Source organism: Aplysia californica, unplaced genomic scaffold (assembly GCF_000002075.1).
Source record: "Aplysia californica isolate F4 #8 unplaced genomic scaffold, AplCal3.0 scaffold00130, whole genome shotgun sequence".
Taxonomy (NCBI): Eukaryota; Metazoa; Mollusca; class Gastropoda; order Aplysiida; family Aplysiidae; genus Aplysia; species Aplysia californica.
In genome coordinates this window covers 6349-78016 of record NW_004797400.1, presented here as the reverse complement: position 1 = coordinate 78016, position 71668 = coordinate 6349, and the positions used below count along the sequence as shown (strand labels likewise).

The window sequence follows — 71668 nt, the reverse complement described above, 5'->3', positions numbered from 1 at the left end:
GTCCACTTTGGTCTGGTGACGCATCCACTTTGCTGGTGAATGCGTCCACTAGGTCTGGTCCAGGGGTGGCTCGTGGGGCTAAAAAGTGGGCGTGCACAATTAAGCAACAGCAGGTTGAAGATAGTCAAGGGCATAGTAAATCGGATGGTAGGATCTCTAGGTTGGTGAAGGAGGACCTTATGGTTTTATTTTCATTTTTTTTACTTGTAGCTTTGATTTCTAAAACTAAATCTGTTTGTTAGCGTAACATCAATTTCTATATCCTGCATTGGATCTGAACACTTGAGTAATAACTTTCACCACTCCACTACAAAACCATTCAAAGGCACAACTCATAGGGCGGTGACTTAAGTATGTCACGTTCACCTCCCTCAGGTCCACGGTCACAGAGTCGCTTAAAATAGTGACAAGACAATGAACCAATCACAATTCACTTGAGCACTCCGCTGGATTGCTCCGGGGATCACATAATTTTGGCATTGTATAGTGTACAGGCTATCGCGTTTATTTTTAGACTGCCTACTGTGGGCTTTTTCGTGGGTGCACATTTGAGATGTGCCGTCTTGCTAATATTAATGTACCGCCAAACTCGCTACGAGTGTCGTCATCACTTGGGTTATCCAAAGAGCGATTTATAGGTCAGATAGCCACAGTTGAATATTCTATTACGTTTAGTTAAAGCGCGTGGATTTTGGCTTGGCATAGTAGACGTTTTACAGCGCTATAGACACAGAAATAACAGCTACAGCGCCAGCGAGGACCTTGTTTTGATATAATATTTGGCTAGTGTTTGTTTCTGACTTCTTTTATTTCATGTTTGTGGGTGCTTTTCGTAATAGAACATTTAAAAAATGTGGGCGTCACTGCACGACCGTGCTCTATGGACGAACCGCGCCTGGTCTGGTCAGTACCACCACCCCATAATTCCTTATAATATAAGAAATAAATGTTGTTTAAACATAGAATCTAGATCTATGTTCACCCAGTCTGTCATTCTTCATCTTAAATATTATTATCCACTCACTCATTCTTCATTATGTAAAAAATAAAAATGAATAAAACCTTTAGACCTATGTTAAGATGTTTCATTCATTAACACTGACATTAGATAAAGTGACAAAATCATTTACATGTAGACTCTATTTATTAATTTACAACCAAATATCTTTATACTTATGTAGATTTATTAAAAATTTTAGTTTGTAATGTTCAGTAATTTAAATGCAAGTAAATTTATGCATTCAAAATACGTGGATGGATGGTACGTACAAGGGGGTTATGAAATAGTGGGCATGCACTTCTCGGGTTTAAGCCAGTAAGATCTTTTGTCAGCACATTTCACATATTCAGAGCCACTATAAAGGGCCATCTAGACTTGAAAGACTTTTGTTTGGGTTTTTTTTAATGTTACAAAAACAAAAGAAAATAATGTAGACGATCTAAATCTAGATCTCTACATCTAATGGGATTTAAGAAACACAAAATTTTCACAAAAATAAACCTTTGATTGGTAATAGATGTCTACAAGTGGCTGAGTGAATGACATATTATGCATTTGTACAGGATGTGAACTCATTCACCATACTGAATCTACTCAGTCGGTGAGTGCTACCAAAGATAGTGAATAACAAGATGGGCCACTCAGCCAAAAAAGTGTCCGCAGGAAGTATGCTCTTTGCTTCAGATGGCGCTGCAGTCTGTTTTGAAGCTCTCTTTCGTTTTTCCAGAAGAAGAATAGGAATAGCACCTCCTTGCGTGCGCAGATCGACTGCTGTTCATCAGCAGTTCGGGTACGTTCAGTGCGAAGTTTTAGTTGTTTTTTAATTTTAATGACCTCTCGCCTTTCATTCTAAAGTCAAATTAAACGAAGAAAACCATCACCCTTTCCTCCGGAAGAGTTTTTTTGTCAGCGTAACCATTTTAAAAAAACGTTCTTCCGAAATTTATCCCAAAACTTACTAGTTTCACTTTGATTTTTAAAAACTCAAGTAGGGTAACTCTGTTCGCAAAGAGTGCGCTTTTGTGAAGAGGGCGCCACCAAATTTTGAGGACACTTTTTTAATTGGCTCAAAGAGAGAAGTGGCCCATCTTGTTATGTACTATCATTGGTGTAACCAAAGATAATACATAACAATGTAACTCGCTAATGAAGAAGACAAATTTTTAATTACCAGAAAATAATGACTTACAGCGTGTAAAAAACGAAAGTCAAATGCGAAATGAAACGGAAACTGCTTATACTTTTTAATTACACGACCGGAATCGAATCGATCCAACACCGATGAATAACGAAACAGCGAGCGGACGCGGACGCCACAGAATAGACCAGGTGGACGCGACACCCTACTTTACTCTAGATAATATCTACAGCAAAACGCTGATAGAGGCAACTTAACCTAAAGCACCAGAATTTCTTGTGGTCTGTTTTAAGCATCCAGAATATCATTTGTAGCTACACAGTGTAAAATTGTGAAAAATAAACGTTTCACAACTAAATTAAATCAAAATTAGAACTGCACATAAACAACCACAACAATTATCAAGTACATGTTAAGGGCGTGCGTCCATCTATCCGAAGATTGGCTATTTTAACCGTTAACGTGCGTAATTCAAGAATAATTTTTGCCTACAGAATGTTACGTGTAAATTATGGAATTACACATTAAGGGGCCTGTGTCAGTACAAGTGTTCGGTTTTGGTGGAGACACGTTCTAACAACACATTTATATATGTATATATATTATATTTATAATATATATATAAAAAAGTAGGAACAAAATCAAATTAAATGACATTTACGCTATACATATAAACACAAAAAAATAATGGAAAAACAACACATCGGAACAATAACAAGAAAAAAGATTAACACACCAACCAAGTAAAACTCAACAAAGAGGGAAACAGAAAATAGAAAAAGCCATATATTTTTATTTCACATGAAAATAAAAAAATTAACGTGATATGAACAATTAGCGAGAAAGCGACGAAGTGAAGTGGAAGTGAAAATAAACTTTCTTTCTAAAAGTAAAGAAGTTCGATTTTTTTTATTTTTAATTGTCGATATTTATTCCCCTTTTATTCGATTTTTTCCCCCTGACCCGGCGGTGTTATTTTATTGCATTGTTCTTGTTGTTTTGATTTGTTTGTTTTTTTGCTCTGTTTTTTTTTTTTTTGGTTTGTTGTTGTTTTTTATGGTTTGGGGGGGGGGGGGGGGGGTGGAAAAAAAGCAAAAATAGCGGCCGCGGTGCGCGGACTAAAAAATGCCCAAAATCGCGGCCGCGACAAACGCAGATGCTAGAATTTGCACACCCTCGGCGGCTCCAGGCGCCTATACTGAGCACGCCCCAACAACACAGACAAACAAGCTTCTTTCTATTGTAGACCTAGCCCAGATCTAGATCTATCAGTGAGTCGAGATTCATCATGTAGTAAACTGGAATCTACAGTTTGTTCTTCAATGCAGCAACGTATCGTATAGGATACTTATTGGACATTCGCTTTATATAGTGCCGTCAAAAATCCGTGGCGCAACTTATCCTCAAATATCTCTTTAACAGATGAATCGATCTCACCCAAACTTTGCCCAGCAGTTTATGTCAATTTGTCTAAACTTAATCATATCTTTCCACAAAGATTGAAACTAGATCTAGATTAAAAAACGTTTCTTCACAAATTATATAACTACAAGAAATCTCCGCCACGCGTAAAATGGGATTGTTCACTGCACTTCCATCTTCTCACACAGATTTTGCATACGCGATGGCCTACGTCACGACTCACAAGTGACACTTTTTAGTGGCAAAATTTGTTAGCCTACCAGAAATTAATTTTTTAACATAGGCTATACATTTTTGCACTAAAGATTCTCGAAACATGCATAAAGTTACGATTAGAAAATAAATATGACAGACTTGCTTTTTATTTCCCCAGCTGTAAACCTTTTTAAATCTGTAGAAACCACCCACTTGGAAATTTTATTAGTTTTTATTGAGGGGTGTGGTTCTAGAATATAGCATGTGTTTACAAAAATGTTGACCTGTTATAAGGCAAAGTGATACATTTTTGTACAATAGTCATTGTGCAAAAGTTGGAGCACCTATGTTCGATAGATCTAGTTTGAGAAAACAATGGACAATAAGTTGAGGGGGCTCTCGTAGCCTGGAGGTTTAATGTGTTCGCCTGTCATTCAAATGTCCCGGGTTCGAATCCGGGAAGTGACGGAAAATTTGTCTTCTCTAAAATTGTCTCCTTTCATCTCCTTTCCTATTTCCTGCTCTCAGGCAATGTTCTGTCTGCTTCGTCTCCACTCTTCCCCGCCCCTCCACATTCTTTGCCCCCTCATCTGGGCTTCTGACTCTTTCTGCAGCCTTTCTTGTACTGCTTGGCTCTTACAGTAAGTTACAGCTGTCTTTCAGCAAAACCCCTGATCTTCTAGGAAAGATCACATCTTGCCTTCTCAGACAAGGACGAAAAATCACGGAGGGCCAGTGTGCAAGTTGTGCACGTTAAAGATCCCTTGGTGGTTTAAAATCGATTAGAGTTAGGTTTCGGCCGCCACCCGGGCAAAATTCAAAATTTCCTACTAACTGAAAAATGTTTGTTAGGGTGTCCCGGGAGCTCATATGACCTTAGGCTATATATTTTGCGGCGAGGGCTGTAAAACACTTAATTAAGGCCTACCAAAGAAGAAGAAAAAGAAACAAACAAAAAAGAAAAGACCGTAAGTTGCGCTACGAATGATGATGATGACGATGGTGATACATCATATTAGAAGAAGAAGAAGAAGAAGAAGAAGAAGAAGAAGAAGAAGAAGAAGAAGGAGAAGGAGAAGGAGAAGGAGAAGGAGAAGAAGAAGAAGAAGAAGAGAACGATAATAATGAGGATAATATATATATAATAGCTGGGCCTAATTATATTTATAGGCCTAAAGAGGGAGATTAGAGAATAACAATTTTCTGATTTGACAAGATTATCTGGTATTTCAATTCTAAACCATTATAACAGATGAAGTTATTCAAATTGCTTTGAGACGTTGAAATTGGCTCAGCAACGGAGTGGAGCCAACACACTTAACAAATGACAGCCCTCCGAGCGTGCGGAACACGGAAAGCACAATAAAATACAATAGGCTACAATACAAAGCCAAAGCAGAGATTCGGTGGGACGGGGACAGAGCCAAGCCAACCAAAGCCTATCTCGATCGATCTTGCCACGCGTCGTTCTTGTGTCGCAAAAGGTATGAACGGTTCGAAGTGGAGTGTGGCTCTTTCTGTGTTGAGTTGGCCTATCGTTCTCCTCCTTTCCGTGAAATAGTTTGTCTTGTGTGCTGAGAACGTTTTCATAATAGTTCATTTGGTGCCCGTATTCTCCGTTCCGTTTGGAGATAACGCACCGTTCTTTACACAGGTATCTTATAACTTGATTTATTGACCGGTAAGATTGAAGAATACCGAACCAGCGGACTGACTTTGCTTGTGTAGTGTGTCTCAATCTCAACCTTGCCTTAGGCCTTAGGTAGGAATTCAATTATTCATAATTTTCCCGTTTTTAATATCTCTCAATGGAGAATCTCGGACCGGTAGATCTATTCATCAAAATTTTGTCAGGGGGGAGACCCCCCTGAACCCCTCCTCCACCCCAACCACTCGCCCCACCTACCCCACTTTCTCGCGCAATAATGTACGACTAGTACGAGTGGTCCGGTATTCTTCAATCTTCCTATTGACCTACCAGATCTAAATCTAGATTTCTAGATCTAGAAATCTAGATCTATATAGATCTATATAGAATCTAGATCTAGATCTAGAGATTCTATATCTATCTTGCTAGTGATCTCGACCTTTTGATAGATCTAATCTAGATTCTAGAGATAGATCTAGAATCTATATCTAATCTAGATGTAGATCTAGATCTAGATTAGATCTATATATAAATATAAGTCTAGACTCTAGAATATAGATCTAGATATAGATCTAGATTAGATTAAATATATCTAGATCTAGATATCTAGATTCTAGACGGTTTAGATTTACAGCAACGGTTTTGATTTACAGCAACGCCACAGCTTTGATTCAGTTTTTGTTTTACTCTTTCTCCACCTGTAGAATCTAGATTAGTAATTCCTGTTCCAGAGACAAAACAAGGTGCCATTCGTCTCCATTCACCAGGTGAGTCTTTTTTGTTGATTAATTTTCTGTAGTCTGTACTGTAGTAATTATTGCTCTGTCTGAGCCTCAACTCCCAGCAAGCTGTAGACCTAGCCTAGATCTAGATTCTAGATTTAGATCTAGAATACAGATCTAGATCTAGATATCTAGATCTAGATCTAGTTTTTTTTGTTTTTTGGTAGAGGTAGTGTTTTTCGGCGCTTGCAACTGCATAAGTATAGGAAGTGGCTAGCCGTACTTAAAAGTACGGCTAGACTGCCAGTCTAGCCGGAGCCGTACTTAGATCTAGGTTTGGCCCTATCGACTCAAACCTGTTAAATACACAGGTCTCATAACTCATTAGATCTAGATTAGATCTAGATCTAGATGTAGAATCTAGTAATTATTCAGGTTTAAATACATGATGCAAGTCAACTTAAGGCACGTTTTGGTTTTGTCTGAAATACAAATAGATCTAAATCTAGATCTAGATCTAGATCTAGATCTACTTTTAGGCATTGCAAACTAAAAATTTCATTTACAATTCAGCCATCGATATTAAGTACGGCTAGCCAAGAAGTCTAGCCGTACTTAAGTACGGCTAGACTGGCCCTATTAACATTAGAAAACAGGAGGTTTACATGCACTGTCATTAAGGCACGTAGTTTCGTCTCAAATACAAATACTTTAGGTACCGCAAACTAAAAATTTATATTTTTACAATTCAGTAGGCCTATTTTTTTTAATGGTCAGTCTAGCCATCATATTAAAAGAATAAGTACGGCTAGCCCAGCTGTGGGGGGCTCTCGTCGCCTAGAGGTTAAGGTGTTGGCCTCTCATGCAAAGGTCCCGGGTTGGAATCCGGGTAGTGACCGAAAAAATGTTTTGACCTTTTTTGCAACATCTCAATTGTAAGTGTCATAAAATAAAAACTAAAGCATAATAAAAAAATTCAACACAAGCCAAATTTAAGAGCTATATATATATATGTACTGTCATGTTGGCATGCCAAATTAGAAATGAATCGGTTGATGAATAAGGAAATAAAATGGGATTTAAAAAAGTACACACAATCCAATATGGCCGTCGTTTCCATAGCAACCGATTCACAATATACTTTTTGAACAATATCCCACAGCAAATATGGGCACTCTAGGCCTTGTAATAGCCAAAATAAACCTCAGGTGCCCCACCAGCCCTTAAGGTGTTGGCCTCTCATTCAAAGGTCCCGGGTTCGAATCCGGGTAGTGACCGAAAAATTTTCTTCTCTAAATTTGTCTCCTTTCACCTCCTTTCCTGCTCTCTAGTAATGTTCTGTCGTCTGCTTTCATCTCCTCTTTCTGCCCCCACTCCCTCATCTCCTTTGCCCTCTCCTCTGGGCTCCTGATTCTTTCTATATGCACAGCCTTTGTACTGCTACTCCTTGGCTTCTTCTTACTGCTATCTTTCTGCCACACCCCTGATCTTCTGGTAGGAAAGATCTACACCCAGTCTTCTCGGACAAGGGTGAACAATCTCGGAGGACCCGTGTGCAAGTTGCGCACGTTAAAGATCCCTTTGTGGTCTAAAATCAATAAAAGAATAGGCTTCGTTCACACCTTACACACACACGCGCGCACACACACTCACACACACACACACACACACACACAAATGCACACACACACACCCGACACAGGCCACTCCTTTCGCTTATTATCAACAAATCTCGAGAACGGAAACCGTTCGCAGAAATAGAGTTCAAGTTTATTTTCCCAAACGTTTGGAGAAATAGAGCTGGCCTTTTAAAATTTTGCCCAGGTGATGGCTGAAGCCTACTCTTATCGATTTTGGACCACCAAGGGATCTTTAAGGTGCGCAACTTGCACACTGGCCCTTCTAGATTTTTCGCCCTTGTCCGAGAAGGGTACGGCCTATAGGTGTAGATCTTTTCTACCACAGGATCAGGGGTGTGGCTGAAAGACAGCCCATTGTTTTCAGCCCAGACTCTGACAGCGGAGAGCCTATCGCTCCTCGTTATAATTCTCCTTATATACATCTTCACTAGACGATTCCTCTTTTCGCCGGCTAGACTCATATGGGCCAGGTACGTTATTAGTGGGGAGAAAGCGATGAATAATCACCAAACAGGAACTATAGGTGGCTAAAAATTCAATAAACAAAAAAGATTAGTGCCATGTTGAGAATAAATGTTCTGATGATAGGTAGAGAAAGGCTGAATGATAAGTACATGTATTGGTGATGAAACATTTCACGTGTCTGTGCTGCTCAAGACTCAAGACAGTCTCATTACTGATTTTGTAGCAACACGGAGGCCAATTTGGCAATCAAGGGATGCTATAATTCGCTCTTAGGGCAGTCGATGGATTTGTCCAGCGGACTGACGTCATCGCCTTAGCCGCCGTGTTCGTTTGTCCTCGTACGAAGTTCCGCGACGTGACAGCTTGACGGGAGACGATTTGAAGTTACGAGCTGGTGCGATAAACAAAGGTGAAGGAATGAGGCTCTGTCGTGACAAAACAGCAGTGAATCCCACTTGTCTATTTGAACGCCTTCAAATCGGCAAGGTGCTTTTTGAATATTGATACATGTTTATTCGGATTTACTTTAAACTGAATGAAAATCAGCAGCAGCAATAAGTCTCTTGTCAACAGTTCAGCTGACAAAAATTTGACCGGCTACGCCGGTCTTACCCAGTTAACAAACCGCCCCTGCGACAGAACATTGCTAGAGAGCAGGAAAGGAAGTGAGGGTAATTTTAGAGAAGACTATTTTTCAGTCATTACCCGAATTCGAACCCGGGACTATCAACACCTCAGGTGAAGGCCTTATTATGGCACAGCAATCTTTGATGGAGAATTAAAGTAACACCTGAAATGACAAGTTCAAAACGCATGAAGCTACAGCGAGCACCTAGCTCATCTCTGTGTATTTGCCCAAATATAGATAGATGACATATTTTCGCCATCTATTTTTGTCGTCTTACGGGGCTTCCATCGCCTGTTGAATAGATCTCATCGTGGCGGGCCCGCTTTGCTGCTTAGCACGCGATGGGCTACGCCACTAGGTTTCATGGCCGACTGCTTGAGCTGTGTGTGTGTGTGCTCGTGCGCGCATGTGTTTGTGTGTGTGTGTATGTTTGCGCACGCGCTTTGTGTGTGTGTGTGTGTATATACAACTTTGAGGAGAAGGTAAATTTATGGAACGAGAATTGCTGAGATTGTTTATAAAAGATAACACAAATTAATATTTTTTAAAAACCCAAACCCGTCGAGATCTAGTCAACAGTTCCTGGCGAAGGAAATCCAGGAGTCTTGGGGGAACCCCGGCAGAAGACAAAAGTAGATGGTGGAAATAAGTCATCTATATTTGGGCCAATCGCAGGTGCTGAGTGCTCTCTGTAGCCTCATGGGATGGTGATTTTGTTTTTACAGTAAGTTTCTGCCTAAGATCCGGCCACCTATGATCTCAGTTCGTTCAAGATCCCGCTTTTAATAAGACAACAACATTTTTGCAACATAGAAGTCACTCCTAAGATCCTGCTCCGAAGGCCGATATTTGGCTAAGATTTCACTTTATCACAGTTTACCAAACAAAAACCTGGACAGCGTAGCTCATCAACCAAGCATTAAAAATTCATGATCATTGACTGCCCTTTCCATCACAGATCATCCACTTTTGTGAGTACAATCACATCTTCATTGTAAATCTCGATGAGATGCAGGTTACTATGTTTGCCTCAGAAAGAATCACACAGAGGTGTTGACTCATGAACGTGCTTACTTTCCCCCTACATCGCACTCACACCTGAGCTCTTCTCCTGAGCTCTCCACCTGAACGTACATCGACAAGCTGGATAGGTAGGGCATATACAAGTCCGCATCAGAAGGGATCACATCGAACTGTGAATTCTTCAGAATGGTTCTTTTGTTTCCTGACTATTGCAGCAGTTGTCTGTAGCGACAAGGGCAGGGGAAATCAGTCAAAGACAGGAAGCTATAAATTTTGGACAGGTAAAGAGGAGGGGAAATAGGATTGGTGGAGATCTTGAGACTCATGATTAGATTTATTATATAAAAACAATTGCTTGCCCCTTGCCACTGTGATTGGTCATCAAGATCAACCAGTGTTTGCTGAGGTACTATGTGGGCAACACCTCAATGAGTACTTTTCCATCCGCAACTCATGATAGGCCTAGACACAAATATCGATACAGTATGCAATAAAGTTACCGTAAATTGTCACTGCGCTGCATTACAGCGCTGTTTTATTTGTATAGCCAAGGTTCACCTGCATTGCTCATACAGTATCACAGTGACCCCACCGTAAATACTATATTTCAACATTGTTTGACATTTGGGGGCTGAAATTCTTAAACGACTCAGTACACGAGCTGAGGATTAAAAGAAGTAAAAATAGTATTATGATCATATTTTAATACATTTTTTCCCCTTTCTTTATTGTAATTATTTGAATTAAACTCGCTTGTTTTTTAATAATAGTTCATCAAATGAGCTCAAATTTTCAGCAGAATCTGTGAGTCTTTGGTATTGGAAAGGGTTTTACTTTGAGAGCTGCATTCGCAAAAGAATTTAATATTTTTGTTGTTATTGTGAAGTACCGAGTACTTAAAGTGGATAGACGTGGAGGCTCACTCTGTGGTCAGCAAAGCTCTACATCCCCTCTCTTGATTAAAAATACTGACAATAGAACATAATATATCGTTGGCCTTGTGATAAAACCGACTAACGTACAAAATATCAAAAAACTTTTTATTGGCCCTATAGATAGTAAATCGTCCATTTCATATGCTCACTCAAATAGACAGATCTGAATTTTGTCCAGAAATGTCTTTAAAATATTAGAAATAAAACCGTATAACCCGGCACCCATCAGATTTTAGCCCAATAATTCTGACTATCCCACCTGTGAGGGAGGGAATGAGGGTTGGCTGTTTTTGTCGCGCTAACGAGGGGCCACGTGCTACGTTACCGACTAACCCCGGCTTCAACTCGTCTCCGGACTTCGTTCGACATCAAATTCAGACCGTTGATAGTCCAGAATTCACTCACGTAACCATGGGAGCTCTCCAAAAAGAAATATTTGTATAATATCTCTTGATAGTTTCATTGAGGAGTTATATAGATCTAGTTGTTTCCTCTTTTTTCTTCGTTTTTAATGCTGCTGATAATGTTATTAATGACTAAAACTCCCCACTGTTCCCATAGAACTGTTTATCTCTTGACAATGCAGGTATTTCAAATACATCTTTTTGGATTTAGTTTTTTTTTACACTATTTTTTCGGTCCACGTGTTCTTCCTTGTCTTTGTCCTGGAAAGTCACCAAATTGTGAAGACATTTTCCTCTATTCGAGCTACTGTCTCTTCTCCTAATCATTTGTTTTTCTTTGCAATTGAATTGACGAAGTCGAAAGCATTTAATTATTTACTAACTCACTATGAAAAAAAATGTGGGACCTGTCCAGCACACCGCCTGCCCCCAACAATCATTGTTGTTTTAAGTGCTTCTTCTTTTTTTCATTTGCAGTGTTTATTGCAGTCATTACCCTAAAAAAAGTCCCCCAAGAACTCATCATGCCCCCCACGAGATAGCCAAGGATGACAAGTTGCTCCATAAAGAGGAGTTTTTGGACAAACTTTTGTATACCATCCTGTCTGCAGATGACAATCCAGAACACGTCAGATGTGCATGGAGTATACATGGAGAAATGTGCAGAGAGGCAGAAATTTTTTTAAAAAACTATCAAGTGTTCTGCCAAAAGCTCAAGAAAAACAACTGGGGTTTACTTTCAACCAAGAAAGACCTGTGCGACATTTGCACCAGCTTCGAATCTGGAAACCTCACAGAAACAAAATACACTGCTCATCAAATATGAATATGATTAAAGCTGCATCTCGAGCAGAGAAGGAGAAGGACAGGGAGGCTGCACTGAACCCAGAGAACAAAGTGAGTGTCCTTTGTGGGGAGATCCAGTGCGTCCTCCTGGTACCATCACTAAAGACACCCGCCCCATGTTATAAAACAAAACTTGCTGTACACAATTTTACGATTTAGGATCTTGCCACCAGAGATGCCAGATGATATGTCTGGGATGAAAGTGAAGGTGGTTTGAGCTCCAACTACCTGAGATCACAAGTGACTGACTTCAACCACTTCATCATCTACAGTGATGGGTGCAACTACCAAGACAGAAATGCCACCCTGGTGAGTGCTATGGTCTCGCTGGCCAAAGAGCTTGACATCGCAGTTGAGCAGATCACGAAGGGCCATACTGAAATGGAGGTGGATTCAGTCCATGGCACTATTGAGCGATCGCTCTAAAAACGCACTGATTTACATCCCAGGGGACTACGTAAACATCATGCTCCAAGCCAGACGCATCCCCAGGCCCAATGAAGTTATGTACCTGGACCACAGCTTTCTCAAAGATTTCCCAAAGGTCGGAGAGTACTAACCAATCCTTCCAGGGAGAAAAGCAGGCGATCCTACTGTTACTGACTTGCAGGCATCAAAGTACACTCCAGTCTTTAAAATTCAGTTCAAGCTGAACTTTGATGATGAATGGCAGGCGCTGCAAGGAAAGTTGAACATCCTGTTTACGAAAGTTACTGCTGGACAACTCTGCAAAGACAGAGTGAAGATAACTGCCTGACAGTATAAACATCTACAGGAGTTGAAGGCTGTCGTACCACATTGCTACCACAATTACTATGACACTTTGCCTCAGTAAGAAGCTTTGAAATCGATCAAGTCAAATTCGTTTATTTTAGAGTCTTTCAAAACAATGGTAACTTTTTGTCGTATTGCTTTGTTATAGCCATTGGACACAGAGTGAGACAGACTGCTCTTCTATTGTTGAGAAAACTCAATAAAGTAGTTGTTGTCAAGTCACGCACCTTGAAGAATGTTGGGGTATTCTTTGATACTTACGAAGTCTTTTTGCATATAATAATAATATACTATGATGTAACCAACTTCACCCAAACCATTGCTGAGGTAGAGGAGATTTTGTGTGGCTTTCTGCTTTCATTTCTTTTTTAGTATTACTTTTTTTCAGGCATTTGAATGACCACACAGTGTCAGTAGTACCGTGTCAGACACTGTCATAAATTCTAAAGACCTGCTGCTGCTGCTGCTACTACTGTTGTTGTTTTTTGTTGTTGTTTTTGTTTTGTTGTTGTTGTAGCTGCTCGCCCTTACTCTTCGAACCTCCTGTTCTTCTACTTCAAATGTAGTTAAAAGATCCATTGCTGTGTTATGTTTTTTCTACTTCTAGTAAATTTTCAACTTTGTGGCTGCTGTTTTTGCCCGAATAGACTCCATAGCACTAAAATGACAGCAGCTGATAGTATGGTGGTAGCGATAAAATGGTCCTCCTCCTCTTCCTTCTTTTTCTATTTCTCACTCCTCCTCCTCCTCCTCGTTTTCCTCTTTCTCCTTATCCTCCTCCACTTTTATCCGCTTACACATGAAATCAAGAATTTCCCTTTTTTAAAAAAAAAATTAATGGGCAGTGCATGCATGTAAATATGGTTAACCGGCATCTGTAGTGTAGTGGGTAGGCACTTTACTGTTGTACGCAGTAGACGCGAGTTTGATTCCCGATTGGGGAGAAATTTTTATTCATATATCTCTGTCATTCTTCAGGGATCTTGTATCCCTCTCAGCCAGGGTTTGCTTGGTTGTATCAAAGACTGATGTAAAATTTGAAGGTCCTGTTACTTAGTTCACTTATCATGGTTGAAAGGGGTATTAAACCTAAACAATTAGTTGCTTTTTTGGTTAGATTTAATTCGGGGGAGGGGGGGGGGGGGCAGGAGAGGGAGCAGGTGTTTTCAGAGCGGCTAGGGTTAGGTGGGACGTTTATGAAGGGTTTTGTAAGGAAAACTTTGTCGTTCAATGAAGGTCTATAATCTTTTCATTGTCTTCCCCAGGTAAAGCAAAATGGTCTCCTCAAACAGATCACAGTCCCCCGGAAGGACCCCTCCTTTTATACTAGTGGGACTCTTGGTTCTTGTTTGCTTCCTGGCCTATAACTACTGGAGCCTTTCAAGTCAAAACTCTGATCTGGTAGTTGAATTAACCTCAATGCAAAATCGGGCAAGAGACGTTTCGGATGAAAATACACAGGTGAAAAGCAGCCTTGATGCAATCCGTCAAGAGCTAAGTATTGCCAAGAAAAATCTTGAGTCTGTGAAAGCTGAAGTAACGGAGAAGACAATACAACTTGATAATGAAAAGCAGGAGTGTGCCAATAAGCAATCTGAACTTGTAAACTGCCAGGAATCATTGGTAAGAATTGTTAAGAATATCAGTTGTAAGAATGAAAATTTTGTATGATGCGTAAAAGAGATCATATTCAGGGAATCTGACACGAGTTTTAAATGAATCAGAGGGCCATGCCTCAAATTGTGTAGGAAAATATGCCAGACAATGAATGAAATCAATAATTTGGACCATGTTTTCTCATACTGTAGATGTTTAATGTTTAAGAAATTAAATGTTTGAAAAAGGTTAAGCAGTAAGCCCACAATTTCCTTTTATCTGTTCCTTTTGGTGCGTTTGAAAAGAAGTGGGTTTAATAATTTGTGTACTTTGGATCCTATCAAAGTTCTGATTAATTTAAAGCTTTGACATGGTTAAAATTGCAGTGTCTGTTTTGTTTTTAATATCACCCATACATTTCACGGAAAGCATTTCCATTCAGTCCCTTCTTCCTATTTTTTTGCAGCTTTGTCTATTTCATCTTGTCCTGATTTTGATTTTTTTATTCTCTGTATGGAGTGGTTAATTGAAAAGAGGGCTTATAATAGGTTCTGTGCAACTGGTCAACTGGGGGGAGGGGAGGGGTTTCATATTTTGACAAATCTTAATACATGCAACTTGCTTACACATGAAATTAGTTATCTGTTTCGTTGGCCTGCTCCTATGTTTGATAAACATAATTTTTTTCCCCTCAGGCAACATGTGCACAGAGTCTTAAAGTTGAGCAAGATGAAAAAGTAAAGATTCAAGGTAAAATCATACCAGTCAGTCTGTCAACCAAACTGGTAGTATTAGTTGTTTTAGTTGTATGTGAAAAATTCTGTTTATCTTGCCTTGGAACTCATGAAGATTATCGTGCAATCTAAACACACATGTAGATTGGGCAAGTGCGTGTGTGTAAGTATGGTTGTGGTGTAATGGTTAAGCACTACACTGTTGAAAGCAAGAAATCTGAGTTTAATTCCGGAATAAGGAGAAATTTATATTGAGTATGTTGTTCTTTCTTCTTGGATGTTGTAACTTCTGTCAACTGAACTGGTAGTACTGTTTTAGTTGTCTGTTCAAAGTTCTGTTTGTCTTGCCTTGAAATACTGGAAGGTTATCATGCACTCTAAGCTCACACATAACTTGGAAAAGCTGTTGATTATGTAGATATGGGCAAAGTGGATGGTCAGAGTTTTAAGATAATAGATAATAATCCAGTCAAATGATTTTTCCCAAAGTAAGCAGACTCTAAAAAGTTAAGTCATTCATTTACTTTATAAATTATTGTCATCCAATCATGTCTGTGTTCCTGTGTCTGTGAATGGCCTATCTTCAAAATGTCTGTATGCTCTAAGGAATTTTTTCCTTCTAATTGAAAATTCCTAATTTTTGTGGTTTTGGGGGGGGGGGGGGGGGGATTTCTTAGGTCAATGCACACACTGCTAAGAGTTGGTCATATCAATTATAATTACATTTCAATTGTATTCTAGCTGATGAAATAGAAGTTTAAATGTAATACTATAGATGTTCATTTCTTTGGGGCTTTACTTGTGAGAGTTTAGTAGAGTCAATTAATTTTTTCTTAGATATTTTGGTATGGTCTGATACTACCTTAGTGTGGGGAATTGTTTTATAAAACTTCCCCTGTACATCTAAAGGTAACCTTTGAATCGTTCCTGTTTCTGAATAGGTGTGGGGGGGGGGGGGGATTAATCTGAAAAACAAAAGGTGTAGGCCTATGTGTTCTATTTCTTTTTGAGAGAAAACTTTAACACCACTTGACACAACATAGAAGAATATACTACTTTCTTTGTTCTTCATTTCTCCTTCATAAAGAATGAACAGGCAAAAGAAATGAAAGATTTGGGAAAAACACACATGCTAAGAGGTTTTCAGCTTTTCATTTTTTTAGGATTTATGGGGGAAATTTCCCTTTCTCCTTTTTCTTTAACTACATGATGATACTTTGCCAATGCTCAAACCTAAATCTTGTATTGGTTTTCTTTATTATAAGACACTCCACTGATATATATATATATACACCCCGGGGCAGTGCCACTGACTGAAGTGTCTTTAGGCCATTCCCAAAGGGGGGACATTTCTCGTTCAAGCATAGTAGAATTGTAAATGGGCTGACTAATGTCACGCTCATAACTGTGCCTGATGTACAACAGGGAACTGCTGCGTTTTCTTTCCTGATCCTTACTATTGTCATTTTCCTCTACTTCTTTTGTGTGTTTGTCGCTCCGTTATGACCTGCTATTTTGGGGTGCCTTGATAGTCGAAGCAGACCTTGTGCTGTTGAAGCTAGAGAGGTGAGCAGTCTAAGTCTGATTCCCTGTAAAGACTTCTCTGTTGACACCCACCCCTTGGCGCTCAAATGACCTTATGCAGTAGCGAGCGCCATAAAACCCTCGACTATAAAAATTTATATATATATATATATTTTTTAAATTTTTTATATACTAGCTTGGTATCCCGTTTGATGAGCGGACTGAAAAGAATTGATCGTCAAGTCATTGTGGAATCAGTGCGCTCACTCCTTGTGAACGGAAGCCTCACTTGTTCACAATGGCGTCTAAGAAGATGGACTTTTCCAAGATTCGACCTAAACGAAACTAATGAAAAACTGAAAATTAAACGACAGTGACTTCAGACTCCTCAATAAAACTGCACCCTTGAAATTATTATGAACCATCGTTAATTTTGTCAAATTCGAAAGTTAAGTGGTTCGGAAGTTTTAGACGGCCAAAGTGATGATTTTTCACATTAAAAATTGTGTCGAGAAAAGACTTCCGATTTTTAAAAAAATGCGAAATTGTTGATCATAAGTTAGCCTTGGACTAAAACTTGTCTGGACGAAACTAAGCATTTTGGAAAAATGGGGGAAAGGTTTTCTTGGATTTTTTAAAGTTTGGTCCTAGCCACATGGACGCCTGCAAAGTTTCAAAGGTCCACACCTTTAGGTAATAAGGGAGGAGTTTGTGCACAAAGCTTCCCAAGTCCACTTTTATATATATAGATATAAAAGCAAGATACAGAATTTAAATTTTCTTACTTTTACAATCTGCAGATTTTAACCAAATATTTCATTATTATCTTTGCAGTTTATGTCTTATGGACATCTCTTTTTTTATCTTTTCACAGGTGAAAAGGATGCAATGCAGTTGGCTCTTGATGCAGCTAAAAATGCACCAAAAGTCTGTGACATGGCGTATGTGTTTGATATATATCTATTTTAAGAAAATATAATTGTGTAATGACAGGGTGGAATGAAGTGCTCGACAATTTTTTAGCTATGTGGAGTTATGGGTAAAATCTTCAAGTTTGTTCATTTGCCTTGCTTTTGATGACACAAATACTTATCTTTCTTGAATAGAAGTCAAGATATTTGCAACTGAAGGAGATGGGGTCTCCTGGTGTCTCATAAAAATTTAGCGAGAAAATGACTGCCAAAATTTGGTGATTTTCAAAGCTTGAGAGACTTTGGACACTGCAAATAAAAAAAATTTTCTTGCATTTGATCAAAGGTTTTTTTCAGTAAAATCCACACAGTAATTTGTTTTTAAGTGGACATAACAGGTGGTGAGCTGAGCTCCCCTCGAAAAAATGACGCTAACCATGAACGAACTTCTTATTAACATTGTAAGACGAATTAGGCCTCCTCTCTAACATTTATATGACATCGTTTTGTAGTAAGTACCGTAAAACGTTTACCAAAAAAAAAACCCCCCCCCCCCCAAAAAAAAAGATTCAGTAAAAATTGCCCAAATGGAAAAATATCAGTTTTTTAATTCATTTTCATTATTTTGATGAGTATCTGATTTCACCATGATGTTGCACAAATTAGTTGAAGATCAAATAAATCTGGTACAGTGTCGTCAGATCATGACTTTTAGAAAGGTATTTTGCTGCAAAATCACAAAGGTCTTTCACAGCAATAAGGATTCGCTTTTGAAATGACTTTACCTTCAACAATATTCAATTGGGTAAAAAGGCACACAAACTAAATAGCTACTGGATTATCAAGTCATTTCAAATCATCATAAAAATCTTGATTATATGAGTTATGTATTTTTGGTCCTGTAACATTTGTTTTCCGGTTCGTGTCTCAGTTGTGTTTATTACTCTTCACATTAGAAGGTTTCATGGATTTTAAAAATGTTTTTTTTCCGGATGCTGATTTACTTTTTACAATACTGTCTCCAGAAGCTGCGAAGGCCCAGTGAAAGAAGTGGTGGTTGTGGCTGCCAAACTCACGGGCTCTCAAATGATTGGTGATGCCTTGGCACAAGCTGGCCTTGACGCTGCCAAGCTTTTAGAAGGCGTCATCATGTAAGTTTGTGTATATGATTTGTTACCTTGGGCTATGTTCCTGTTTATTTTTTCATTTGTTTTTTAAAAAGAAATTGGACTAACCACTACTAATCAATTAACTCTTTCAGAATTTGTTCAGTTGGTATTATTGAAGTAATGTTTTAAATGATTGAACTTCCTTAAGTCAAGGAGGCCAATATGAAAAGGGAATGGTGTATGAGTTATCTTAACTCCTTATCTCTAAGGGTGGTAAACCCACTATGCCGGGGTTCTTCTTTGGTACAAAATCTAAAATTGACAAATATACATCACTAAATTGGTCATTAAATCATAACAAGTGAACCTTATTTGATAGTTATTTATCTAAAGAATGAAATCCCGGTAAAAGAGACCTGTTTTCAGCAATTGCCGAAAAGTAATTTGACGTTGAAGTCGTTATAAAGAAATGTTCCCAAACTGTTGCCCAAGCTCTCTGGCACAGCAAATTTGATCACGAGCCACTGAGAATGGCTTGCCGGAGATAAGGGGTTAATGAATATAAATGTTTGAGGGTCGTGTTGACTTGCCTTTGTCTTGATATATATCTTTTGATTTTCTTGTTTCAAACGTTGATTGACCATGGTGTCTTTGAGGTGTGTCTATGGACTACTTTCTTTTTAAAATGTTGATAACTGAAAAAATTACTGCCTTCAAAGCCTAGGAAATATGTGGTTCAACATTTAAGACAAGAAAGACTAGAGAATATATCAAGACATAAGCTAGTCAAAACAATCCTCAATTGTTCATAAAGATGACTTGTACATTACTGAGGAATAGCCCTGATTTGTCATGAGTCGTGGGTGTTTCATTTGGTCTGAGTTGGACTTCGTTCAGGTTATGTTTATTGCAGTGATAGAATGTCAGTATCAATCGATATATTTACTTTTCTTCTATGAATAACCATCAGTTCCAATCTATTTACTTTTGAACGTCAACAGTTAGACAAGTCATAATTTCAAGGGAGTGCCTAGTACAGACCTGCCACTCATCCCGATTTAATCAGGATATCCCGATTTTTTGCCCCAAATCTCAAGCATCCCGATTTTCCCGATTTTGGTCGCCAGTATCCTGATTTTTTGTTGTTGTGTCTGTTGCGTCCGATTCTTAGACAGCAAAAAAATTTCTGCAATCTCTTTTGTTTGAAAGCACCGCTCGGACTTTTGATCGGCAGGAACGCTATTTTCTAAAACATCAATGCCGGATCCAGTAGGGGCCTATAGTTGACTCACGCCCGTTATTTCGAAGAAGTATCGATTTTTAACTCCGACTTGGGTACTCTCTAGATCTACTTTGGCTTTTCTTACCAAGAATTCTCCAATGATGGCCTGATTACTGTAACAATTATGACATATGCCTAAAAATAATCTATTCGTTGTTCTGCCCTTGCTTTAAAATTCAAGCAAGCTTCGTCCGAGTTCTGGTTAGTCGGGCCCATCATCAAGACCTGTTCGTGGAACTTTGGAACTTTCGTTCGCATCACGTGACATGACCTCGTACGTGTGACTAGTGTGAGTAGCGCGTGTGTCGGGGACCGCGGGTTGTCGAGGGCAACAAAGTTCATTCACACTGGTCGCGTTTGTTGAGTTGAGATGTTTTTCGGGACTTCGCCAGTATGGGACGCCCGGGGGGAGTGGGTGGGGGTATTTTTTTTTTACACTTCGACTTAAAGTGCTTGGCTACTAATTGAGGATGAAGGAATAGGCCTAAGAAAATAGTTGTAAATGTACGACCTTGCCTGATACATGCGACTGAAGTCAAACGTTGTTACTGTATGGAAACGCGCGCCTTTGCATGGATGATTAGAGTTACATGTATGTGTAAGCTATTGTCAAGACTACGAGAGTTTCAGCATCTCTGCAACCTGCGCTCCCCCAGTCTATGACTATCCAACTCAGACTCGAATACATGCTCTCTTTCAACTTTTTCCTCTACTTTGAGGCTCAATGGGAACTTATTTCTGCGAAAGATTTATCTTGAGTGCTTGCTTCATAAAAGGGAACCGGGGACCCCCCCCCCCCAGTGCCCCTTATGACTAATTTGCCGTTGATCCCGATTTTTTCACCAGATCCTGATTTTTTAACTCTGAAATCCTGATTTTTAGATTTCATACAGTGGCAGGTCTGCTAGTAGAACGAATTCAGTCGATTAGCCTGACGCTTCTGGCCCGTGGGAATTTCTGCGTATGTTCATGTTCTGGCCCATTGGGGTTTCTCTCTCTATCTCTGTCTGTCTGTCTGTCTGTCTCTCTCTCTCTCTCTCTCTGTCTCTGTCTCTGTCTGTCTGTCTGTCTGTCTCTCTCTCTCTCTCTCTCCCCGCAAACAAAATTTTTCACTTTCAACTCAGTGCTGGAACGTTAGTTTACACTCGTATCACGGGCCGTCAAGCGCTAAAACAAGGTCGCACCCAAGTCTCGCTCAGACGCGAGAAATGGCAATTGAAACATCTGGGCAGTAGAGAATCTTTGATAACATCACAATCTTTGACAGCGCTGCATTTCTATTTTTAGTAACTTTGTGACCGGCATTCTGATGAATAATAATAAAGGGTGATAGATCTAGTCAACTCGTGAGGGAGGTCCCAGAGAAAGTTGCATTTGAAAATATCAAACGTTGCAAGAAAAATTAGCAAAATTTGCGCAAAGGTTGCGCTGATGGCAAAAGTTGCGTGCGCAAGTTGCGGGCGCGAATTCCTCTGAGGACAGAAATATAGATGGCTGAAATACGTCATCTATATTTGGGCCAATCACAGAGTTATGCTAGGTGCTCTTTGTAGCTTCATGTCGCTCGGAAGGCTGCGAGGCCGTGTTTACGCTACCTAGTTCTAGATCTTGGTGACCGGCTCCGGGTGGGCAGAAAAATGGTAGCCAAACGAGGTCACAGAAATCCCCCCGGGGCAGTAGCGTCAGGCTAATTGACCAAATTCATTCGAGTAGCAAAACGCTAGCCACCCCAGATCGGGCGGCCAGCACCGGCCTAATTTTTATCTCAGTCATAATTTGCACTATCCCCTTGCCACGCCCGTTCATAGTGTAATTTTGTAGGCTGATCAGTGGACCACCATAATGAGTTGAGGGATGATGTATTCTTGCCTAGCTTGCCTGCTATTAGTGCCCACCCCTTGTCTCATCTTCAAGTCAAATTTTTTCTTTTATCTTAAAATCACAAGTGTGAACTTTAGTGACTAACATCTGTACGGTGACTCCACCTATATATCACTCTCAGTCCGTAAACTTTTTTTATCCTGCAAGAACTTTTCAGGTGCTGGTTTAGTTAACAATCTACCGGGGTACGATGGTCTACTGTAAGCTGTAAGTCCCACATTTTTTTTTACACGGCCAATGACAGTTCCAAACCTGTATAAATGCAAAGGGCATACGTTAACTGATCCTTGTCAGAAGTCCCAAGTCTGTATAAACTAGCAGACAATCAAGTAGAACAGTTATAAGACCAGTCAGTGCTGGACTGTGAAGTAGATCAGAAACATTGCTGTAGACTGTCAACTAAACCAGTTATCAGACAGGTCTTGCGGTAGACCAAGTTAGCCAGAAACATCGCAGTTGATTGCCAACTAAACCAGCATCACTTTTTACTCATCGATATTTTTTGGGGGTTTTTTTGTTTTGTTTTTGTTTTCTTATTGTTTTTGCACTCTGTCCAAGAGATCCTCTGATGTTTCTAGTTTTGCTTGATGAACGGCTCATGTAGATAATGTTGTTTGACTAAATCATAGGTGTCAAGTTTGCTTCATTTATTCATGGTCATGTAGGAAAAGAATGTTTGCGATATCTGTATTTTGGTTATAGGTTTTGTAAACTTTAGGTATGAGGAACATATGTGTCATGACGTGGTGGAATCAGGCGCTTGTCAATTTTGGGACATATGGAGTTATTGGCATCATCTTAAAGCCTGTCCATTTGCTTCACTTTTAATGAAAAAAATTATCCATTTATGTTAGATACAAGTCAAGATATTGGGGATTGAAGGAGGTGGGGGTCGCTTGGTTTCAGAGGTAAAATTGGCGAGACAAGGGCCGTCGAAGTTTTGTTATTTCCTTAGCTTGAGAGTCCACGGAAACTGAAATTAAAATTTTGTCTGCCTTAATCAAGGTTTTTCACTAAAAATCCGTACAGAAATGTGTTCTTTAATGGGCATGAAAGGTGTTGAGCCAAAAAACAAAAATTGGATAAAATTCCCAAATTTACAGAAAAAATGCCAATTTCCTGACTTTCATTATTTTGACAAGCGCCTGATTCCACCACGCTGCCTCACATATCAAGAAAAAAAAGAGAAAATGTTAATGTTCAAAAACACCATATTTTTGCCTTCCGCATGCTGGAGTTTAATTTGTTCCATTTTATGACGAACGATTCACATCCTATTAAGCATGTGATTGTTTGAATCATGCATGAATGATATCACTTATCTTTCTTGTCAGATTTTTTGGTTATTATATTAAATTATTATGACACACTAATTTTCAGTATTTTACTTGACCTATGTGACCCGTTGGGTCCCAATTCCAGCTTTTATTATGATCTGCCAAGTATTAGACATTCGGTAAATATGGATTACATATTATCATCCGATTGTTGCTTTTACAGAGGTACCTGTCATTTTTTACCTGAGTTGCTTGAGATTAACAGAATTTTGGTTTCCCTCGGATAATTTGGATATTCTTTAAGTTCATTCTATAATAATTCTCGGTCTTGATATTTTTTTCACTCACTTATGGTTTTTGATGAGAGCACTCCTCTCAGTTTAAAAAGCAGATTCTATAGTGGTGCTTCCGAAAAAGTTGATCTGTGTAAATACATTTCTGAAGGACATAAATTTTAAAATGTTCATTTGTAAGGGTAATTTTTCATCTCTTGTGAAAGGAGGGGACAAGGACATGTGGACCCCGGAGCCAATTTCAGTTTCTATATAAATTTAGGCATTCCCTTGTGTTAAATTTGAGATCTTTTTCATTTGTCTCGGTTTCAAGTCAATATGCTTAAATAAGCCAGTGTGCTAATCTTAATAATATATTTTAAAAGACCTTTTGTTTCCTTTCTTTCAAAAGCATGCTTTGTACAATTATAGGACTGTGTAAGGTTCTTTGGCAAACCAGACTGAGAGTCTTTCATATTCTGACCAAATATGTTGTAAACAACCTGTTAGACCTTCTTTCAGACTCTTAAATCCTAATAGGTTGTTTAATGAATGTGAATGTTGTTATGCCAACTTGCCATTAGAGCAGGCTGGATTCTTTGTACATTACCTTTGTTAAGTTTTACACTGTTTTCAGCACAATAGCTGGATCTCTAAAACGTAATGCATGTACAGTGAGAGGGTCTAATAATACACCAGACTTAAGGCAGTTGCTGTTTTTAAGATGTCTGAGCTCTCATGCCATTTAACATTTCAACCTGTGACAAATTGTGTACTTCAAGGTAATGAAGATTTGGTTCCCTAATTGGCTCCTTTTCTGGAATGTTTTATATGTTATACTGGGTGTAGACTTCAAAGTAGAGACGTTTACTTTGTTGAATTCATGCTCTTAATGTCAAAAATATTATATTTTAACTTGAATATTGAAAATGTACATCTCCAAGTCATTATTGAACATAAAAAACAGAATGCATAGCAACATCTAAAACTGCAGTAAATCCTATTTGCAATCTCTTAAGTAAAAGTGAAAAGATCAAACAAGTTCAGCAGTCTAAAATCTAGGAAATATATAATTACATCTAGTGACAAATGTTCCACCAAAATTGAAAAAAGAATTGCAGTTGCTAAAGACAATTCAGTAAAATGAGTCCTGTCCTGAAAAATAAAAACATCTGAATGACTACTAAAATGAGAGTTCTAAAAGGCTATTTATGGTCAACCCTTCTACAACTGTGAATGTTAATCAAAGACAGTAAAAATGTAACAGAAGCAACAAAAATGTGGTTTCATTGCAGGAAAAGAAATCAAATAGGTAGTAAGAATAATTATAAAAAACAATTTAGGAAGAGAAAAAGGCACTCTTGGACACTTGAATTGACATAAAGGCCTTGAACATCTTACTCACACTTGAAAAAACAGAAGGCAAACAAGGCAGGGCAACTTGGCAAAGCTTGAACAAATGTGTGTTGAGAGAAGACCAGGATAATAGGTTTTAAGAGCACTCGAGCAAGAACAAAATAATGGCGAACCGTGATTGCTGATGTCTGTTTCAGAACTGGCACTTTATAATAATGCTTTTTTTTAGATTTATGCTTTCTTGTTGCTGTTATTGAGCTCACATTTTTATATCGTACTCATTTTTATCTGTGTCTATTCTGTTTAGCCCTCCTCCAGTTCCCGTCAAAGCTGAACAGCCGGCCCAGTCTGTCCAGAATGGTAAGAGCACTGTGTATATTTTTTTACCTATGGAAGACAAATAAGACAAGAGTAAATCTTTTTAAAAATGACTCAAATTGGTATATTCATAGAATGAAAACTTGTTTAATTGTTCATTGAGTTCAGGGTTTTTTGGGGCTCTTTTTTAAATTGCAAGAATGCTTCTGAATGTCAACAATGACATGCATTTATTTTAAAGCTGCAAAGTAATTCTTTCAATTGTCGCTTTTAAGGACAAGCGGGCTAGCCCAGATTTCGGGGGTTTCCAGAAATCTTTCCCTACTTATAGAAGAAGTTTGGCTTCATTGAGGTGTATATTTGTTTGGTTATAGAGAAAACTCTCCTTGTCTTTTAAAGAAACTGAACAAGGGTCCAAAAACTTTACCTTCGATTTTCTCAAAACAGCTTTTTTCGGGATAGCCCCCTTGTGCTCAAAAGGGACCCAATTATCTATTGAACTTTTAAGGTATAAAAAAGACATGCTTTTATTGAATTGTACCCACTATACAAACTTGTCTATGAGTAATCTGACTTGTCGTTTACTAATATTTTGTAGTGTTACACTCACCAGTGAACTAATTCATTTGGACACCAAAAATGTTGAAAGTGAACTGTAGTGTTTTAGACACAAAAGGTTGCTGTCACAAATTGAGAAAAACAGTGTATGACTCAAACATATCGACAATGCATACACACATTTTGTGGAAAAATTCCAATTAGTCGTTTTCGCTTGGATTGCTAGTTGTAATATATTAATACATGATGCAAGAAGGTTTCCAAAAGATCTTTTTTTTTTTAAACTTGACTAATTTTGGACTTACATGGTTTGGGACTGTTACTGGTGCCACCATTATGCTGATTTTTTAAATACATCATATAAAGTATGCTTTCCATGGCCATAACATTCCTTGGCCCAATTATTCCTCCTATTCTATATTTCCCTTACTTCATAGCCTTTTTATTTGTTTGTTCTGTCATTTTGTACACAATTTTTATTCATTTGGTGCTTTCTCTTTGTAGCTGCTCTCCATTACTCCGCCACCTTGCCATATATAGCTCTTCTTATTCTGACCTAGCATCTGTGCTTACCGCCCTTGTGCAATAGTGCTTACTACACAATTCAGTTTGTCTGTTTTGGTGTGTGATTTTAAAGTGATGTTTCATTACAGTTAGAACTGGCACATAACCTCATTTCTCTAGTTCTTAAGGTGTCTTGTCTGGTTTGCGAAATTTTATAGAAATTTGAAATGGTTACCTAACCTTGCAGGGTAGCTTGTTATGCCAATAATTTTTCTGTTGGTGAACGAGATCCAGTTTTTAAAAAGTCACACAAACTGTAAAAATGATACTAGAGAATGTCTGTGGCCATGTGAATGAAATAAGATCAAGATAGACAATAAAATCACTAGAAATTTTGAATCTCCCTGTGCTCTATAAGGCATGATCATGTTCAGACTATTGTAAATCAAGATAACTTTGGTGTGGATCATTACTTGTTCTGGTTGATGTGAAAATACTGCAAAAGGCTAGCAGAAGATGTAAGTGCTATAAAAAGAACAAAAGCCAAATATGGTCTTCATATTTTATCTTGCATTCTAACTAATAGTTGTCTTCTTTTTGTGTATTCCTGTTATTTCCCATTTTTCCTGGCAAAGAGAATTAGGATTTCACTTCTGAAGCGACTACCAACTCCTACCTCTTTCTTCACTTTCCTGCTCATTTCAGAAAGTAATATAATTGTGTCACGACACAGTGGAATCTGGCGTTTGTCTATTTTTAGGCATATATAGTTATCAGTATCACCTTAAGGCTTATTCACTTGCCTTGCTTTTGATGAAAAAAAAAATACCCATCTATCTTGAATAGAGGTTGAGATTATTTTGGAGGAGGTGGGGATGTCAGAGATAAAGTTGGCGAGAAAAAGGCCCGCAAATTTTGGTGACCTACAAAGCTTGAGTATCCTTAGAATTTCATTTTTTGTGTCTTTGATCAACATTTTTCAGTAAAATCTATATAGATATGTGTTCTTAAATGGACATAAAATGTGTTGACCCTAAAACCCCTATAGAAATTGCCCAGCTGGCAGAAAAATGAGTTTCTTTGATGTCATTATTTTGATGAGCGCCTAATTTCACCGAGGTGCCAAACATCTGTATATATTTATCAGTCTTTTTTTTTCTGTTATGAAAGTTCATGTCCCCATTTAAGCATTTAACATCAGCATTTGTTTTCTTTGTTATCCAATACATTTTGGAAACATTTTTCTTACCCTAAATCATAACCCTTCCTCTGAGAATTTCCTGTATTCTCATTTTTGTTTCTGTATCGGTAGATTTATTTTCAGGTTATTGTGATCAGTGCTGTTAGTCCAAAGTTCATGCATACAGATTTTTTTGGGGGGGTCCTTTTTTTCCCCTTCTGCCCCATGTGAGCTGTAAGTGTACCTTTCTACACACTTCTTGTGTTTCTGTCTTGTACAGCCCCAGCCCCAGCCCCTGTGGAGAATGGACCAGCAGTTCAGGTAAAGTCTGCGGATAATGTTACCCAACAAACAACTGGTGCACAAAATGTTACCAATGGGACTTCTGACCTTGTTTTTGCCCCTGGCACTGAGAGAAAAGATGCCGTGGAAGAAGAAGAGGGAAATGAAGAAGAGCTGAACGAGGAAGAAGCTGATGTTGAAAAGGCAGAAATAGAGTCAAATGGAGAAGAGGAAAAAGGAGAAGAGTCAAACGATAACCTAAAGGATTCAGAGGTAACATTTTAAGTTATGCAGGTAACCCATAACTATTTTGGCACTCATTAAGAGAGGGGTAACAAAGGTGATGATGGTATTTCTTTTTGATTTTGCATCCTTCTGACAATTTCTTTGAATTTACAGCTCTTTGCAAGTTGTATGATCTTTGTTGTAGTTTAGCTTTTGCTTGAAATTTATTCAATCGTGATCTGATTGCTCTTTTCAAATATTCACATGGCTAGTCTCAACCACCATTATGCTATCGAAGCTGATGTTTATCCCATTTGAGCAGTTGGATAGATTTGTTTCTATCTTTTTAAATAAAGTAAGGAGAAGATTCGTTTTGAGAGTGAATAATGCTTATCCTACTTTGTTTATATCCACATTTCCTTTTTTTATTTTGCTATGATGAACTTACTGGACTGGGACTATTGAAAAGGGATAATGAAAATATGATTGAATCTTGTCTAGGCTTGGGAAATATTTCTTTATGTACTATAACTAGACCTGCATGTTTGCCGACAATCGTCTGAAATCCGACAATCGCGACCTGACCCGTGAACCGGCCGATGCTATCGCTAGGCCCACCTGTATCAGTCAATGTGCGTAGTGCGAGGCTTGGCCGACTGCCAGCGCCCCCTTTTTCTCCCGTCGGCTTCGTCGGCACTTTCGTTTTCGTGCCGACCGCCGACGCGCGCACCGCCGACTGCTGACGTCGGCGTTTCCGACATAATTGTCGGAACCTAAGTAGAAATGCGAATACGAAAAAGGACGACAATCTAAATTATCTACTTTCAGTTTCGTGCTCGAGCGGCCATTTTGAATTTCGTTTGTTGACTAATTTAATTGTTCAGATCGTGTAGATTCAAGTCCGACTCACTTGTTCTAATAGAATCTAGATCTAGATTAATATTATATAGATCATTATAGACCTCAATGGAGGATTCATATTCCAATTCTATTGTGTCAAACCCTATCATAGGTTGTGCTGTAATATTAATATTGGCATTGGTAAAAATAAGCATTTCATCAGGTGCGTGAATTATTTATTTATTTAGAATCTAGACTCGGCCGAGTCCTTCTGTTCGGAATCGGATGCGGATTTCTAGTTTAAGGCCTCTTCCTATTCATTTGTTCAACAAGATCTAGATCTAGATTTATTAAGATTATTATATCTATATCTAGATGTATATGGAGGATTCATATTTCAATTCTATTGTATTGTATCAAACCCTACAGCAATGTAGATGTAAGCCATCTAGATCTAGATCTAGATCTATATATGCTCCTTGTTTGTTTTGGAGTGTGGTTTTTTCATTAAAAATTTTTTTTTTTCATTTAGGACTTGTTTTGGCCTTTTTACATGAGGCCCGTTGCAGGTTCTTTTTGGGGTTAGGGTTAGGTCTCTTCTTTTTTGTGTTTGTTGGGGTGGTCGCTCGTTACTCGGATGTCCTTCCTTATGACACCCACAAAGGCTTTTTTTTTGGGGGGGGGGGGTTGGGGTTGCGCAAAATTTTCAGACAATCTGGTTGAGGCTCACATGCAGGTCTATATAACAACCTGTTGCTGTACTGCTTTGTCGTGCGAGTATACTGTTACACAATGGCATCAGTGTGATGTGGTCTGGACAGTACAGGGGAAGTCGAAGCATCTCTGAAATAAAAAGGTTGCAAAGGGTCTGTCACTTTGATGCATGTTTGCGCGGAAAAGAATGTGTTTTAAGTTTTTGTAGATAAAAAAAATAGTTAATTAATATTTTTGGCATCATGGTGAAATCAGGCACTCACCAAAATAATGGAATTGAAGAAGCCAACATTTTGCCGTCACGATTTGAAATTTTCATTGAATTTTTTGGGAGGTTCAGCACCTTTTCTGTCAATTTAAGAAGACATTTCTGTGTGGATTTTATTTAAAAACGTTCATCAAAGGCACAAAAAATGTATATTTGTAGTTTCCAAGGACCCTCAAGTTTTGGAAGTCACCGAATTATTGCATTTTCTATATGCCAAATAATTGATGAGCGCCTAATTCCACCACACCATGACACATAAAGTCTCATACTTGTCACATTCATGTTGAATATGTGATGCTTGTGAAGACTGTGAATCAGGCAAATTTGATTTAAGAATATCTGGTCTCCACTCTCCAAAAGAAGTATGATTTTCCTCAGAACTATTAATTAATGCCGCACAGTATTTTCTTTTATAACTTTTTTTAAAAAATGTATATTTTTTATTTATTTATTTTTAAATATATTTTTTTTTTATAAATTTTTTTTTTTTTTTTTTTTTTTGGGGGGGGGGTGTTTTCTCAACATTTGACTGCTATTTCATAGTTGTAAGGGTGAGAGCTTACTATATTCGTTTTTAACCTTTGCTCTCTGCATGTATATTGTTTATAAGTATTGTTAACTCTAACAGGAAGGGAGGATTCAGTTTTTTGGTCATATTTTGTTTCGGAGATGGGGTCATTTGATCAAACTAAACCATTGCCTGACCGCATCTGAAGTCAGTATTTTGGTGTAGCAGGAATTTCTGTTGCCATGGAACCTATGACATGGTTCAGCACTCAAATGTGGAAAGGAAGCATAGTGAAGAATAGTTGGGTTTTTGTGTGAGTTTTTTGTTACTCTACAGTTATTTTGTTGATTTTATTTCTTTATTTTTTTTGTGCAAGGTAGAAGTGGCTTGTTTTGTAATGTTGTTTTTTTAAAGAATGTCTTCACTGCAAAGAAAATCTTAATACAGTGGAACTCGGATTCAACAAGCTCGGATTCAAAGAGAGGAGATGGGTTCCCCCTTTTTTTTTCTTCTTTAAAATCAATTTTAAAAAGTAACCCGGATTCAACGAGCACTTATATCAGCAAGCTTGTGTTCAACGACGTCGCTTCCAGGGTGAACAGCCGCTGCAGACGTGGCGTCACTCATTTTTGTCCCACAACGAACTTTATCTATTCCCGGAAACCATCCATTGCACCTGCATCGTGAACCATTATTTTATTCACTTAACCGATTGTATGCAACCAGTCAGCGGCCTTCTTTCACACCAACCCATTTGTTGTTGGCACGGTGTGTTGGGGGCGGATGGGCGGCCTGCACACATGTGACTGTGCGTGTCGGGAGGGGGGGAGGCACCATCATTCCGAGCGAGGAACGTCACAGATACAAACGCGTCACAGTCCCCCCTCTGCAACTGATCATTATTACAATGATAAGCTAGCCTTGGCGTAGATCTACGTAATGAATTGTGCGCTGGTCTATGGAATCAAAAGTTACCGTATCCTAGGCTAGGCTCTACACAGCAATACAACTTTTTGGCAAACAATCGAGATGACACAGGCGCGAATTTGAACGAATCGGTCTTTTTTTTTTTTTGCACAACTCATAATTTGCAGGCGTTTCAGGCACAACTTGTTACTTCTCTTACATTACTTGCTCAGTGCCTGTTATTATCTACACACAACCTCATGTTTGCTATAACGAACACTCGGATTCAACAAGATTTTAGGTCAGGCCCGGCGACCTCGTTGAATCCGAGTTCCACTGTATATGACAAAAAAATATGGTTTTGGGTGAAGTGAGAAAGCCCTTTAGGTTCTTGATCAATAACAACAAATATAGTATTTAACAAAATATCATCCAGAGTGTGCTATTTGCAAAGATTTCATTCTTGTAAGCCATGGATTCAAGAATTTAAAAAAAAATTTTTTTGTCAGTTTATCACTTGATAGGATTTTAAAAAGTAGAAAGTAGAAAGTAATACCCTTAACTGTTGTTTTCTGTATTTCTACTCAGTTCATAATAGTTTTGTCTGACCTGCTTGTACAAATATCAGATGTTCAGTGCCAGCTGTATAAACTTGAGCAGGCGAAGTACAGTCAAAGTTGTCCAAGACGGCTACCCATTGTCAAGAATAAAAGTGTTGCACATCTTGGACAGGGTCAGAATATGAAAAGGCTGCAAGGGGGGGAGTAGGTAGTGGTCACTTGTATGGGTGATTGTCCTGTACAGGTGGCCATTAGATCAGGATTGACTGTGTATGCCTTTTTATTTCACCCCTAGGCCCCAGCCCAGCAAGATCAGCCAGCAGAACAAAACCTCGCGGTTGAGGAGGGACAGTAATGAAAGGTAAGCATAGTGTTTGTGAGAGTAGGATTGCTTTGTGAGAGTAGGATTGCTGCTGTCACCCCTTGAAATGGAACAAAGACTTAATATGAGGTGTACTCTCACCAGAAGCTATACTGTGGAGTCTGCTTATTACGTTAATGCAATTTAGCGGTAAACCAAAAGAAAAAAAAATCCCCATTTTTTTTTCCTTTCATTTTAGCAACCTCTCTCAATCAAAAACCTGGCTAAACAGCTGAAAGTCTCATAATCCAAGATTTCAATTTCGGGAGACTCCTTTGCAGTTGAACTGGTAACAGATTTAAATTGAGTGATTTGATTACTTGTATATATATTTAGTTGCTCAATGGAATGGCTTGTATAAGTAATTGATCATATTTTTTATATCGCTATGTTGGTTATAGTTATAGGTAGCCTACTTTTTTTCCCTCAAAATTCTCTGCCAATGATCTTTCAAGGAGCGATCTTGTTTGTATATATAGTCCTCGGCGATCAGACATTATTTTTTTGTCCTGGTAATATACCGTTTGTAGTCCTTTGTTAATTTAAAATGATCAATCTTTTTCCAAGATTTTGTTTTGGAAGCCTTCTCACAGTGACAGCCTTTTAAAAAACTGAAAATCACAACATTCATGTGCTCAAGCAATCACCAAAAATGTATATGTTGGTCCTTGGATTAATGTCAAGTTGAACTGGTTTCCTTGGAAATAGTACAAAGACTTTGATTGTTGTCCTTTTTCTCTCCGTCTCCCTCAGGACCAGAATTTTTGGCGGAGACTACTGTAGTTGGGAGTTTATCGTCAGGTGCTGAGGACATGACCACATTTACTTGTATTTTTATGCTAATTGTTTAATAACTCACAACTGTGAGAATATGTGGTCGCACTAGAATCTTATCTTAACAGAACGGTGTGGGTGGTTGGAGGGCGCCACTGGTAGGTCTTACTTCTTTACTTTCCCCTCTGTTGTTTCTGTTTGTCTGTCGTCATTTTCCCCAGCACTGAATGACCTTTATTGTTTCGATGTGCTTCTCTTTCCTCAAAGAAACATTAACAGAGCGGCAAACACCAGATTGTCGAGTCACTATTGTTACAGTCCTGTCGTTTGAACTGATATCTAAGATGAACACTATACCACTCATTGCAGGAAGTAACTCGGAAGCTGTTTGATGTTGTTCCCAGTGGATTACAGTGTCTAAAAGCTGTACGAGAATACAGGAGCAAGCAAGTTTGGAATGTGCAAGCATACATCCGTGGGTGTAATACCAGAATAGAAGCAACCATTCTTTGACTTCTGGTGTCAACTTTAAAGAGAGAAATGCAGCCTTGCATTGATCTCAGTTCCTGTAATCGTGCTCTTTATGCATATTTTGTGTATACATTTTTTTAATGTACAGGTTGTTTTTTCTTTTCTCTTTTTGATATTTGTTTGTGTGAGTGTGTGTTTTTAGTTTTTTATTTTATTTTAGGGAGGGGGGAATGTTGGATTTTTAATTTGTTTGTTTTTGAAGGGATAGATTAATGCTTTATAAAAATCACAAAAGAGGTACTATGTGGAAAACGTTTTCTCAGTTCATACTCTATTCTAGGTTTGACAAGACAAACTGGTATTGTTCTTCATTTTCATTTGACAGTTGCCTTTGTTTGTGATTTTACTTTGATTGTAACACAAACCACATTTATATAGCTGACATCAATTAGTTGAGTGTTTACATTTTGTTTCAATTGTGTACTTTGAAAGTTTCTGTAAAGTATGCATGTATACTGAAACTATTTGCAAGATTATTAGAGTATTTTATATTGTATGAACCACTTACAGTAAATTCATTAAATATCGAAGTTTAGGATACAGGTTTAGTAAATAAGCATTATTTATGCCTTTTATTTGTGGGTGGTTGGTGGGAGCTCTGGTGTGGTTTGCTCCTTCTTTCCTATCAAACATCTATCTTCCTAATCTCTCCTTCTTTTTTGTGTTTGTTACTCTCTTGTAACACCTCTAATCTTCAGCACTTTAATGACCTTATTGTGTTGCAAGTGACGTTAAACACTTACTAAAAGTATTAACCTTTTATTTTCTAAAAAAATTAGGCTAAAAGGTGGTACAAATGCTCTTGTTACTTTACTATTGAAAAATGTAGTATTGATTTATGTGTTATGCTTATTTCCATGCTTTTTTTGGTTTTGAACCTTGTGGTGTGAAAATGTTTTCTCATTTCTTGCATTTACGGTTTTAGATTTATGAATTTATTTGTGGGGTATTTTACTTTCTACTAATATTATTGTTTTTGATAATAAATTAACGGATGGATGGAGGGCACCACTGGTAGGTCCTGTTTCTTTTTTTATTCCTCTGTTGTTTCTATCCGTTTTTCTTCTACTCTGCGCTATATGACAGTTATTGTGTTGATGTGCTTCTCTTTACTCAACCCCCCCCCCCCCACCCACCCACCCACCCCCGCGGCAATGCTACTGACTGAAGTGTCTTTAGGCCATTCCCAAAGGGGGGACATTAACATGTTCTTATTCACAGTTGAATTGTAAATGGGCTGATTCATCAATGTAAATGCTCATAACTGTGCCTGAACTGCAACGGGAAACTGCTGGTTTTTCTTTCCTAGTCCTTACTATTGTCATTTTTCTCTACTTTTTTTGTATGTTTGTCACACTCTTGTGACCCGCTATTTCCAGGGTGCCTTGATAGTCAAAGCAGATTTTGTGGTGTTGAAGCTAGAGAAGTGAGCTGAGTAAGCCTGATTCCGTGTAAAGACTTCTCTGTCGACATCCACCCCTTCTGTTGTGAGTGCCGCAACACCTCTACTAAAAAAACCCCAAAAACTTACTCACACTCAAATGATACATTATGTCCTAGAGCTTCATACTGTGGGATGTACTGTTGGGGTCAGCTCCACTTTAGTGCATTGGTGATTTTATTTGTACTACTTAAAGAGATCAGTAACAATATAATGCACCCTTTTTATTTTTGATTGAACCTAACAGGGGGTTGTTTTTTATGGGAACACAGGCTGTGCTTGATATATTGTGTAAAGCATCCTGTTTTTCCATGTATGGTTTAATTCTTTTATTGGCAAATAGGTGGCTGATTCAGTGGGTCTTGGTTTTTTGGGTTTGTTTGGGGTTTTTTCAATTACGATAAGTATGGGTTTGTGTCCTTGTCTGTTATTAATTATTTTCAATTCACTCAATGAATACTGTACACTTGGCGTTTTTCACAGGCCCTTTTTTTCCTCCATTTCTTTTGCCAATGATTTAAATTCATGATTTTAGTTGACCAGTGTCATGTATATTGTCTGATGTACTCGTGGATGTATAGTAGTACACGGCCATTTCATTTCTTGAGTTCAGTTGAGGAACTCTAATGCCATGCAGTGCAGAAAGCTATAGTTCAAAGAAAACATCGTCAGCATGCTTTATGTGCTTGAATCATGGTGTGTATGTTTCACCAGCACACAGATATAACATAACGTAGCAGGTTCTGCCTGAATTCTTATGCAAGTGATGAATATATACCAGTATCGGACAATGACATAGGCTGTTTGCCTTATATTGTAAAATTGATGATAGTGAGAGAGAAATACATGGGAATAGATACAAGTTAACTAGAAACAAATAGATGGACAGTTATAGACAATATGTGAGGCAGCATGGTGAAATCAGGCACTGGTCAAAATAATGAAATCAAAGAAATTTGGGTTTTTTCTGCTTGTTTGGCTATCTTTATTGAATTTTTGTTTTTAAACTCAGCACCTTTTGTGTCCATTTCAAAACACATTTCCTTGTGGATTTTACCGTAACCGTTGATTAAAGGCACTTTACTTTACTGACTTTTCCAATCCAGCGGCCATTTGGGTTCTAGCCCTTCGGTCTGACGATATGGCAAAGAATTTACAGGTTTTAATCAGCTGTGCTTTTTAGATTAAAGGCACAAAACATTTTGTAGTTTACTAGGACCCTAACTTTGGCAGCTAATTTTACTTCTGATATTAGGTGACCATTCTTCAGTCACAAATATCTCGACTTCTAATCAACATAGATGAATATTTTTTTTTTCATTAAAAGCAAGACAAATGAACAAGCCTTAATATGATACCAATAACTCCACATGCCCAAAAATTAACGAGCGCCTGATTCCACCGCGTTGTTACACATATTTAGTTGTAATTACACTCAACCGTTTACTAATCTGGAAATAGAGAGTGCTTTACACAACCAAATTTCTGTTATAATTTACGGCCTACAAGTAGTAGTAGTAATTACACTCAAACAGCATTTAGATCGTCTGGAAATAGAAAGTTCAGTTCCAATGCAGTGGGGCTCCTTTTAACATTTCTCGAATGACTTAAACTTGTGGATGTCTTTTTAAAATCATGAATTTGAGTAGCGTGCAAACAACCCCCCCCCCCCCCCAAAAAAAAAAATGTAAACAGTTTGGTCTCTAAGGGACCCAGGCGGCTTATGAGTTCTTCGTTTTGGGTGAAACTGTTTCAGAGTAACTGCATGTTATTTCAGAATTTATTTTTGTCTCAAAATTTGACTGTTCTTGAAAAATTATGTATTATTTGTAAAAGCAGCATAATGCGTGGGCCTTCTTGTTTTATTAGTTATGAATCTACTGGTAACTAATGAAGCTAAATCCTATATATGTCCCCATTGACTTTTTCCTGCCTTACTTGAAGTAATATTTGCATGAGAGTCTTGGACATACGTCCCATATCAAACACTTTAGAAGTCCAATACTGTATAATTTTACATTTGCATTGTTTGACAAGTTTACCTATTGAATCAATATAACTTACATTTTCTCATTAATATGGTTTATTTTTGTACTTGCTCTTATAGTCTGTTCTCGAAAGTTCTATCATTTATTTTATAATTTCATTTCTTTTAAATCTGCTTTTTTAAAGTGCTTTTAATCAACACTTATCTTAGCGTGAAAATAAGAACATTGGGTCTCATTTGCTTTGGCAAATATATGTATGCACTGCCCCCCTAATCTGTCATGACATATTCTGCAAAGAGTGTGTATCAGTTTTTGAATGAGAAATTACCCAGCAAAATCTTAAATTTGAGGATTATGCAGTAAGACTGATTTTTAGTAATTTTAGAGGCTTGATATGCCACAGAAATAGCCTATGAAGTACTACAGAATTCATTTTCAATGTTTTTGCTTAACACAATCTTGTATATTGTCATGTATTCAAATAACTAGTGTGCTGTGTACTATCGATACAAAATGTGTATTGCACGTGTTTGAAGTATTTAGTAGAAGTAGAAGTACATGAAGTAAGACCTGTATGTTGCACGGAGGGAACCTCAACAGGTTTGAGGCAAAAGGGGAAAAAAAATTACCCACAGTGATGACGCCTGTAGCAGTGTCAGTGTTTGAAATATGTTTGATTTGTCTGTTTGTGATTCTGATCCTAAAAGTGGTAGAAAATTTGTTGATCTTAGCATGTTTGTAAGCTTAGATCATTCAGCTTTAACCTCTTTAATGCCATATACTGATGTGCTGGTACGTCGTCAATTGCACAATGTTCCACATCTTGTTCAACCAGGGAATGCAAGACAGAGTTTCGAAATAGAAAGGAATAATCAAGCTATACAAAGTGAGGCTGACGACAGAGCACGAAGTGGAGAGGAGGATGGGAGGAGGAGTAAACATGTCTCTCTTACTCTGCTTACGATACCATCAATATAATGTGTGTGCACATGGCTTACTTTTTGCAACAGTACTTGACTATAGACAGTGTTTGTGGAAATTTGGGATAGTAGTAAGAGAAACAAAAATGTTAAAAGGAGATGGGACTTGTGAGGGTTCTCGTTTGTTGTCTGTGTATTATGCCATACAGATCTATAGCAATTGTGTATTTTCAAAGGGCAGAAAAGGTTCTCATCGTTTAGGGTGTCTTGAAGTGTATTCTTTGTGCAGGCCGGCATTGATCACTATGGCTGTACTGAAAAAATTTCGGTCAGAAATAATGAGTTTGCATGAATAGAACTTTCATGATAGGTGAGTGTGTGTCAAGTGATGTCTCTTTCATCAAATGCAATATCATGTATCTCCTGCAACTATTACTGAAGCCTTGTACTTGTAGCGAACATTCCATCTTAATTTATAATTATTTGTGTGTGTATTTTAGTTAGACTTGTTACTGCTGGATACCTAACCCTTCATATTTCATTTTGTGTATACATCATTTAAATGTTGTAGAGATATTAATATGCAGCTTGCCAGACTTGAAATAGTATTGTGAATTTGAGGCGTTAGCTTACAAGGGAAAAGAAAAACAATCCTAGTTTTTTTGTTGCTAACTCTTTTGTTTAAAATATATGGAAGGCAGAAATATGTAGAATGAATAAATATTATTTTTGTTTTTCGTGTTTTTATTTTGCTTTTTTTTATTGTTACACAAGAATGCAATTCCAAAGAGCCATATCATTCAGTGATTAAAGAACTTAAGATCAATGAGCTGAAGATGCCAGTCCTCTTAGTTTAAAGTATCTCTGAGATATCTATTCTGTGTTTACTTTACCAGCATCAGAACTGACACAACTGGAAGCACTAGCATTAGTATGGGGTTGCTGGAGACGAATGCTCAGGACAGATATTTTGCTGGGTCTTGTTTGTGGAGAATAGGCCTACCCCCTTTTTTTTGAGGGGGGGGAGGGGGGGGGGTTACAATGAAGACAGATGATGAAAAGCCAAGCTAGCTGGGAATTTTGCACTTTCTAATACTACTAACAGGGTATCCTGAAGACTAGTTTTCTGTTATCAGCTTCTTTTGAATTCTGTAGTTAGCTGAGGAAATAAGTTTGTTGGTAAAAGTGAGTTATGTTATAACTTTAGGGACATCCTCTATTTTATCAAATGGCCAACACTGTGATAATGATGCTGTCAATGTTGAGATTTATTTATGAGAAACGTGCCGAGTGTTAGCCTATCATGGTTTTACATGATTTTTAAAGTGGGATGCTTTTTGTTGTGAGCTGAATTTTTCTTCCATTCCATACAGCTGAGACTGATCAGCCTCATTGTGAAATGGAAAGTCTTGTTATACTCTCAAGGGTTCTTTACAGTCTGGCTCTCAACCTTATTCTATAACACGACTCTGTTGATGTTGCAATATGCTGCCTTCATTCTTTGTTGTACTCATACCCTACTATGCTTTCGTCTGACTCTGACAAGTGGAATTCTTTATTAGATCCCCATGTGCTAACATTCTGTGCATCAGACCTTCAACAAATGTCACATCAAGTAATATTGTGGATTTTTCACACTTCCCTCATACGAATTTCAAAACTCAAACACTGTTTTTCCTTCTTCGTCAAATGATTTCCGAGTGCTGTGGTGTTTTTTAAAACATACTTCTTTGGATAAAGAATCTCGAAATTTATTAATGTCTTGCCCTAAATACGTCTCCATTGCAATTTGCATCACAGAGAGTGGAATTTTGTTTTGTAGGATAAAGTACATAAGAAAATTTTGAACCTCAATATTTTTAACTTGGTTTCACTCACTCAGATAAAACAGTGTAAAACAATTAAAAATTGCCTTTTAGAATTTCACACACTGAGAAACATATAATTAAAAAGAAAGTTAAGTGTCTTTTTATTTTCTGACAGCTTGTTCCACTCCCCCCTTGACATTTGGTAGTTAAAGCTTAAACATGTTCAAAACAAAAATTTGGATAGGTCTCAGGAATAGGGATACTGATTTTTCAACACCTCCATTTTGAAAGTATGCTATCTTTGACACATAAATCAATAAATGTCCCTATTCATCAACATACTGTGTTTTACTTGTAGAACAAAGATGTATGCTCATTTTCTGTTGTGTTGAGACTTTTGTCGCAAACATTATATGAATTAAGTTTGAACAAAAAAATACTAACAATACTTTCTCACTTTCAGAAATCATTTGTGATAAAACAGGTAACTATTAATATTATGAGGCGATCTCTCATTTTCTATTTAGGTTTGAACTATTTATTGGTGTTATTATATATGAACAAATGCTTCATATTTGGGGCCATGAAATGATTCACATGTTTTTGTAATGCAGTTAACTTTCTTATTTAATTTATGTAGAAGAACCGATTAATTTTTTTAATTAAATTGTATGTCTGAGAGCACACACCTGATGAATTTGATTTTTTTTGTGTGTGCTTAGAGGGACCAGCGTTTTCATCGTGGGATTTTCTATTGCCATAAATAATGGGGTGTTGACATTTCCTTCTGGTGATACTTATTATTTTACACAGTGTCTCAAGGAATTGTTTTACCTTACTGAGAGGGATTATATATATTTTTTTTTCAATAAAATACACTTTCATAAGATACAACGTGTTTGGTGGCTCTGTTCGTATTTTGAATTGAATAAAACGGAATAACTTAAGTCTCCCATCTGAAGGAGAATGTTTTATATGGCTTAGTTCAGCAGTTGAGCCATATTCAGCTTAGGAAAGGGATGATGGAAAGCTGAATTTATACTTTTTGTTGTAGGAACCAAGTGTAGAAGATTTACTAATCTTATACTGTCCATGCCGGCTTTAAAAGCACGGTCATTGGGAGAAAACATAAGCATGCTTAGTGCCGAAGTGTGCTTGAGTGCAAAGTAGACATTGTCAATATATTTTGTAATCCAGAGATTTTTATGCAGAAAATTTCCCGAGTTATTTCCCTTCGTTCGTAAGTTGTGGTCGCGCTAAAGTGTGCGCTGTCATTTTTTACTCGCTATGGTAGTTTTTGTTTGTTTGTTTTGTGGTCGAATGGGAAAGGAAAACTTAATTTAGAAGGCCTGTCACGATACAGCACACTAGGCCGACACACCTGCCTGTGCGTACCACTTCCCGCTGTGCCGCATTAATACCACCGCCTTCATCCCACCTCGTCTGTGATACATAATCAGGATTATCGGATAGCGAGGGGCAAAGGTGAAATCGCAACCAGCCTCCCTTTCTCGTCTCCTGGACTCTTTGTATTATTTTCGTCTGCTTGTTGTAGCATTGCCCAAGGCTAGATCCTATGTCCACATGCTCGGCTGAGTTAAGAGGGTTAAGTGTTCAGGCTACTGGACTCATAATTGTGAGGTTGTGGGTTCAGGGGTTTGAGGCTCAGCTCCATCCAACATTTCCTTTGGAAGGCATTTTACTCAAATTTTCCCAGGGTGGACGTTAAATTAGGTGGCTTTCCCTTTTAAAAAAATCTTAGTGCTGCAAGAGATGATAAACCTGTACAATTTCTGTAACTTATAGTGGCTTAGCTTCTGTGCTGCCGAAACAGTCACTTTGTGCTCTTAAATTGCTGAACAAAAATGACTTAAGCACAGGCGAACTGGGTTAAAATTTTACATGTGGAACAAGAAGACCAACAAAAATTTTTTTATAGGAAGCACTTCCGGCGAAACTTTCATGGTGTCACAAAGACTTATAAAATCACTTGACAAAGCAATCCAAACTTGAACACTTGTAACCCAAAAGTATGGATTCTTCCCACTGAGATAATGGTCCGGTTCTTTTTTCTATGCAGGCAAAACTCAAAACTGCAGCTACGATGGTGATCAACATAAAATGATGCAGATGATTTTGTAAATTGCTCTATCTGATGGGACTGAGAAACAAATCTTAGACTTGGAATCAAAGACTAGCAACGGAACAACTGGAACACAGTAGGGGAATGCAATGCTCTTGAGCATTCACACTCACAAAGTGGAAATGAGCTACACTGGAAACCTGATATAACAGGGATGGTGGGAGTAGAGAAAAAGTCCTGTTAAATCCGAAATGCAAGGAAAATGGGCATTTGTGGACTAATCTAGCTATTCATGGGTAGTTTCCCTAGCCACAAGTACCCACGAACATGAGTATTGCCACCGACTTTCTCCTTGCGTCCTTAAACCACATCAGAATAGCTTGGTCCACAGCATCTATATCGGGTAGTCTCATCTTCTTACGATCCAGAGCAAACTTTTCATTGGAGTATGCTGCCATTATCTTCTCTCTATCCTTGATAATGGTGGGAATCGACCCTAGTGGAATGTCGAACTGACGACAAATCTCTGCTAGTAGAACTTGCTTTTTGTCAACAGTCTGGATTATTTCGTATTTTTTGTCAATTGAAAGGCATTTTCTCTTGCGCTTTACATCGTTGGTGACCATAATGAAAGAAGTAGGCTTAGATCTAGGCCGACCGGTCTCTCTTTCCCTCTCTCTCCCTCTCTCTCTCTCTCTTACTTTTTACACATTGTTAACGAGCCTTTGTCCCTGCTATAACCGGTTGGGCTCCGATAAGGCCCTGTTGTTGCCGATAACTTTAAATAGAGACGAAGAGTAGGAAAAAACAGGGATTTTAAACATCCCTGTTATTACAGGATCCCTGTTAATACCGGGCCTGTTATATATATGGTTTCCACTGTATTTAAAAATGCAATACATTGTAAACTTTATTTTTAATAGAGACCTGGGCTGTAGGAAATTTTTCTGCTGCCAAAACTAAACGAGGTGACCTCCTGTCATTGTTCAGCTCACCTTGTCAATTTTTGGTATTGGGCTATAAATACATTAAAACCTCTTCGTACCGGTTTCCCAATGTACGAAAAGGAACGCCTATATATGCATAGTATTTTTGCCTTCACACTGCCATCCGCCAACTGTCTGAGTAGTGCAGACCTCATTTAATTTAACTAATGCAAATTTACTCTGCCCCACCTCCAGGAGACTGACCTCCTGAGGTACACACTGCATACGCTGCACAACACCCATCAGTTGGTTACTTGATAATCTTGCTCCCACAAGAAAGACAGAAATAAAGAGAGAGAAAACTCTCGGCTCTGAATACAAGTGCATGTATATGTGTATCGACATCACCAAGAAAAAGACATTTTCATATATCCAGATCATATAGCAGAATCAGGTTTCTTGGCACTGGGTAGTTGGGGCTACACAGCAAAAGAACCTTTTTGAATTGCCAGCCCAGCTGTTCCACCAACTTCATGCCCGTTCCAAGGGTGGCGATATAATGCGGTTTGACTGTAGTCTCATTCTCTTATCACTGCTATGAGCTTTTCATATCCAAACTACGTATAAAGTGTTGAGAATACAAATTGATTAAAAAATAAAATCACAAAACAAAATTTGAGATTTTCCAATGAAAAATACACTTTTTTGACGAATATGTTCTGAAAATAAAGAGGAACGCCATTTTTCTATAGAAATTGAGAAAATTAGGTCAATCGAGAATACTGACGCAGAGCGCTGTGGGAAAATATACACCGCACTTTAATGTCAGCTAGTAACTCAAATGCTTGATAGGCTGTAATGGGTGTCAGTGGCCTGGTGAAGGCTACCAGACCCATAATCATAAGATTGCAGGTTCAAGGGTTCAAGCGTCCGCTCAGTTCAGCGTTGTGTCCTTGGAAAAGGTACTTTACATGAATTTCCAATTTGGCTCAGTCCTTTCAGCGATGTACGTTAAACTTGGAGGTGCAGTCTCTTAAATAATCTAATAGTGTAGATAGGAGTGTTAAACCTTTACCAGTTCATCATTTTTCAGGCTGTAGTGGAGAAAAAAAATCTTATGCATGTTTTCTCTGAATAGAAATTTTTTTAAGTGCAGGTTCCCCATTTTGTTTACAAAGCTGCTTCAAAATTTGCACTTTGTCACATCCATGACAAGGACATAATTTTTGCATTTTCTTAACAGCACAAGATTTTAAAATATTATTTGATTTTTTTGGTGTGGTTTTGATGTAAAAATGTTTGGAGTTTTAAAAAATCAGACTGGATAACTCATTTCAAAGAAAATGATTTTTAGTACCTGCTAGGTGTAGTCCTGCCATTTAAGGCCATATGCAATGGGAAAGAATGATCAGTTGAATGACAAAAAAAAAAGGGGGGGGGGAGAGGGGGAGAAGGTGAATCCTGAAGTTTTGACCTTGTCAATTGAGGTAGCATGTTGCCCCACTCACAGTTTACCCAAGGCGGTGCAGTGACAAGAAAACTAAGTGAACCATGTGTTTTTGTTTGTTTGTTTAGTATAGGGTTTTACGGCGCTCGCAACTGCATAAGGTCATATGAGCGCGCGGGACACACCTAATACTTTTTCGTGGGTAGGAAATTTTGAATTTTGCCCGGGTGGCGGCCGAAGCCTACTCTTATCGATTTTAGACCACCAAGGGATCTTTAACGTGCGCAACTTGCACACGGGCCCTCCGAGATTTTTCGCCCTTGTCCGAGAAGGCTAGGTGTAGATCTTTCCTACCAGAAGATCAGGGGTGTGGCAGAAAGACAGCAGTTAGGAGGAGCCAAGGAGTAGCAGTAGAAAGGCTGCAGAAAGAGTCAGGAGCCCAGAGGAGGGGGCAAAGGAGGTGAGGGGGTGGGGGCAGAAAGTGGAAATGAAAGCAGACAACAGAACATTGTTAGAGATCAGGAAAGGATGTGAAAGGAGACAATTTTAGAGAAGAAAATTTTTTGGTCGCTACCCGGAATCGAACCCGGGACCTTTGAATGAGAGGCCAACACCTTAACCTCTAGGCCACGAGAGCCCCCCGAACCATGCGTAAAAACAGAAAGATGACGTTTCTGACAATTACTGTTATAAAAACACTAAAAAAGAAAGAATGAAGACGAAAAAGAAACCGGATCTTAGTGGAAGACATGTAGCTTTACTCTGCGCCACTTACATTTGATTCTATTCTGATTGGTTAGTATCACTGGTGCCAAATAATCCTTCATCTTGAACGGAAAAAAACTTGAAGTAATTTTCAGGACTGATAAATAAATACATTTATTTCCCTATACAAAAATCTCTGAATATCACATCAAGCACATCTTCAGTGGACACAGCCCCTGTGATCAAGGCCAATTCTCGAGTGGCTCTCCGCAGTTTCTCTGCTGCTATCACAACATCATAGCTCAGGAGATTATGGAAATCCTCAAGGTGCTGTTTACATCTGCTCAGATGATGTCTGTGTCGTGTCTGGGTGAGGCTGGAGCTGCTCGTCAGAGGGTCCCCACACCTAGAAAAACAGGGATACCATTGCAGTCATTTCAGCACACAAGTTTTAAAAAAATGTATTACAGTGGAGTCAATTAAGCTAAACTTGTATCCAGTAAAATCTCTCCACAGCAAACAAATATAATATATATTTAATGCATACAGTAGAGCTGTAAGTATTTCTAAAAATTCTTTTAATATAGGTATTAGTTATTATTATTTATTATCAGCCACGTTTTTCTTCTGAAAAATTTCAGCAATGGATACCAAACCTTAAAAGCATGGATTAATTGAATAAATGACAGTTGTAATGTCTAGTAAGAGTTCACATGTTTTGACAAAGACAAGCAAAGTCAAATTTATTGAGCTAACAATACCTTAAAAAGAGAAAATAAAGATAAATGGTGACCAAAAAACCCACTCTCACTGAAAAAAGAAAGAAATATTGTCTTGTCAAGCACAGAAGTGAGCATCTTCTGGGCTTACCTCTGCACAATGACAAGGCGAATTTTCCAATTTCAATGTCAAAACAAATTTTAAAAAGAAACTTCACCTTACATGTATGATCATAAAGAAGACTATGGTCCAAACAATATCTTGCTTTTCCCCATATCATAAGGGAGGAACAAAAAATGAAAGGAAAGAACATGCAACAAGGGACTCATAAAAAAACACTGAGCAAAATTCCTTCTTTGCTTCTTTGGTTGTAGAACACTGCCACTTGTCAGTAAAAAAAAGCATGAAATATGAAAGAGTCTACATAAAACTCGAAAGACGATGTCAGTTTGTGAGTCGACTCAGAGTCACAGTCTGCTCCAGTACAGTCCATGCCGGCTTTAAGCACGGTCATCGGGAGAAAGCTTAAGCGTGCTTAAAGCCGAAGCGTGCTTAAGTGCGAAGTAGACATAATCCAGAGATTTTCATGTAGAAAATTCCCCGTGCTATTTCCCTTAGTTTGTAAGTAGGCCTATAGCGGTCCCACAAAAGTGTGCACTGTTATTTAGACACCCGCCATGGTAGTTTTTGTTCGCTTGTTTGTTTTTGTTTTGTGGTCGAATGGGAAATGAAAACTTAATTTAGACGGCCAGTCACGATACAGCACATTAGGCCTACTGTAACACACTGCCTGTGCGTACCACTGCCCGCTGTGCTACTGCCCGCTGTGCTACTCATACCACCGCCTTCATCCCACCTCGCGCGTGATACACAACCAGGATTAATGGGTAGCGAGGGTCAAAGGTGAAATCGCAGCCAGCCTCCCTTTCTCATCTCCCCGACTCTCTTTCTTTTTTTTTTTTTGATCGTGTGTAGCTTTGCCCTAGGCCTAGGCTAGATCCTATGTCCGCGCGAACGGCTGTGTGCATCTCTCTGCCTTCCTCTCCGCCCGTGCGAGTGTGTGTGTCCATCACTTGCATTCTTTGTGTTTCTCTTAACACACTCCACTTTTGCGGTGTAAACTGTGTTCGAACTTCGATGGGTCATCATGAAAATATTGACTGCCTTGTAAATGAAGAGTGCTTGAAGCCGAAGTTACCGTGCTTAGAGGCGTGTAATTTATATAGCAAAAATTTGGTAAGAGCCGTTTAGCGTGCTTAAGGCCGGCGTGCTTATAGCCGGCACGGACTGTATTTCCAATCACAGTTGGTATTAACCGATTCCGTCCATTCGACAAAATCCAAAACGAATGTGCACTTTTTAACATAGTTCCTACTTTTTAAGTTGTCGAAAGGAAGTAGAGCTTGTAAACAAACCTGACCTCAATCTCTGAGCACCAAAATCAATCGAAATTGCGTGAAATTCTTGCAAAAATCATTGTTTTGTTGTCGCTAAGTACGGGTGAACAACATGGAGACTGAAATAATAAGAAGGCCCTTCAGTGAAAGGTATTCAGCTAAATTTGTGAAATTCTTGCATAAATGCATGCTTGGGTGATATCTCTACAATTTTGTGTTGATTCCTAAGGATTATAAGGACTTGTACAGCTTTTGCCAATAGTTGGATACCTAAAATGTAGCACAGAGGGTTGATGATAAAGTTTTTAATATTTTGTTTTTACTTGAATTTTTCTATTCATGTATATCTTCTCCTACAAAAACATGTATTTACAGACCTACAGACTGCATGCTAAGCTGCGTAACCGGTGTCACGTAGCGACAAGTCAAATTTTTTCAGACAATTTTTTAAGAATTTGTACATACAAAATTATTTAAACAGTATTCTTACTGCTTTTATTTTCAAACATAAGCATGAAGAGCATATAAAATGGTGAAGATCAGAGAAACAAGAAATTTTGAATGCTGTTGAGTTTACATTTGTGTTATCATAGTTATGTTCGAAAGAAATGAAAAACTTTCCGTTTTCATATCTTAATTTCTTTTATGAAAATTAGGCCAAAGAACGATTCAGAAGATTCAGTTTGACTCACAATGCATGTTAATGATGAAAAAATGCCACTTAATACACATTTTACAATGAACCTCTGCAAAATATCTAACATCTTTCGAACAAAAACCATGATGACACAAAATGAAAAAAAACTCTGAAAAGTAATTTACGGAACATAAAATTATTTTAATAGTTTCCTCATTGCTTTCAATTCAAACATAAGCATGAAGTGTATATAAAATCACAGAAAAAAGAAATTCTGAATGTCTTAGTGTTCGCATTTGTGTCATCATAGTTATGTATTGCCTTTGGCAATTTTTAAAATTTCCCCTTTGACACAAATTAGAAAACACACAGTGTGGTTCACACAGTGATATGTCATCAGCCTCTCACTTCCTACAGCACCACGAGGGACTTAAAACAATGGGTTGAGTATCTTGTCTGCTAGAGTTCATCTATTCGCCCGCACCTTGAGTAAATAAAATTGTGGAGCAGACCCCAAAAAACAAAATGTCTTGAGGTTCTGACTGTGTCCGCGAGTAACGAACCTATTCGTCTGTGCGCCCCAACCCTTATGGCCATCTTAGACAATTTCGACAGTTTATAAACGTGTACCTTTTCAAACTACAAAGTTCAGAGAAGTAATCAACAACAAGACACAAATACTCACAGATCTTTTATCCTGCCAGCGAGCACATGAAGAAATCTGTCAAGGCCTTGACCTGTCTTGCACGAGACAAAGCACACTGACCCTGAAGCATGCTGAGATACCTGCTTTAAGTCAGAAACTCTTGCCAGATCACTTTTGTTCACAACAACCAACACCTCCCATGAATCTTCTGGTACTTGATCGAAAGACAGTGACTGATCGCTGTTTGATGGGGAGTCATGGACAGAGTCTGCTTCACGAAAGTTATTCTGATACAACCTCATGTCAGACAGGTAAGATGACAAAAAAGTCGGAAAGTCAACATTAGACAGATTTGCTCCATGAACTTCAAAATCCAGGACAAGAATCTTCAAGTCGGCCTTCTCTGCTCTGTGGATATGAGGGAAACAAATTATATGGAAACACTAAGAAAGATTCTGGAGCATAATGTCATATAGCAGGTCCACTGTGACATTGTCCAAAATCAAACAATATTTAAAGTCTGGTAGAAAAAAAAACACTGACACAAATTTTCTTGCTTAATATAACCTTTTTCAAAATCTCAGCACATACATGGAGTCTCTTCTTTAAAGGCAAAATGGTGAAACAGAGAGAGAAGAGCAAGTGCAACTATCACTATGTGTGTGGAATACGACAGTCTGCTGACAGAAACTAGAAAAATCATCTGAACAGCTTTTCATGTGCAACAACAGAGCGTAGATCTTCATGTCTTCACATAGTTATTACTATTGCTTGGGGATTAAGGTGAGGGGGTGGTTGGGGTGTTGGGGGGGGGGGGGGGGGGAGATAAGATTCTTGCCTTCATGTCAGAGTAACTGGTTCAATTCCTGGGACAAACAAGTGTGGTTAGTGGATATTCTTTAATCCAAATCCCTGGCTTAGTGGAAATGAGTTCCTGTCTTTTTCAATAAAGACAGGGACACCGCTAATGCCCTTTGTGCATGTTAATAATAACTTGACGATTGAAAGTTGAAGAAAAGAAGACCTGCTTTGCCCGCAAGCCAGGTCAAAATTGAAAATTGTTCCCGACCCAAAATATAAGAAACTCTGGTCAGTACAAATAAACAAAAGGACTTCCAAAAAATGGTATATTGCTGCTTAATATTAGGTAGCGTAAACACGGCCTCGTGGGCACTCGGGGCCTTCCGAACGCGTGGTATCGGTGAAATCAGGGTAATTCAGATCTGTTTCTTTGCTCTTTCATTATAAAAGACAAAATGCCGTAAACCTTGTAAAAATTCAGCTTTTCCTCATTACAATGGTGTAAGTTGTTTATATGTCCGATTATTGGGAGCTGGAGAATTGCCGAGGAAAGCGAAGCCCCTCGCAGTCGGAATGCGTGGTGGGCCAGTTAAAAAATTGACATGCGTGCATTCAAATGCTTCGGGGAGAGATTGATAATTAAATGCCGTCTTTTCATTGGCAGAGTATAGCTTTGAACGGGCTTTCTTGTGGTGTATTTTTGGCCTTTGGCATTTAAATAGAAAGCCTTTAAAAATATCGTCAACAATTTTAAAGATCTTTTTACACGAAATATTTAAAATACCGACTCAAATAAGTACTAATAGAAAGATCAGTTCATTTCCTATTAGAATAAAAGTAATCGACTTGGAATTATTTTTCATCAATCCTTCCGCGAAAGTCGGAAAGCATGTGACCCCCACACGCAGGAAATCTGTCCCCGTCGTTTTATGCAAGAAAAATTCTGAAATTATGCGAACTGAGCCCAAAAATGTGAAATTATGCGATTCTGTTAATTTTAACAAAGAATGATAAAGGAAAATAATCAGAAATTATGAAAAAAATGATCAAATTTGGCTAAATTATGTGGGGTGCCTAAAACCATGAGGACAGGGAAATGCTCGGTACACTACAGTATACAGCCGTCTCGCTCGCTGCGTGGGCCGGTGTGGCGCCGGTGTGGCTCCGGCCGGGTCAACGCTCAGTGTTTTTGTTGAAATAACGACAAATCATCGTGTTTAAGGCGATAAAATACTGATTTGTAATGATCTCACAGTCTTGAAAAAAATTAGGCTCCATATATATGTTATAGTGATTGTACTCTGTTAATGTGGAGATGTTTAGTGCACTTGGTACTCTTTTATTATCTGTCAAACATGGGGTTGCAGCCAGAGAGCAACTTTAACAAATTTGATCAAATTTTAAATAACTACCTTTTTCTTTAAAATTGACTGAGAGGTTAAAGGATGGTACCAAAATGCTCACGGGACATAGGCCTTTCAAATGGAACAGATAAATTTGGCATACAGCAACTTTGAAAATTTAGTTTCTGGTACCTACTAATATGTCTGAAGGACGAAGAACCGACGGTTGAGCACAGCTGAAATCTACTAGCCCAAGAGAAAGAATTTACACTGATCTGTCTAAATAATAAATTTGAAAATCTCAACCAATACTAGTCAATTGAATTAAACTAAATGGAATTCCTCCTGACACCCCAGTTTAAAAAAGATAGAATTTCTCATTTCATTATAAATTATAGAGAAAAAATTAGCTGTCATGATGAACAGTAAAACTGGACACCGATATCTCTTGCCAAATGTGAAAAGATATTTGGTTAAAAAAAATACACTCCTCACTACCTTTCACAGTACACTGCCAGTACACAGTACTTTTTGAACAAAATGAGACAGTTAAATTTTTGTGGAGTCGAGGGAAGAAACAAAGTCTTCCTCTTGTTTGCTATATCGCCTGTTGTTTAGTTATGTTGTTCTCTGACCCCCTCTATTAATGTTGGGCAGTCCCGGCGAAAGACTCTTTAACACCAACGTCAAGTCTGTGCTCCTCTACCGCTGCGAAACTTGGAAGACAACGAAAACAGTACTGAATAAAGTCCAGACTTTCATCAACAGATGTATGAGGAGTATTCTAAGAATAAAGTGGCAGGATAGAATAAGAAATGAAGAGCTGTGGGAAAGGACAGGACAAAAGGATATAGAAGTAGAAATAGGACTAAGAAAGTGGCGATGGATGGGACACACCTTAAGAAAGCCCAGCGGAAACATCACAAGACAGTCACTGTAGTGGAACCCACAAGGAGCACGAGGCAGGGGTAGGCCACGGGATACATGGAGGAGATGCGTGGAAAGGGACATGAGAGAAATGAAGCTCACTTGGAACGAGCTTGGAAGGAAGGCTCAGGACAGAGATAAATGGAAGGAGCTTGTATGTGGCCTATACCCTGCCAGGGGTGAAAGGCATTGATGATGATGATGAGTCCCGGCGAAACCCTGTGTCGACACTTTGTGCCGAGATCTCGGTGCCGAGAACGGCCAGTACCGGCACCGGTGCCGGTATAGGGAGTGACATCAGGGGGTGGCATCACAGACTTCGCGTCTTGCGTCTCACACGATGATCAGCCACGCCTGCACCCCGCAGAGAATTTGATTTGATGCCATATTTAAATTTAAGCAAACTTCGTTTTTGATTGTCAATTTTGAATCTGAAGTCATGTATCAAGGTCACCAGCTGCGTTGTGTGCATCTGACGTCACAGCTGCTAGGCCAAGGCCTAGGCCTACACACAGCACGCACACTTCTTGTGGCCCGGTTAAAAAACCATAGGTGTCAGCCTATACGTTCTTACTCTCTGAGCGTGCCGGTACTGGAGGCCAGGTGTCGGTACTGACACCTCCTTCGGTAGAACCGGGAGTTCCGGTACTGAGTACCGGTACCTGCCCATCCCTACCCTCTATCTATCTTTTCCTTGGCCTGCTTCTTCCTCTCTTACGATCTGATCTCTCTGGTGCTCTCATTGTTATATTGTCTGGTGGTAGTTTAAACAGATGTCCAAATTATTCCCTTTGTTGTTTATCTATAAATTGGAAGTATGGAGTTGAGCCAACTTGTTCTGTGATAGTCTCGCTTCTCATCCTAAAATAACCCCTCAAAAGAAGATAATCATTGGAAATAAAATTACAAACAAACCTGTCCAGAGCTCTGGAGATACCTTCTTTTTCTATAACGTCACATGACTCTCGTAGTCCAGCAGTGTCACTGATGAGGACAGGGTACCCTGCAATGTTAAGAGCTGTCTCCACCACATCTCGCGTTGTTCCTGCCAGAGGAGACACAATGGCAGCAGGTCTCTGGCCTGTAACAGACATGGTGTGAAATTGTACTTTATCCCCCCAGCGCTTCCTCACAAGGCCTTGTTGGCAGAAGAGCAGAAGTTCTTTAACCTTAACTAACAATGCAATTGATCTTTATGAGTCATGTACGTGCATATGCTATTAGTATAGAAATACAATATAATAGATTTATATATCGAATAGATATAGTATTTCTATCGTGTAAAGTTTCTCCTTTATCAGGTCATCCCATATTCTTCTTCTTCAAAGGCATTATAAATCTGTATGGACTATTATTTTCCATTTTTGGATGAGACAGTATTTTTTGCATTTGTTCTAATATTAACTTATTCCTGCAGCACAACAACACATTGTGCAATATCAAGCTTAACTTGGACATTATTTCCCAGTGCCCCTTGCAATTCTTTAATGATACTATATATACAAATGTATCATCCTAAACTGATGTTCTAGTTAAATCTAAAAGATCTGAGATCAGATGCTGGGTGCTTGATACAGTACAACCAATGTTCACAGATTTCAGGACTTCTACAAGCAAATAAGTGAACTGATATTTGAGGTGCATTGTTCCATGAATAAATTTATACACGGATGTAGCATTTCAGTTTCAACTGAGTGCTGCAATGTAACTTACACAGGAAATTGAGCAGGCTGCTTTTTCCAACATTGGGCTCCCCCAGAATGACAGCATGGACACCATCTCGAAGTCTCTCTCCTTTACGACTGTCTCTTAGATGTGCTTCCATCTCTGTTTGGATCTTCATCACAGATGTTGTCACTGAAAAGATGATTTTTTAACACAAAAGAATAAATTAAATTGTTTTTTAAAAAGCCATCAATACTTGCAAAAAACAGAAGTGTAATTTTTTAAATAGAAAAACTGGCTTTCTAAATTTCTACATTTAATAACACCTAGTTTAATTCTGCACAAAATGTACACATGTTATCCAACATAAAAAGGCTAATTTTGCTAGATTAACCCATCTCCCTGGTTCAAGAGTGTGGATATTCCACCAATGGTTTTACGCTGTATCCAATCCATGTATCAAAGATATTGGAGTGGAGGCATCAGGGTACAAAACCTGAGCTTCTGAGTTTTCAGTCTCTTTCAGCTCCGTAAGATTTACTTGAAGCTTTGCTCTCCAGTGAGTCAACTGATTCAGATTTGCTGATGTTTTCATAGCAAGCTCTTCTAAACTCCAATCTTCAAAAACACACTGAAGCAAGCTAAGCTTGAACTTTTAAACACTGGACACGGATTTCTCAAAACGAGACGTCTCTTTATCTCTATTTAATCTCTATTTCTATTTTCTGCTACTTCGAAACTTGAACACTATGCTTTCTTTCATAATAACAAATACATCGATACACAAAAGGGCCACAACAGTAACAAAGAATTTTTACATTAAATTTTATCTCGAAGTAGCACATTTCAAGAGATGTAAAAACATTCAACATACCTAATTCTATAACGTCATCTTCAATATTTTCTTCCTCACTGAAATCAATGAAGGCTTCAACATTTGCAAGACTCTGTACAGAATAAAATAAATCAGAAGAAGTTTGTAATAATTTCTACTAAAAATTTTACTGATAAGTCTCAAATGATATTCATAATAGCAAAAAACATTTTTTACTTATTTTAAACCAAGTGACAAAAAGTTAAATGCCCATGAAACCTGCATAAGAGGAATCAAAACAGTGCTCAGGTTTTCTCCTTTCAAAGGCAATTTTTTTTTACCTCCAGTTGGATAAAATAGTGTAAAAATCAACTGGTAGTTTAGCTGAAAGAGAAAGTGCCTTAAAGTCCTCAAGAGTAACATAGGTGTTATCCGACCACTGGCTCTCACCTATGACATTTGTTAAAGTAATCAAAGCAATCTAATCGATCATCTCCCTCCTTCCCTCTCCGCTACCCCCACTCATCAAGAAAATGTTTACTAAATCTCCATATGTCAATTTGTAAAAAGGAAGTCTACCTTAATCAAACCAGTCCTCCATCCTGTGTAAAGTTGATTCAAATCCCCTTCCATTTGCCTCAGAGCTTGCTTCCTTTGAGCTTCTGTTTCAGCATGAATCAAGTCGCCAAGGCCCTCAACCTCGGTCAAATCCAACTTTCCATTTGCAAAAGCTCTGAAAAATAAATAATTGCCATACACTTCAGTTACTTGTGTTATAATCTGTTTACAAGTTAAAGGAACAGCACAGAATGTAAATCAATAGTTACATAAATAAAATACCTCTAGCAAGTTAAATATGATAATTTCTAGAAATATAAAACAAGTTGTGTTGCAGCGTAAAAGAGTGTGAGATTGATCCTGCAAGACGACAAACATAAAAATCTTTACACACATGTCCATGTCGCCATAATGTAAAAGGTTCATTAATGTTTTGAGGTTTTCTGTTAATCTTTGGCTGGACCAATTGTGTATCAAAAAACATGTCAGGTTATGATACTTTAAAATAACAATAGTATCTTTAACCTTGCTCATTTGTAGTTGTTGCAGCTGAGGGGGTCATAGAACTGCATATGAAATAAAAACCTTTTTGAGAACTCTCCAGGTAGAGCGGGTGTGAGACCAGAAAGAGATCCCAGGGCTGTCAAGACAGCTGACACAACAGCAGGTCCTCCATGAATATGCAATTCAGCACAGTCCTCACCAGTGAAACTTTTTGGCCCTAGAAAATTTGAAAATCCCCAAAACCATTTTAAACAATAGGCCTACAAAAAGAACTTTAAAAACGAATCTTAATGACACGTATTGCATGACAAGACACAAAATAGTTTCAGCAAATCACAAAAAGTTATAAGATAGAAACTAGAGAAGTGAGACACAAATTCAATTTATTTAGTAATTAATAATTTTCCAACACGGCTAATACATAGATCAACAAAATGTATTTAAGTCCTTGACACTCACAGAGTAAAAAATTCTTTACTCTTCTCTTGATAAAAGCAAGTCCATAAGCGTACATCCCAAACCTCTCTCTTTTTTTTTCTCCGTAAGAGTTTTTTACGTCATATAAGTGTCGAAGATTAGTGGTGTTACAAGGAAGTAACAAACACAAAAAAGAAAGAGGAAAGATAAGGACGATAGACGTTTGATAGGAAAGAAGGAGCAAACCACACCAGAGCACCTTCCAACCACCCACCAAACCTCTCTAAACAGTAGAAAAAAATGTGAACATGTTGCAGTTCACAAAACATGTGCTTGTCCAAAAGGAAAAAGGAATGGAGTATGATTTCAGTTGGGGCTGAGTCAGTACAATAATTAGCACATTCAAAGCTGTAAAGAAAAGAGCATGTATATATTTGACTTGCAATTGCTTTTGTAGGAACTTCACAGCCATGCAATTCCCAATAGATGCAGATATGAGAACACTTTATGGACAAAACCAAATTTTAAATTACAGGCATAGCCTAAACAACCACTTTCATCTTATGCACTAATCTTCTAATGCTGCAATACTACAAGAACTCAAACTCACCTGGAAACCAAAGCACCAGTGCTCTATCAAGAAGTTCTTGTGTCTGTGGGTTCATAAGTTTACACAGGCTGGCAGTCCTTGGTTTGGTCACTTTCCCACATAACTGCTTCAGAGCATAACTTGACTTTGACCCAGAAAGTCGAATGACTGCTACTCCACACTTGCCTGCACCAGAGGACAGGGCAAAAATTGTACTGTGAGGAACACTTGATGAAAAAAAATACTTGATCTGGGTAGAATCTTTTGTCCATTGAAAGAAATTTGCTGTTCTTCCACTCAAAAGGCAATACTGTCGGAGAACATTAAGTCTTGCAAACATCGTTAGACTATTGTAAATTTGAACAGGACTCTGTGCGCAGAAAAAGTGAAGGGATAAATCAGTCACAGAACCAGAATTGTTGAAACTATTCAGGTTAAAAATCTATTGTAGTCACAGCTGGAATTCAAAGTTCTGTTCCCATATTCAAGCTAATCAGCAATCTCTGGAAATAAAAAAAGAAACAAGCAAGACTATGAAGGGAAAAGGAAAATCTCTACCCATGTGAAAATAGCAATCACAAAAGATTCTTACAACAAAAGCAAAAATAAAGCATGCATGAAAGAATCATTAAAGGATCACAAAAATTGTTAAGAGACAGTAAGTACTTGAAAAATACTCATAGACAATATTTAAAAAAATAAAAAGTGATAATAAAAATTATGCTTCGGTGCGCATTCATCACAAAATAAGCAAAACAGTAAACTTATGACCAGAAAACAATAAAACTTAAAAGCCAATATATACTCTACAATTCGTCAACAATTAATTGGGTGAGACTTGGAAGGGCTTTCCATTCTACTTTATGAATCGGACCAACTGGGATGATACAGGCTATGAATCGCCCGTTGGAGCAACAAATGTGGAAACCGCAAGCCTCATTGAAGAGTGATGGGATTAAGGAGACAGTCATCTTCACAGGTGGATCTGTTGTAAGGGAAGAGAAGGCAGACTGAGCCTTAAATGCTTGCTACAGTGGATGGCAAAATCATGGAATAACAAGCTGGAACCACCACACTGACAACATCCAGGATGTATATGGAGATAAAAGTGATAAAAGCAAGGCCACGCTCTGGGTCAGGAACAACAGATATCAGCACGCCATCAATGTTACCAAGTGAAGACTCCAAGAACACTTAGTGGAAAATTTAGAGGAGAACGCTGTACACACAGACAGGCTTAAAACCATGAAAAGGTATATTATTTTACTTTCACTCCCTTCTCATGCTCAGGTGTTATCTAGCACTTTTCTCGTACATTTTTATTTGCTTTACACCCTAATTTATTAATTTTCTGTTGCAAATTTCTAGATTTTAATATATTTGATGGTTTAAATTGAAGCTGTGGTACACTAAGCTAAGGTGTAGTAGTATTTCCTAGTGGTTTTAAAACACTGAGGGATTCCAGGTGGGCATGCTCCCTGAGGGGAAAAAAGTCTCGGATTCAGGGAGGCATGCTTTTCTTGACAACTGTCGAACAATTGATCGGCGACGGTTTAAGTTTTAAGTGGCCATGAGCATGTGTTCTGTTGCCAAAAATATGGTGGTTTGACCCTCAAAAACAGTACACCTGCATGCGGGAGTGAAAGCAACAATTTATTTCATCAAAGGAAGATGCCTGGAGAGAGTGATCTGGATCTTCTGCCCTAGCCATTCAGGAGTGAAAGGCAACGAAAGAGTCAACAAATTCACAAATAAGTTGGGATGGTTGGATGGGGAGAGAGGTTCACTGAAGCTGGAACACCCTGGCCTTTGTCCAGGAGTGGCTGGTATGAAGTAGGTACCAGAAACTAAATTTTCAAATAGCTGTATGCCAAATTTATCTGTTCCATATATATGAAAGGCATAATCCCTTGAGCATTTTGGTACAATTCTTTAACCTCTCAGTCAATTTCTAAGAAAATGGCAGTTGTTTAAAATTTGATCAAATTTGTAGTCGGTCACTGGCTGCAACCCCATGTTTGACAGATAATAAAAGAGTACCACGTGCACTAAACATCTCCACATTAACAGAGTACAACCACAATAAGATATATATGGACTTGACTCTAATTTTTTTTCAAGACTGAGATCATTACAAATCAGTATTTTATTAACTCAAACGCGATGATCAGTTGTTATTTTGACAAAAACACCAAGCGTCGACCAGGCCGGCGCCGCAGCGGTCCCCGCGGCAAGCGAGTCGGCTCTGTACCGTAGCGTACCGAGAGCTCCCTGCGTGGGGGGTCACATGACTTCCGAGTTTCATGGAAGGATTGGATGCAAAATAATTCCAAGCTGATTACTTTTATTCTAATAGGAAATAAACTTATCTTTCTATTGGTACCTTTTTTAAGCCGGTATTTTACATATTCTGTGTAAAAATTATCTTGGAAAATTTTGACGTTATTTTTAAAGGCTTTCTATTTAAACATCAAATGCCAAAAATATTATACCGCGTGAAAGAACATTTCAGCATTTCTCAAAAAAATCATTTTGACAGACTGGTAATAAAAATGCTATTGATGCAAAGCGTACGGATTGGATAAAACGAGTAAATTTCCTCTTTGGAAAATGGTGGCAGAGTTCCCCACGTCGTATGGATACCACAGTAAAACACGACGTACAGATAGGGTTAAAAGACCAATAGATCTATCATCTATGATAAATACAAAACAGTAACTATAACATTAGAGCGGACCATTGCACAGCGACGCTCAAAAGAATTTCTGGTTTCGTTCAGTGTTGGCACTGTTGGGCCCAACAAAGTTCAATCTTACTGAGACAAACTATACTATAGTATAATATAATATATAGGCATTATAGAGGCAATATAGGGCCCCTGCCCAGATCTTGACCTAGCTAGACCGTGCCGTAGTACTGCTGGAGTAGAGGAATATGATAATAAAGATCTAGATCTACATCTAATACCGTAGGAGTAGAATCTAAGGCGATTTTGTAGTTTCGTTCGTTAAAGTCAAGAGTAGGGGGGTTTCAGGGGGGGGGGGGGGGGGCGCCTTGCCCCCCCCCCCCCCCCCCCCCCCCCCCCCCCCCCGACCTAAAAAAATATTTTATCCTAATTTGATGTTTTGCAGATAGGTTGCATCCCTGCTCTTTGTGTAGCCTAATTCAAATAGTATTTGGTCTTCAAGACTTCTGGATTTCTTCTCTGGATGTAAACAAATGGATCGTGGACTTTAACGAACGGAACTACAAGATCACCGAATCTAAATTTATTCTAATAGTAATAGACCAACAGTCAACAGTTTGAGATGACCTTCCTGCCTTAGCTTAATAGATATCTAGATCTAGATCTAGATTAGATCTAGAAATCTAGATCTAGAGAAGGTAGAGTTCAAGGCCTGATAAAGGCTGAGTGAGGCTTTTTGATTTTCTTGGGTCCTTGGGACTGGGAAAGACACTTCACATAGACTGACATAAGTTTCCCTCATCTCACCGTGAATGGAATAAGTACCTGCTACAAAAGAACAGCATGTATGTCATCTTCATTTCACAATAATAAAAGTCTTCAGCCATAAGGAAGGCGACAAGAAAGCACCAACACCAAAAGAGTCGAGTCTTGTCTGCTAACCTAAGGGGAAATTCTGAGTTTCGTAGTTCGCTAGAACCGCTGTTTCTGAGCCGATTATAATTTTTAAGAAAATGTGGCTACTCTTACCTCAGAACCAACATTTTTATTCGGCTCTTGCACTTAACAAATTTTGACTTCTTTTGAGAAAAAAATATATATACAAAGAGTGCAATTTTATGAAATAAGTTACAACTGTCTCCTATTTGTTTCGAACAAAAAAATATAAAATGTGTACTTCAATGCTTCTTTATATTGGTCTCTGCCATAGAGTTACCCCTTTTTAAACTCGCTTGACTCACCGTGATGCACTTCATAAACAATAATGCTCAATCCACGTTATCTTTGACGGAGTAATGACCATTGACCAAGTTTCGTTTTAGTTTTCAGTTTTCTTTCAGTGCCATGGAGCTTTGAGAATGAGATCCGTCTCGTCTCTTTCAAAGAAAAAAAAAACAAACCCTAAACAAACATCAACAATAAACAGTGGAACGACCAGATCAAGATTATGAATGGCAAGCAGCAAGTGTTATAATTGTGCTTCATATTTATATTACTGGGTGTGATCCAGTGAGTCGAGTCGATGCCTTTTTTAATGATCCGAAAATAATCAACAATCATAATGGCATTGTGACATTGTCATCATAGTACTATTCATTGGAGGGTGCATCCAAGTTTCCAAGTTCGAATCAAGAGATCCCAGGCTAATCATGACGTCCATGTTATCTCGGTCAAGTTCCCCACCAGTACTAGAAATCAGTGACTCCAACTCCAGCAATGATTGTAATCATGTCAGTAATGAAAATGAAAACAATAGCAAATCATCATTTGGAAGTTTGGGTGCTCAGAATTCATCAACCTTGGGAAACAGGACCTGTGGTACCGAAGAAAAAGAGACTACTGCACAAGGACAAACTGAGCCCGATTCACAGTCAGAGACGTCTACCCAAAAGTCCGTTACAACACCAGCAGGAGAAGGAAGTGAGGATGTAAGTATCCCCGGACATTGAAGTGTGTGCAGTGATATTTTCGCCGATTTTGTAGTTTTGTTCGTTAAAGTTAAAGTCAAGAGTAGGGGTTTTTCAGAGCCCCCCTGACCTAATAAAAATAGGGGGGGGGGTTTCAGGGGGGCATGCCCCCCTGAATTTTATCCTAATTTGATGTTAGGTTTTGCATCCCTGCTCTTTGTGTTGCCTTATTTCAAATAGTATTTGGTCATCAAGACTTCTGGATTTCTTCTCTGGATGTAAACAAATGGATCGTGGACTTTAACGAAAGGAACTACAAGATCAACATATTATTTTCTACTCTACATACTATGCGGCTGGGTATCAGTTTTCACATGCTGTCGAATCTAACCAGATGGCCACCTGTCGAAGACAACTACCTAAGCGACCACTTCCCAACCCCACCCCCCTCCTTTGCGTCTTTTTTTTATGGCTGCCGTTATTCTCACCCGGTCTGAGAATGCAATGAATTTTTATTCTTAGGCCTACCTGGGTGTTGAGAATGGGTAGGCTAATAGGATATAATATATGATAGAAAATAATTTGTGCATGTAAGAGTGAACGTTCGTGAGTGCTGGCCGATTTTTTTAGGCTCCCGTGGGGATTGTTATTGTTTCATTATTTTAAATCTTGAGAGTATGCACGCATATCTTCACCAAAACCCTAGACAAGTGTATTCTAAATTCAGAAAGGAATTCACTTGCCAGAGTAGTGTGTATGTTTTAAAAATAATGGCCTTACTGAAAGCTGTTTAAATGAAATAATGTTAGTATAATAATAATAGTTTGTCATTGTAATGTTAGAATTGGCATTTGTTTACAACACAAAAAAACATGTTTTTAATTGTTATCCCTAACAGAACCCACGATTATTTTTAGGGCATGCAGTGCCTTGACCCTAGGCTTATTTTTTTCTTAATTTTGATTGGTCAGACTATTCAATAGTAAAATTTTCCAGTACAGAACCAATAAATAGCAACAAAGGGTGAAGCTGTTTGCTCAAAAAAAGGTTTTCCCCCAAACGCGCATTGGAGTTTGAGTCCGAATAGCCATGGGAGGCTAAATAATAGCCACTTCGATCCATGATAGCCAGGCAGATACATGTATCTCTGTGTTGTCATAAATCATATTCAGTTCCTGATGTTGTGGACAAAACGTCATATATAATCAATTCACCTGTCATTACTGTTAGCTAACCCCTTGAACTGCTCGCTGACCAGCATCAGGTAATTGGACTTGGTCCCTCCCACTGTTTACATGTTGACAGGTTAATAACAAATTATAAGCAGTTGATGAGTGAGGCATGTGAACTGTCATTATCCATTAGCCCCTCCCACAAACTGAATTATCCTCCGACCACACTCGAATTGTAAGTTAGATTACTTATTTTTACCTAGTTGATAACAATGGCTGTCAACATGAACTTGCAACAGACATGTTCCTCATTATAAATTTGCCCAGTGGTAGCCACCAATAATGACCCTTTTATTTGTTTTTCCACTGTACTTGGCCTTCCACGTCTGGCTGACACATTTCGTTTTGTTTTACTCTTTCTCTTTGTGTTCCTTGATCTATATTCTACTGAATACTTTGTAGACTTTAATACTCACAGCAGCAATGAAATCTCCCGTTCTGTCCTACTTTCAAAAGAAAGAAAAACAAACATTTAATGGGTTTCACTACAATTTTCTACTCTTGCAACTGCCCCTGGTTGGGACCTCAGAAGGGAATGATTTGTTTTCTTCATTATTATCAGTCTTTCCCAAGATGTCCACCTACTTACTATTACATAAGACAACCACTTTAATCCTCAACAGTAGGTGGCTGTCTTGGACAATTTAGACTACTTGTTTTCTGTACCTTGTTTTGATCTCACTCTGGGAGGATTTTGTTGACGTTTTAAGACTTTGCATGTGGCTGCTGCTGCTTTGCAACTCACCAAAAACTTTACTTAAACCCCCTCTCTGGTTTTGTTTGTTTTTGGTGGGGGGGGGGGGGGGGGGTGTCCTGCTTGCCAAGTTATGGATATTACTGAAAATAGTTTGAAAATATTTTTTATCACATAGTGAAAGTCAGGTTTTTTTGTTATCATTTTCCAATACAGAGCAGTGTGCGTTTTAAGGCCCTTGAGTACAGGTTGTGACCTTAGTGCTCAGGATGGTATTTTCGCAGTAGGGCAGAAAATATAATATAATTTCATAAGTTTTTCACATAGAAATGTCACCAGCAAAACAAGAAAGTACAGAAAAAAATAATATTCAATATCTAATCATAATATAATAAATATTACACAATACAGAAGTATCATTGTCGGCAACTCTGCAATTCCTTGTTTTGACAGTATTTAGGTTGGAAACACATTTGAGTTTCTCCAACAATTTTTTTTCCCGCATTGAAAGTTAATGTAAATTTATAATAGCTATGATATGTGTTAACCTGAAGTAGAGAAATGTTTATTGAGTTTGTTGTCTTTTTCTTTGCAGACATTAGAACTGAAAAAGTTGAGTCTTGACCAGCATGGAACTTTTATGGTTGACTTTGATCCGGAAAGGTCACAGCGAGAGATGCGAAAGATGAACAGGCGGCTTCATACAAAAGAGTAAGTGTATTTCATCTCAACTGTTGTGTTACTTGTTACTTGTTGGTATATATTTGTGTTGATGAAAATGAAATTTTTAGCCTCTTAATTAACATAAGAGTTAAAGTATTAATCTTTGAATGGGGAACAAATTTTGAGACTTTAAAGGAAGCAAGTTACCTGTCAGGTCCATTCAGTTATGATGTCAGAAGCAGAATTCACTCAACTTGACTGATTTGAAAGCCTATTTATTAATTAATAGCTAAAAGGGATACCCGTCAGTCAAATGCAGTTTGGATCGGTCAGCTCAGGTAATGACTTTGGCTATTGCACACTTCTAATCAAATAGACCTGTGCTTTGCTTTGTCAAATTTGACCTGTAAGTCCAATAGGGCTAATTATGGCATTCCAAGTGCAAGGAAAAAAGATATAACCTAGCAATGAACAAAACTGGAATTGACATTACCTATAAAATCAAATGCATTTAATTTTGGCGATTTTATCAAATTGTGCCCCGATGGTAGCTTTTTACCCATCTAGCTCTTGAAAGAAAATCTGGCCTCCCTCAACTGAATTAAACGATCAAATAGGGCTAGGGCTTTGACGAAACTTTCAGCAATGTATACTGTGTAGTAGTAGTAGTAATTACTGATTCCAGAGATTTGGCTGTCTTTTTATGTTATGTTTTTTTGTGTTTTCAGGTCCAAAAAGAATCAAGCCTATGATAGTCAGGGCATCCTATTGGAGAATGGTCTGGACCTATGTGACTGCTTGGACAAAGATTGCCCCGGCTGCCATTTCCCCTGCCCAAGATGCAACTCCGCCAAGTGTGGCTCAGATTGTAGATCAAATCGCAGATACATAATTGATTTCATTGAGGTTGAAGGGATGGATAGTATGTATTCTTTTCCCACATCCTAGGTTTCATTTTGCAGTCAACTCAGACTGGCTTTTCAATTTTTTAGTTATTTATACAGTAAAACCCTGATAAAACGAACTTCACAAGTGCAGAGAATGTCTCTATGTTTTAAAGCAGATTTCATTTTAAGCTGAGTGCTTATGAAAAGAACCAAAAAAGGTGAGGTGACTCCTTTCTAACTGTTCAGATCAGATGCTAGACATTGGGTAACCAATTTTTAGTCATTAATAACATATATGCAGAGCTGCCAGTCTTTAAAACAAAGGGAAACTTTATCTTCATCAGTTTTAGACAGATGTCCTGACCTCGCAGAATGAGGTTGAAGGGAGGTTGTAGCTGTTCACTTGATTCGTTTTGAAAGCTACCACTTAGTTTCAGAATGAAAACAAATTACGAAACATGGAACTGATCAATTATAGCTTCATATGAGAAGATAGCTTGAAATATTTTTTTAATATGACGTTTCCATTAAATTAGGGATTTAGCTTCCCTGTGTCTCGTCTATATGTCCTGCAAAACAAAGCCACATTCTCACCACCCGCCGCACAAGGAAAGTAGGAAAGTCTCTTGGATGCATGTTGTGTGAGGCATATTGACGACGGTGGGCTACTGTGAGCAACAAAATAAAAAGTAAAGGAGAGAATCAGTATGGAGGTGTGACAAAACAGACAAAACCCCTTTCTTGTATCCTGATCTATGGGATTTTTGATAGTGTGAAGGGAAGTTGCAACATACAGAGAATAAAGAGCGGGGGGAAGGGGATTTGAAATCATTTCATGTTTACGGGAATTTAGAGTGAAACAGGTTCGTGTTAAGGTTTAAAAGTATCTATTAAATACCTGCTGTATATTTATCTGATTGCAGTGCAGACTAAGTTTGTTCTAAGAATTTATGCTCATGGTGCAATGCTTGTTTTTCGTCTGGGACATGTACGTTTTTATAGCGATCATCAAGCTGCAAATGTTTTCCATTAGAGCTAAATTTGTCAACTTGTCAATGCCTATATTTGATCCCTCTCTCTCTCTCTTGCCCTTTTTAACTCCCAGTGGAGCATAGGCCATCAACAACATTTCTCCAGCTGAAGCCTGTCCTGTGCATCGTTTTCTAGCTGTTTCCATGATGTCCCCACCTTTTCCATTTCCGCTAGTACCGCTCGCCTTCATGTCATCTTTGGTCTTCCATTCTTACGTTTTCCTTGTGGTTTCCACGTCAAAGCCTATCTGATGATGCTTGTCGGGGGTCTCCTCGCGGTGTGCCCAATCCATTTCCTTTTCTTCACCTGTATGTCTTCCTTTACTGGCCTTTGGCTTGTTCTTTCCCACAGTTTGATATACTAGGGTAATTTTGTCCTATCACCTTAAAGTCGTTTGAAAAATTATTTGTTTGTTGGAAAAATTATTTGTGAACATTTGTTTGTTTGTTCATATGAGGTTCATTTCCCTTTTTCACACAATTTAGGGTAATCTGAATGACAGCAGAGTTGCTGTTTTGAAGATAAATGGATGCAGTAAAGACTCTACTGTAATGTTTATATTCACTTCTGTCATTTATTGTACTTACTGTCTTGTAAGCACAATTTTGAGATTAGAAAGGGAAAAAAGATTGTTGTCATAATCTCCATCTCTTTACACTTTACAGTCTTGGGTTTATTATTTTTGCTTTTTACACCATATACCTCTGCTTAATGAGGTATCATTCTCGTAATTGCAATTTGGCATCCATAAATTTTCATCTTACATGATACATGTAGTGTTGACATGATTTTTGTAGTTTCTGTGTTTATTGATTCATTGTGATTTATTACTTTTGGGTACCGTCAAACACCCCCCCCCCCCTTCCACATTGTACCTCTAGCCCCACTTATCGCCAGGTTTTGCCAATGTACATAAAGGAACACCTCTATGTAAAGATAGTCTTTCCGCCTTCACACTGCCATCTGCAACTGTCTCAGTTGTAGTCCTTATTAAACTAATGTAAATTTGCCCCACTGTACCGCCAGCGGATTGGCCGCCAGGGGTACAGTACACACCACGCCACACTCCACCTGCACAGTGGCTGCTTGATGATCTCTTTCCCACGCATATATCTGCAATCTCTGCCTATTTTTAGGCACTTGCTGATTTTCTTTTGATTTTTGCTGATTATGAAATGCTATTAGTCTAACGCCTTGGCCAATATTTAAAAAAATTAGAATGAAGTTTAAAAGTCGCCAGGAGAAACTTTAAAGGAGCTGCTACAACCCGGCCTGAGAGCAAATCTACATGATACATCTAACGCGACCCAAGAATTGATGAGTATCGGGTTTAAAAAACCTGTACGTCTACAGGGTCATTGATACATGCAGCCCAGCTTCTGATCCTAGCTTCTTTCAATTTGAATTTACCTAAAGTTTTGCTAGAGCTATACTCATGTAGGCCTAATTGGTTGCTAGTGTTTTTCCCTACACATGGCTATCATGCAAGACAGAGCTAGACGAGGCAAGATTGACAAAGATTGACTGTACTCATTTGTTTAACCTTACTGTGTTGAAAGGAGCGTTAACTTTTACAGTGAATAAATAACTCATTTGTTTTGTTGTTTTACGTGTAGTGAGTGTACATATTCATGTAAAATACTTTTTTGTATAATTCACGTTGTTTTTAAGAAAATAGTGATAAATGTTATGCTATTATATTGTATATACCTATAGCATGGCCTTTTTGGTCTGAGTTCGCGAGGTAGTTAAAGTAATACTGTTGCACTGACATAAGCCATTTTTATATATTTATTCTAAACTGAAAAGTGTAGCAAGAAATTTAATGCGGCCAGTGTCGGACACCATCAGACAGTGAGTTAAATAGGACAGTTTCAACATTTTGAAAATGATAAACGGTTAATGTCGCTCACTAAAGTTTATGCCTTTTTGTGTTCTAATAAAATAGAACTGACTTTTACATAATTCAAGTGACACCTTTTATGCTGTATAAGTTTGATAACATGCTGTGGAAAAAAGTGTTAAGAGTAAAACTTTGGTGTGAGAAAGAGTGTACAAGCTTATTTTGTATTTTTGTAGGATGCAATGATTGTAGGCATGTTTTTCTAAATGCTGAACATTAGGCACTCAAACAGTCATTTACATTAGAACCTGTCATGATGGCTACGTACCTGTACAAAAGGTCACTCTCCATTTCCTCCCTTGCTTTTTTATCTATATATAACACTCTGTAAAACCTGTCCAACATGGCCGCTGCCACCATATTTTACCAATTAACAACCCTATAAACTTGTCTGAAATGGCCGTGTAAATCTCTCATCCTGAAGCATTGTCATAAGTTTTATACAGGTACCTGATGCTGTGGACAAGCCATCACAATCCATTCACCTGTGCTTATTGTTAGTTCCCCAATGAATGAACCGATCATGTTGCATAGCTCCCTCCCACTGTCTACCCAAGTTGACCAGTTGATAATAAATTTTCAGCTGCTGGTGAGGGAGGTGTGTGATCCGTCATGATTTAGGCTTTCTTAGATCTAAATAAGCCCACCCACTGCTCGTAAGCAAATCATAAGTGAGATGAGCAGTCGCTGTCTACCCAGTTCGTAACAATGGACATCAACATGAACTTGCGACGGAAATGTTGCTCATTCGCTGAGTGATGGTGATCCATGTTTTGTTTGTTTTACCATGAGACTCAGTCTTTCTCATCTGACCCATTTCATTTTGCTTTCCCCTTTCACAAAACCAGCAACAAAGGAAAATAAATTTAAACTAAAATTTTCTTGCACCCCCTCCCGCCCCTTCGGAAAAAAGAAGGAATTAAAGAAAAAAACCTTTTAGTTATAAGTTAGCCTTAGGTGGCAATCATGAGCTTTCAACCGATCACCTCAGGTTGGAACCTCAGTCGGGAATGGTTTATTTGTTTCATTTTTATCAGTCCTACCTAAAACAGCCACCTGTCGTAGAAGGCCATTTTTTCTCCTCGACAATTAGAGGTCATCTTAGTTCACAGGTTCAACTGTGTGTGTATTAAGAGACAAAGTGGGGTTTAGAAAATACATGTACGTATGACACTTTTAAGGGTCATATTTATTTATTGTGCACTACATAGCCCTATATTATTATAATCACTTTTTATTTTTTTATACTAGATAACGTCTGAAATTCCTGAATGTGTGTGTGAATGTAAATATTGAAAGATTTATTATGAAATGAAATTTCTTAGAAAATTCCTGCAACATATTGTACAGAATTTCGTTTGATACTTCTTTGAAGAAAGCACTTTTGTGTTCGCATAGATGATGTTTTTTAAAGCATTATTCTTCCAGAAATTCTGACAGGTATCTAAGATATTGAAGATACACAATAGACATAAAGTTTTTAGCGAAGTTGGTATCATTTATTTTATTTTATTATTTATAGTAATATCCCACTTTGTGTACGATGCGTGATCTCATACAGTGTGTTTGCGATGTCGGGATTTTTTGCTGTGAAGTTGCATTTTGAATACAACAGTTTTATACATTGCATCCATTAATATATACATTTGTATTTGTATAACATATTAATTTTGCTTTGCTCCTCTTGTCTGAGTATGGTTGGGGGGTTTTTGTTGACACCTTACAGATTTGTGATCTTTACCTTACTATGTATACATATAATATGTATACTTGTTTTGAAAGGTCACAATATAATGTACAGGAGTTCTTTTACTTTCCCTCCAATCTCACATTTAGCAACTAGGCGTCCATCTTCTCCTATTCATTGATGTGCTGAACACGAGTATCGACTTAATTTCCGTGGCATTAATCTTTTTTTTTTTAATTTGATGGTTTTTAATTGAACTTTATCACCCTAAGCCTAATTCCACTGTAATTTTTGCACTGTGGACCAATAGGGGGGTTTCAGGAGGGCATACCCCCCTGAAGTTAAAAAAAATCTGGGGAGTTACGGGGAGGGGGGGGGGGGCTTTAATTTGATGTTTTGCTTTTTAGGTTTGAAATTTTCTTGAAGATAATTGACAATTGATTTGCGACAGTTCTAGTTGCTATATATATGTGTAATCTGCAGCAAAAAATACTGCAGTTTGACACCCCCCCCCCCCCCAAAGCAAGGCATTTGTATGCAGGATTAACAGTAAAAATTCACCTGTGTGTGTGCGTGTGTGTGTGTGTGTGTGTGTGCCTGTCTGCCTGGCTGTCTACCTGCGTGTCTGTGTATACATCTGTGTATACATGTATCATGTATACATCTCTGAGTGTTCTAGGACATGAAGAGTCCAGAAATAAAGCACAATAAATGTTCATGTAAAATGGTTATCGTCTACTTTTACTTTGTTGTTAGATCAATAAAGATGTGCTTTGACTTTGATGTGTTTATTGTTGAACAGAAACTTTCTTAGATTATTGTTTTCCTTACAAATTTTTAAAAGATCAGATACTGTGATAGCAAATACTTAAATATTTTGGAGCTTATTCCCTCGGCTCTGATAAAGGAAGCAATTTTGCAGTACAGCAAACGCTCTATGCAAAATATTTAAGAGTAAGAGCTTAATATATTGAAACGAAGCTAAAAATTGAACCTGGTCCTATCTAGTCTATCTCCATATGATGTCAAGGAGGGGGGGAAACGTGCAACTCGGCCACACTGACACTATCTGTAGGCCTACTCCAAAGATTCAGGCTGTCTGTCAGTGTTAAAGCTTTCTAAACCGGACTTTTTAAAAATCATTTAGAATTAGAAGTAGAAGAGCTATTACATAGAAGGCTTTTCACAAAGTTTCAAAAATATCTACAAGTTTGTTTCTCATGCGTTTGATCTGAGTTTTCTTGACTTTATTAACATAATGTAACATGCTTTTATGACTGTTCAAAGACCGACCCTCGAGGTCAGTTTGTCTGGCCCCGCCACCATGTGTGGGGAAAAAAGAGCTTGAAAGATGAGTTTGTAGCATGCTCAGGACTTGATCACCAACTAATTTAAATTTCATCAAACTGTTTGTACTGCGCAAATTATCCTTGATTGTACTTTTATAGACTCAATAACTGCTAATTACTGATGAATCACTCACACTTAAGCCTAGCCGCTACACCACAGATGCTGGTAAGGAACCTTTGACCTTTTCTGTATGTGTGTACAAATTGTCATACGGATGATATTGATAACAGATATTAGCAGTATACACTGTCTTGCTTTAAGGATAATGTCAAATAAATGTACGAAAATAACAAACAAAAAAATACTAAAGCAAACAAACACTTTCACAAAAGTGAGTGAGCTTGCTATAAAATGCTAATAGCCAACTTATATTATACAATAGTATTAGAACAGTTTATGTTACACCTTTTTACATTATCTCCTAACCCTCCCCCCCCCCCCCCCCCCCGGGCGGTGCTACTGACTGAAGTGTCTTTAGTGACTTTAGGCCTAAAACTAAAATATCTTGTAAACTTGAACGTAAGTGTAATAATAATAGTAATAATAATTATTATTATAAGCCAATAACTGAAAGAAGGAGCCTGGGCCTATAGTTATAAAAATAATAGTAATAATATAATAATAATAATAAAAATAATAAAATCTAAAAAATAATAATAATAAAAGCCTGCCATTTGTATAGTGCATAATCCTTATCAACAGCTGTATCTATGGGCTACTATTACCCCTGCAAACCTGATCGCATTCTCTGTACAATGTCAACGTCTTAGGAAGCACAAGAACAAACTGCCACTTGACAGGCGCTTAAACATGTAATTCACTAACATGCTGTCTATGAGGTCTTTCGCTGTTTGAAATAGCTGGGTAGTCTACCCACCCACCAGTGAAGGGTAGAAAATTCGTAAAAAGTGCATTTTTCTAAGGAAACAATAACGTCAGGCTGAGCCGAGCCTCGAACCCTCGAACCGGCAACGCCATCTGATTATGATTAGAAAGAGCTACGAGTTCAGTAGCCTAACCACCAACCAATGCAGATGTTGACGACAAAGAGAATATAATATGGAGAACAACAAATACATCGCAAAGATGCCCAAAAAAAATTCCGTCTGAGATTGTTTCCGTCTTGGGCAGGGCAATTTATGGGGGGGGGGGGGGGGTTCCAGAGGCCCAGTCGGTGAGATCAAGGGTCGCCTGTCCGGTCGGCAAGCAGTGGTCAAAACTTCACACCCCCAAAGTACAGTGAACGTTAGATATGTCCAAGACGGCCTTTCGTTGTCGAGGAGAAAAGGGGTCGTCTTAGACAAGTGGTCCTCTTGAACAGTGTCATTATAATTGGCCTACAGAAAAAAATACAATAGGAGAAGTGGAAAATGGTCTTTTGTACAAGTTATTGTCTTGGACAGGTACCTTTGGTCATTAGAGCTGGTTCGAGACTGTAAAATAATATAAATATGTAATGGTGTCCGCCAATTCAGTTGTGTCAAAAGATCAGTTCGCGCCAAGGAGATTAAAAGCTCTAAACTCCTTGGTTCGCGCACATGTTTACTTTCCAAAAAACAGCTGGCCCTACCCTAGGCTTTTTCAGTAACCTGAGAAAGCCTATGAACTGAGGAAGCCTAGGGCCTACCCAATCACGTCACGACTTAGTCGACTTGAGATACGAGAATAGCCTACGAGCGAGCAGTGTTCTCCAGCGCGCTCTGCCGATGTGAACAGGAAGCGAAAAGCGCCTCCGGTTCACAGCGATCTTTCCAACACGTCAATCAGAAAGTAACCTAATAATAATAATTTAATCAATCGTACCCCTGGACCACCCACTCAGCCCGTCCCCGCCCCCCAACTTATCACACTTTCAAGTTCCCACCTATCTCTTTTACTCTTCTTTTCTTTCTTCTCTCTCGTTCACTCAGAACCTGTCACTCAAACGTGCCCCTGAACCTATACGTTCTTATACTATCTCTGACCGTCTAGCCCTGAACG

At 38.3% G+C, this 71668-nt stretch overlaps 4 protein-coding genes across 8 annotated transcripts in view; 2 read left to right on the top strand and 2 right to left on the bottom strand.

The window, feature by feature from the left end:
- LOC101862176 (four-domain proteases inhibitor-like) overlaps nt 1–2210 on the bottom strand; it is an 11517-nt gene extending 9307 nt beyond the window's left edge. Inside the window, exon 1 of the mRNA XM_013081430.2 lies at nt 2190–2210. The gene's annotated coding sequence lies outside the window, so the exon portion shown is untranslated. The remainder of the gene's footprint in view (nt 1–2189) is intronic.
- A 3018-nt stretch (nt 2211–5228) lies between these two features.
- On the top strand, nt 5229–33198 carry LOC101861805 (Golgi membrane protein 1). 3 transcript variants are annotated; one of them, XM_013081427.2, is made up of 10 exons: nt 5229–5409; nt 6108–6170; nt 14106–14463; nt 15132–15186; nt 17569–17635; nt 18631–18756; nt 25090–25142; nt 27623–27897; nt 31941–32006; nt 33150–33198. In XM_013081427.2, exons 3-9 carry the CDS (start codon nt 14116–14118, stop codon nt 31998–32000), a joined length of 984 nt encoding a protein of 327 aa, XP_012936881.1. In that variant the 5' UTR covers nt 5229–5409; nt 6108–6170; nt 14106–14115; the 3' UTR covers nt 32001–32006; nt 33150–33198. The 3 variants fall into 3 exon arrangements, with proteins under 3 accessions (XP_012936881.1, XP_005096544.2, XP_005096543.2); XM_005096487.3 differs by lacking the exon at nt 6108–6170 and having other exon boundaries at nt 27623–27663; XM_005096486.3 differs by lacking the exon at nt 6108–6170.
- An 11579-nt stretch (nt 33199–44777) lies between these two features.
- Nucleotides 44778–59334, bottom strand: LOC101861274 (tRNA modification GTPase GTPBP3, mitochondrial). 3 transcript variants are annotated; one of them, XM_035969243.1, is made up of 9 exons: nt 59159–59334; nt 55669–56150; nt 54723–54858; nt 54159–54312; nt 53640–53712; nt 52814–52957; nt 52016–52181; nt 48069–48437; nt 44778–45035 (listed from the first exon to the last, which is right to left on the bottom strand). In XM_035969243.1, exons 2-9 carry the CDS (start codon nt 55985–55987, stop codon nt 44804–44806), a joined length of 1593 nt encoding a protein of 530 aa, XP_035825136.1. In that variant the 5' UTR covers nt 55988–56150; nt 59159–59334; the 3' UTR covers nt 44778–44803. The 3 variants fall into 3 exon arrangements, with proteins under 3 accessions (XP_035825136.1, XP_005096541.1, XP_035825137.1); XM_005096484.3 differs by having other exon boundaries at nt 59141–59320; XM_035969244.1 differs by having other exon boundaries at nt 59276–59315.
- Nucleotides 59335–59466: 132 nt separating this feature from the next.
- Nucleotides 59467–64657, top strand: LOC101861032 (ARL14 effector protein-like). The gene is made up of 3 exons (XM_005096482.3): nt 59467–60261; nt 62762–62877; nt 63558–64657. The coding sequence occupies exons 1-3, from the start codon at nt 59983–59985 to the stop codon at nt 63775–63777; spliced, it is 615 nt and encodes a 204-aa protein (XP_005096539.1). The 5' UTR covers nt 59467–59982; the 3' UTR covers nt 63778–64657.
- Nucleotides 64658–71668: the final 7011 nt, after the last annotated feature.

Excerpts from the sequence above, each read along its gene's own strand:
- LOC101861805 (XM_005096486.3), top strand. The coding sequence starts at position 14,116 with ATGGTCTCCTCAAACAGATCACAGTCCCCCGGAAGGACCCCTCCTTTT. Across the intron at positions 18,757-25,089 it reads CTTTTAGAAGGCGTCATCAT|CCCTCCTCCAGTTCCCGTCA; the intron begins GTAAGTTTGTGT and ends TATTCTGTTTAG. Across the intron at positions 25,143-27,622 it reads GGCCCAGTCTGTCCAGAATG|CCCCAGCCCCAGCCCCTGTG; the intron begins GTAAGAGCACTG and ends TGTCTTGTACAG.
- LOC101861274 (XM_035969243.1), bottom strand. The coding sequence starts at position 55,987 with ATGTTTGCAAGACTTAATGTTCTCCGACAGTATTGCCTTTTGAGTGGA. Across the intron at positions 54,859-55,668 it reads ACTGGTGCTTTGGTTTCCAG|GGCCAAAAAGTTTCACTGGT; the intron begins GTGAGTTTGAGT and ends CAAATTTTCTAG. Across the intron at positions 53,713-54,158 it reads GGAGGACTGGTTTGATTAAG|AGTCTTGCAAATGTTGAAGC; the intron begins GTAGACTTCCTT and ends TATTCTGTACAG.
- LOC101861032 (XM_005096482.3), top strand. The coding sequence starts at position 59,983 with ATGACGTCCATGTTATCTCGGTCAAGTTCCCCACCAGTACTAGAAATC. Across the intron at positions 60,262-62,761 it reads CAGGAGAAGGAAGTGAGGAT|ACATTAGAACTGAAAAAGTT; the intron begins GTAAGTATCCCC and ends TTTTCTTTGCAG. Across the intron at positions 62,878-63,557 it reads AGGCGGCTTCATACAAAAGA|GTCCAAAAAGAATCAAGCCT; the intron begins GTAAGTGTATTT and ends TTGTGTTTTCAG.